The sequence below is a fragment of the Pagrus pagrus genome (assembly GCF_965226575.1).
Source record: "Pagrus pagrus genome assembly, chromosome: 19".
NCBI classification, from domain to species: domain Eukaryota; kingdom Metazoa; phylum Chordata; class Actinopteri; order Spariformes; family Sparidae; genus Pagrus; species Pagrus pagrus.
Genome location: NC_140203.1, coordinates 8,484,352 through 8,555,451, shown reverse-complemented (window position 1 = coordinate 8,555,451; position 71,100 = coordinate 8,484,352). Strand labels below are relative to the sequence as shown.

Here is a 71,100-nt window from a genome sequence, read left to right as displayed (position 1 = left end):
TTATGGGGCTAGGGTTAGGGTTATGGGGCTAGGGTTAGGGTTACGGTCGTCTTTTGACCGATTGACTCGAAATTGCACATGCATGTCCTCCTCACTGGTGGAATGAGGCTCGCCGGTTTTGGTTGGATTCCGGTGGAATTTGTATTTTTGGTGAATATTTTAAAGAAAAAAATGGCCTTTTTCATGAAAACGTCGGCCGATTTTTTCAATAGCTTCCAGGTCTTTGGACCGATTGACTCGAAATTTCTCCCAGACGTGGTCCTATACTGGCTGAACGAGACACAGCAGTCCGCATTGGATTCGGGTGAAATTTGTATTTTTGGCGAATATTTTAAAGAAAAAATGGCCTTTTTCATGAAAACGTCGGCCGGTTTTTTCAATAGCTTCCAGGTCTTGTATTTTTGGCGAATATTTTAGTGAGAGGGACAATGTTTCATGAGGCTGGCTTAAGGCTGAGGCTAGGGTTAGGGTTAGGGTTATGGGGCTAGGGTTAGGGTTATCTTTTGACCGATTGACTCGAAATTGCACACGCATGTCCTCCTCACTGGTGGAATGAGGCTCGCCGGTTTTGGTTGGATTCCGGTGGAATTTGTATTTTTGGTGAATATTTTAAAGAAAAAAATGGCCTTTTTCATGAAAACGTCGGCCGATTTTTTCAATAGCTTCCAGGTCTTTGGACCGATTGACTCGAAATTTCTCCCAGACGTGGTCCTATACTGGCTGAACGAGACACAGCAGTCCGCATTGGATTCGGGTGAAATTTGTATTTTTGGCGAATATTTTAAAGAAAAAATGGCCTTTTTCATGAAAACGTCGGCCGATTTTTTCAATAGCTTCCAGGTCTTTGGACCGATTGACTCGAAATTTCTCCCAGACGTGGTCCTATACTGGCTGAACGAGACACAGCAGTCCGCATTGGATTCGGGTGAAATTTGTATTTTTGGCGAATATTTTAGTGAGAGGGACAATGTTTCATGAGGCTGGCTTAAGGCTGAGGCTAGGGTTAGGGTTAGGGTTAGGGTTATGGGGCTAGGGTTAGGGTTACGGTCGTCTTTTGACCGATTGACTCGAAATTGCACACGCATGTCCTCCTCACTGGTGGAATGAGGCTCGCCGGTTTTGGTTGGATTCCGGTGGAATTTGTATTTTTGGTGAATATTTTAAAGAAAAAAATGGCCTTTTTCATGAAAACGTCGGCCGATTTTTTCAATAGCTTCCAGGTCTTTGGACCGATTGACTCGAAATTTCTCCCAGACGTGGTCCTATACTGGCTGAACGAGACACAGCAGTCCGCATTGGATTCGGGTGAAATTTGTATTTTTGGCGAATATTTTAGTGAGAGGGACAATGTTTCATGAGGCTGGCTTAAGGCTGAGGCTAGGGTTAGGGTTAGGGTTAGGGTTATGGGGCTAGGGTTAGGGTTACGGTCGTCTTTTGACCGATTGACTCGAAATTGCACACGCATGTCCTCCTCACTGGTGGAATGAGGCTCGCCGGTTTTGGTTGGATTCCGGTGGAATTTGTATTTTTGGTGAATATTTTAAAGAAAAAAATGGCCTTTTTCATGAAAACGTTGGCCGATTTTTTCAATAGCTTCCAGGTCTTTGGACCGATTGACTCGAAATTTCTCCCAGACGTGGTCCTATACTGGCTGAACGAGACACAGCAGTCCGCATTGGATTCGGGTGAAATTTGTATTTTTGGCGAATATTTTAAAGAAAAAATGGCCTTTTTCATGAAAACGTCGGCCGATTTTTTCAATAGCTTCCAGGTCTTTGGACCGATTGACTCGAAATTTCTCCCAGACGTGGTCCTATACTGGCTGAACGAGACACAGCAGTCCCCATTGGATTCGGGTGAAATTTTTATTTTTGGCGAATATTTTAGTGAGAGGGACAATGTTTCATGAGGCTGGCTTAAGGCTGAGGCTAGGGTTAGGGTTAGGGTTAGGGTTATGGGGCTAGGGTTAGGGTTACGGTCGTCTTTTGACCGATTGACTCGAAATTGCACACGCATGTCCTCCTCACTGGTGGAATGAGGCTCGCCGGTTTTGGTTGGATTCCGGTGGAATTTGTATTTTTGGTGAATATTTTAAAGAAAAAAATGGGCTTTTTCATGAAAACGTCGGCCGATTTTTTCAATAGCTTCCAGGTCTTTGGACCGATTGACTCGAAATTGCTCCCAGACGTGGTCCTATACTGGCTGAACGAGACACAGCAGTCCGCATTGGATTCGGGTGAAATTTGTATTTTTGGCGAATATTTTAAAGAAAAAATGACCTTTTTCATGAAAACGTCGGCCGATTTTTTCAATAGCTTCCAGGTCTTTGGACCGATTGACTCGAAATTTCTCCCAGACGTGGTCCTATACTGGCTGAACGAGACACAGCAGTCCCCATTGGATTCGGGTGAAATTTGTATCTTTGGCGAATATTTTAGTGAGAGGGACAATGTTTCATGAGGCTGGCTTAAGGCTGAGGCTAGGGTTAGGGTTAGGGTTAGGGTTATGGGGCTAGGGTTAGGGTTACGGTCGTCTTTTGACCGATTGACTCGAAATTGCACACGCATGTCCTCCTCACTGGTGGAATGAGGCTCGCCGGTTTTGGTTGGATTCCGGTGGAATTTGTATTTTTGGTGAATATTTTAAAGAAAAAAATGGCCTTTTTCATGAAAACGTCGGCCGATTTTTTCAATAGCTTCCAGGTCTTTGGACCGATTGACTCGAAATTTCTCCCAGACGTGGTCCTATACTGGCTGAACGAGACACAGCAGTCCGCATTGGATTCGGGTGAAATTTGTATTTTTGGCGAATATTTTAAAGAAAAAATGGCCTTTTTCATGAAAACGTCGGCCGATTTTTTCAATAGCTTCCAGGTCTTTGGACCGATTGACTCGAAATTTCTCCCAGACGTGGTCCTATACTGGCTGAACGAGACACAGCAGTCCGCATTGGATTCGGGTGAAATTTGTATTTTTGGCGAATATTTTAAAGAAAAAATGGCCTTTTTCATGAAAACGTCGGCCGATTTTTTCAATAGCTTCCAGGTCTTTGGACCGATTGACTCGAAATTTCTCCCAGACGTGGTCCTATACTGGCTGAATGAGACACAGCAGTCCCCATTGGATTCGGGTGAAATTTGTATTTTTGGCGAATATTTTAGTGAGAGGGACAATGTTTCATGAGGCTGGCTTAAGGCTGAGGCTAGGGTTAGGGTTAGGGTTAGGGTTATGGGGCTAGGGTTAGGGTTACGGTCGTCTTTTGACCGATTGACTCGAAATTGCACACGCATGTCCTCCTCACTGGTGGAATGAGGCTCGCCGGTTTTGGTTGGATTCCGGTGGAATTTGTATTTTTGGTGAATATTTTAAAGAAAAAAATGGCCTTTTTCATGAAAACGTTGGCCGATTTTTTCAATAGCTTCCAGGTCTTTGGACCGATTGACTCGAAATTTCTCCCAGACGTGGTCCTATACTGGCTGAACGAGACACAGCAGTCCGCATTGGATTCGGGTGAAATTTGTATTTTTGGCGAATATTTTAAAGAAAAAATGGCCTTTTTCATGAAAACGTCGGCCGATTTTTTCAATAGCTTCCAGGTCTTTGGACCGATTGACTCGAAATTTCTCCCAGACGTGGTCCTATACTGGCTGAACGAGACACAGCAGTCCCCATTGGATTCGGGTGAAATTTTTATTTTTGGCGAATATTTTAGTGAGAGGGACAATGTTTCATGAGGCTGGCTTAAGGCTGAGGCTAGGGTTAGGGTTAGGGTTAGGGTTATGGGGCTAGGGTTAGGGTTACGGTCGTCTTTTGACCGATTGACTCGAAATTGCACACGCATGTCCTCCTCACTGGTGGAATGAGGCTCGCCGGTTTTGGTTGGATTCCGGTGGAATTTGTATTTTTGGTGAATATTTTAAAGAAAAAAATGGGCTTTTTCATGAAAACGTCGGCCGATTTTTTCAATAGCTTCCAGGTCTTTGGACCGATTGACTCGAAATTGCTCCCAGACGTGGTCCTATACTGGCTGAACGAGACACAGCAGTCCGCATTGGATTCGGGTGAAATTTGTATTTTTGGCGAATATTTTAAAGAAAAAATGACCTTTTTCATGAAAACGTCGGCCGATTTTTTCAATAGCTTCCAGGTCTTTGGACCGATTGACTCGAAATTTCTCCCAGACGTGGTCCTATACTGGCTGAACGAGACACAGCAGTCCCCATTGGATTCGGGTGAAATTTGTATCTTTGGCGAATATTTTAGTGAGAGGGACAATGTTTCATGAGGCTGGCTTAAGGCTGAGGCTAGGGTTAGGGTTAGGGTTAGGGTTATGGGGCTAGGGTTAGGGTTACGGTCGTCTTTTGACCGATTGACTCGAAATTGCACACGCATGTCCTCCTCACTGGTGGAATGAGGCTCGCCGGTTTTGGTTGGATTCCGGTGGAATTTGTATTTTTGGTGAATATTTTAAAGAAAAAAATGGCCTTTTTCATGAAAACGTCGGCCGATTTTTTCAATAGCTTCCAGGTCTTTGGACCGATTGACTCGAAATTTCTCCCAGACGTGGTCCTATACTGGCTGAACGAGACACAGCAGTCCGCATTGGATTCGGGTGAAATTTGTATTTTTGGCGAATATTTTAAAGAAAAAATTGCCTTTTTCATGAAAACGTCGGCCGATTTTTTCAATAGCTTCCAGGTCTTTGGACCGATTGACTCGAAATTTCTCCCAGACGTGGTCCTATACTGGCTGAACGAGACACAGCAGTCCGCATTGGATTCGGGTGAAATTTGTATTTTTGGCGAATATTTTAAAGAAAAAATGGCCTTTTTCATGAAAACGTCGGCCGATTTTTTCAATAGCTTCCAGGTCTTTGGACCGATTGACTCGAAATTTCTCCCAGACGTGGTCCTATACTGGCTGAACGAGACACAGCAGTCCCCATTGGATTCGGGTGAAATTTGTATTTTTGGCGAATATTTTAGTGAGAGGGACAATGTTTCATGAGGCTGGCTTAAGGCTGAGGCTAGGGTTAGGGTTAGGGTTAGGGTTATGGGGCTAGGGTTAGGGTTACGGTCGTCTTTTGACCGATTGACTCGAAATTGCACACGCATGTCCTCCTCACTGGTGGAATGAGGCTCGCCGGTTTTGGTTGGATTCCGGTGGAATTTGTATTTTTGGTGAATATTTTAAAGAAAAAAATGGCCTTTTTCATGAAAACGTCGGCCGATTTTTTCAATAGCTTCCAGGTCTTTGGACCGATTGACTCGAAATTTCTCCCAGACGTGGTCCTATACTGGCTGAACGAGACACAGCAGTCCGCATTGGATTCGGGTGAAATTTGTATTTTTGGCGAATATTTTAAAGAAAAAATGGCCTTTTTCATGAAAACGTCGGCCGATTTTTTCAATAGCTTCCAGGTCTTTGGACCGATTGACTCGAAATTTCTCCCAGACGTGGTCCTATACTGGCTGAACGAGACACAGCAGTCCGCATTGGATTCGGGTGAAATTTGTATTTTTGGCGAATATTTTAAAGAAAAAATGGCCTTTTTCATGAAAACGTCGGCCGATTTTTTCAATAGCTTCCAGGTCTTTGGACCGATTGACTCGAAATTTCTCCCAGACGTGGTCCTATACTGGCTGAATGAGACACAGCAGTCCCCATTGGATTCGGGTGAAATTTGTATTTTTGGCGAATATTTTAGTGAGAGGGACAATGTTTCATGAGGCTGGCTTAAGGCTGAGGCTAGGGTTAGGGTTAGGGTTAGGGTTATGGGGCTAGGGTTAGGGTTACGGTCGTCTTTTGACCGATTGACTCGAAATTGCACACGCATGTCCTCCTCACTGGTGGAATGAGGCTCGTCGGTTTTGGTTGGATTCCGGTGGAATTTGTATTTTTGGTGAATATTTTAAAGAAAAAAATGGCCTTTTTCATGAAAACGTCGGCCGATTTTTTCAATAGCTTCCAGGTCTTTGGACCGATTGACTCGAAATTTCTCCCAGACGTGGTCCTATACTGGCTGAACGAGACACAGCAGTCCGCATTGGATTCGGGTGAAATTTGTATTTTTGGCGAATATTTTAGTGAGAGGGACAATGTTTCAAGAGGCTGGCTTAAGGCTGAGGCTAGGGTTAGGGTTAGGGTTAGGGTTATGGGGCTAGGGTTAGGGTTACGGTCGTCTTTTGACCGATTGACTCGAAATTGCACACGCATGTCCTCCTCACTGGTGGAATGAGGCTCGCCGGTTTTGGTTGGATTCCGGTGGAATTTGTATTTTTGGTGAATATTTTAAAGAAAAAAATGGCCTTTTTCATGAAAACGTTGGCCGATTTTTTCAATAGCTTCCAGGTCTTTGGACCGATTGACTCGAAATTTCTCCCAGACGTGGTCCTATACTGGCTGAACGAGACACAGCAGTCCGCATTGGATTCGGGTGAAATTTGTATTTTTGGCGAATATTTTAAAGAAAAAATGGCCTTTTTCATGAAAACGTCGGCCGATTTTTTCAATAGCTTCCAGGTCTTTGGACCGATTGACTCGAAATTTCTCCCAGACGTGGTCCTATACTGGCTGAACGAGACACAGCAGTCCCCATTGGATTCGGGTGAAATTTTTATTTTTGGCGAATATTTTAGTGAGAGGGACAATGTTTCATGAGGCTGGCTTAAGGCTGAGGCTAGGGTTAGGGTTAGGGTTAGGGTTATGGGGCTAGGGTTAGGGTTATGGGGCTAGGGTTAGGGTTACGGTCGTCTTTTGACCGATTGACTCGAAATTGCACACGCATGTCCTCCTCACTGGTGGAATGAGGCTCGCCGGTTTTGGTTGGATTCCGGTGGAATTTGTATTTTTGGTGAATATTTTAAAGAAAAAAATGGGCTTTTTCATGAAAACGTCGGCCGATTTTTTCAATAGCTTCCAGGTCTTTGGACCGATTGACTCGAAATTGCTCCCAGACGTGGTCCTATACTGGCTGAACGAGACACAGCAGTCCGCATTGGATTCGGGTGAAATTTGTATTTTTGGCGAATATTTTAAAGAAAAAATGGCCTTTTTCATGAAAACGTCGGCCGATTTTTTCAATAGCTTCCAGGTCTTTGGACCGATTGACTCAAAATTTCTCCCAGACGTGGTCCTATACTGGCTGAACGAGACACAGCAGTCCCCATTGGATTCGGGTGAAATTTGTATTTTTGGCGAATATTTTAGTGAGAGGGACAATGTTTCATGAGGCTGGCTTAAGGCTGAGGCTAGGGTTAGGGTTAGGGTTAGGGTTATGGGGCTAGGGTTAGGGTTATGGGGCTAGGGTTAGGGTTACGGTCGTCTTTTGACCGATTGACTCGAAATTGCACACGCATGTCCTCCTCACTGGTGGAATGAGGCTCGCCGGTTTTGGTTGGATTCCGGTGGAATTTGTATTTTTGGTGAATATTTTAAAGAAAAAAATGGCCTTTTTCATGAAAACGTCGGCCGATTTTTTCAATAGCTTCCAGGTCTTTGGACCGATTGACTCGAAATTTCTCCCAGACGTGGTCCTATACTGGCTGAACGAGACACAGCAGTCCGCATTGGATTCGGGTGAAATTTGTATTTTTGGCGAATATTTTAGTGAGAGGGACAATGTTTCATGAGGCTGGCTTAAGGCTGAGGCTAGGGTTAGGGTTAGGGTTAGGGTTATGGGGCTAGGGTTAGGGTTACGGTCGTCTTTTGACCGATTGACTCGAAATTGCACACGCATGTCCTCCTCACTGGTGGAATGAGGCTCGCCGGTTTTGGTTGGATTCCGGTGGAATTTGTATTTTTGGTGAATATTTTAAAGAAAAAAATGGCCTTTTTCATGAAAACGTTGGCCGATTTTTTCAATAGCTTCCAGGTCTTTGGACCGATTGACTCGAAATTTCTCCCAGACGTGGTCCTATACTGGCTGAACGAGACACAGCAGTCCGCATTGGATTCGGGTGAAATTTGTATTTTTGGCGAATATTTTAAAGAAAAAATGGCCTTTTTCATGAAAACGTCGGCCGATTTTTTCAATAGCTTCCAGGTCTTTGGACCGATTGACTCGAAATTTCTCCCAGACGTGGTCCTATACTGGCTGAACGAGACACAGCAGTCCCCATTGGATTCGGGTGAAATTTGTATTTTTGGCGAATATTTTAGTGAGAGGGACAATGTTTCATGAGGCTGGCTTAAGGCTGAGGCTAGGGTTAGGGTTAGGGTTAGGGTTATGGGGCTAGGGTTAGGGTTATGGGGCTAGGGTTAGGGTTACGGTCGTCTTTTGACCGATTGACTCGAAATTGCACACGCATGTCCTCCTCACTGGTGGAATGAGGCTCGCCGGTTTTGGTTGGATTCCGGTGGAATTTGTATTTTTGGTGAATATTTTAAAGAAAAAAATGGCCTTTTTCATGAAAACGTCGGCCGATTTTTTCAATAGCTTCCAGGTCTTTGGACCGATTGACTCAAAATTTCTCCCAGACGTGGTCCTATACTGGCTGAACGAGACACAGCAGTCCCCATTGGATTCGGGTGAAATTTGTATTTTTGGCGAATATTTTAAAGAAAAAATGGCCTTTTTCATGAAAACGTCGGCCGATTTTTTCAATAGCTTCCAGGTCTTTGGACCGATTGACTCGAAATTTCTCCCAGACGTGGTCCTATACTGGCTGAACGAGACACAGCAGTCCGCATTGGATTCGGGTGAAATTTGTATTTTTGGCGAATATTTTAAAGAAAAAATGGCCTTTTTCATGAAAACGTCGGCCGATTTTTTCAATAGCTTCCAGGTCTTTGGACCGATTGACTCGAAATTTCTCCCAGACGTGGTCCTATACTGGCTGAATGAGACACAGCAGTCCCCATTGGATTCGGGTGAAATTTGTATTTTTGGCGAATATTTTAGTGAGAGGGACAATGTTTCATGAGGCTGGCTTAAGGCTGAGGCTAGGGTTAGGGTTAGGGTTAGGGTTATGGGGCTAGGGTTAGGGTTACGGTCGTCTTTTGACCGATTGACTCGAAATTGCACACGCATGTCCTCCTCACTGGTGGAATGAGGCTCGCCGGTTTTGGTTGGATTCCGGTGGAATTTGTATTTTTGGTGAATATTTTAAAGAAAAAAATGGCCTTTTTCATGAAAACGTCGGCCGATTTTTTCAATAGCTTCCAGGTCTTTGGACCGATTGACTCGAAATTTCTCCCAGACGTGGTCCTATACTGGCTGAACGAGACACAGCAGTCCGCATTGGATTCGGGTGAAATTTGTATTTTTGGCGAATATTTTAAAGAAAAAATGGCCTTTTTCATGAAAACGTCGGCCGATTTTTTCAATAGCTTCCAGGTCTTTGGACCGATTGACTCGAAATTTCTCCCAGACGTGGTCCTATACTGGCTGAACGAGACACAGCAGTCCGCATTGGATTCGGGTGAAATTTGTATTTTTGGCGAATATTTTAGTGAGAGGGACAATGTTTCATGAGGCTGGCTTAAGGCTGAGGCTAGGGTTAGGGTTAGGGTTAGGGTTATGGGGCTAGGGTTAGGGTTACGGTCGTCTTTTGACCGATTGACTCGAAATTGCACACGCATGTCCTCCTCACTGGTGGAATGAGGCTCGCCGGTTTTGGTTGGATTCCGGTGGAATTTGTATTTTTGGTGAATATTTTAAAGAAAAAAATGGCCTTTTTCATGAAAACGTCGGCCGATTTTTTCAATAGCTTCCAGGTCTTTGGACCGATTGACTCGAAATTTCTCCCAGACGTGGTCCTATACTGGCTGAACGAGACACAGCAGTCCGCATTGGATTCGGGTGAAATTTGTATTTTTGGCGAATATTTTAAAGAAAAAATGGCCTTTTTCATGAAAACGTCGGCCGATTTTTTCAATAGCTTCCAGGTCTTTGGACCGATTGACTCGAAATTTCTCCCAGACGTGGTCCTATACTGGCTGAACGAGACACAGCAGTCCGCATTGGATTCGGGTGAAATTTGTATTTTTGGCGAATATTTTAAAGAAAAAATGGCCTTTTTCATGAAAACGTCGGCCGATTTTTTCAATAGCTTCCAGGTCTTTGGACCGATTGACTCGAAATTTCTCCCAGACGTGGTCCTATACTGGCTGAATGAGACACAGCAGTCCCCATTGGATTCGGGTGAAATTTGTATTTTTGGCGAATATTTTAGTGAGAGGGACAATGTTTCATGAGGCTGGCTTAAGGCTGAGGCTAGGGTTAGGGTTAGGGTTAGGGTTATGGGGCTAGGGTTAGGGTTACGGTCGTCTTTTGACCGATTGACTCGAAATTGCACACGCATGTCCTCCTCACTGGTGGAATGAGGCTCGCCGGTTTTGGTTGGATTCCGGTGGAATTTGTATTTTTGGTGAATATTTTAAAGAAAAAAATGGCCTTTTTCATGAAAACGTCGGCCGATTTTTTCAATAGCTTCCAGGTCTTTGGACCGATTGACTCGAAATTTCTCCCAGACGTGGTCCTATACTGGCTGAACGAGACACAGCAGTCCGCATTGGATTCGGGTGAAATTTGTATTTTTGGCGAATATTTTAGTGAGAGGGACAATGTTTCAAGAGGCTGGCTTAAGGCTGAGGCTAGGGTTAGGGTTAGGGTTAGGGTTATGGGGCTAGGGTTAGGGTTACGGTCGTCTTTTGACCGATTGACTCGAAATTGCACACGCATGTCCTCCTCACTGGTGGAATGAGGCTCGCCGGTTTTGGTTGGATTCCGGTGGAATTTGTATTTTTGGTGAATATTTTAAAGAAAAAAATGGCCTTTTTCATGAAAACGTTGGCCGATTTTTTCAATAGCTTCCAGGTCTTTGGACCGATTGACTCGAAATTTCTCCCAGACGTGGTCCTATACTGGCTGAACGAGACACAGCAGTCCGCATTGGATTCGGGTGAAATTTGTATTTTTGGCGAATATTTTAAAGAAAAAATGGCCTTTTTCATGAAAACGTCGGCCGATTTTTTCAATAGCTTCCAGGTCTTTGGACCGATTGACTCGAAATTTCTCCCAGACGTGGTCCTATACTGGCTGAACGAGACACAGCAGTCCCCATTGGATTCGGGTGAAATTTTTATTTTTGGCGAATATTTTAGTGAGAGGGACAATGTTTCATGAGGCTGGCTTAAGGCTGAGGCTAGGGTTAGGGTTAGGGTTAGGGTTATGGGGCTAGGGTTAGGGTTATGGGGCTAGGGTTAGGGTTACGGTCGTCTTTTGACCGATTGACTCGAAATTGCACACGCATGTCCTCCTCACTGGTGGAATGAGGCTCGCCGGTTTTGGTTGGATTCCGGTGGAATTTGTATTTTTGGTGAATATTTTAAAGAAAAAAATGGGCTTTTTCATGAAAACGTCGGCCGATTTTTTCAATAGCTTCCAGGTCTTTGGACCGATTGACTCGAAATTGCTCCCAGACGTGGTCCTATACTGGCTGAACGAGACACAGCAGTCCGCATTGGATTCGGGTGAAATTTGTATTTTTGGCGAATATTTTAAAGAAAAAATGGCCTTTTTCATGAAAACGTCGGCCGATTTTTTCAATAGCTTCCAGGTCTTTGGACCGATTGACTCAAAATTTCTCCCAGACGTGGTCCTATACTGGCTGAACGAGACACAGCAGTCCCCATTGGATTCGGGTGAAATTTGTATTTTTGGCGAATATTTTAGTGAGAGGGACAATGTTTCATGAGGCTGGCTTAAGGCTGAGGCTAGGGTTAGGGTTAGGGTTAGGGTTATGGGGCTAGGGTTAGGGTTATGGGGCTAGGGTTAGGGTTACGGTCGTCTTTTGACCGATTGACTCGAAATTGCACACGCATGTCCTCCTCACTGGTGGAATGAGGCTCGCCGGTTTTGGTTGGATTCCGGTGGAATTTGTATTTTTGGTGAATATTTTAAAGAAAAAAATGGCCTTTTTCATGAAAACGTCGGCCGATTTTTTCAATAGCTTCCAGGTCTTTGGACCGATTGACTCGAAATTTCTCCCAGACGTGGTCCTATACTGGCTGAACGAGACACAGCAGTCCGCATTGGATTCGGGTGAAATTTGTATTTTTGGCGAATATTTTAGTGAGAGGGACAATGTTTCATGAGGCTGGCTTAAGGCTGAGGCTAGGGTTAGGGTTAGGGTTAGGGTTATGGGGCTAGGGTTAGGGTTACGGTCGTCTTTTGACCGATTGACTCGAAATTGCACACGCATGTCCTCCTCACTGGTGGAATGAGGCTCGCCGGTTTTGGTTGGATTCCGGTGGAATTTGTATTTTTGGTGAATATTTTAAAGAAAAAAATGGCCTTTTTCATGAAAACGTTGGCCGATTTTTTCAATAGCTTCCAGGTCTTTGGACCGATTGACTCGAAATTTCTCCCAGACGTGGTCCTATACTGGCTGAACGAGACACAGCAGTCCGCATTGGATTCGGGTGAAATTTGTATTTTTGGCGAATATTTTAAAGAAAAAATGGCCTTTTTCATGAAAACGTCGGCCGATTTTTTCAATAGCTTCCAGGTCTTTGGACCGATTGACTCGAAATTTCTCCCAGACGTGGTCCTATACTGGCTGAACGAGACACAGCAGTCCCCATTGGATTCGGGTGAAATTTGTATTTTTGGCGAATATTTTAGTGAGAGGGACAATGTTTCATGAGGCTGGCTTAAGGCTGAGGCTAGGGTTAGGGTTAGGGTTAGGGTTATGGGGCTAGGGTTAGGGTTATGGGGCTAGGGTTAGGGTTACGGTCGTCTTTTGACCGATTGACTCGAAATTGCACACGCATGTCCTCCTCACTGGTGGAATGAGGCTCGCCGGTTTTGGTTGGATTCCGGTGGAATTTGTATTTTTGGTGAATATTTTAAAGAAAAAAATGGCCTTTTTCATGAAAACGTCGGCCGATTTTTTCAATAGCTTCCAGGTCTTTGGACCGATTGACTCAAAATTTCTCCCAGACGTGGTCCTATACTGGCTGAACGAGACACAGCAGTCCCCATTGGATTCGGGTGAAATTTGTATTTTTGGCGAATATTTTAGTGAGAGGGACAATGTTTCATGAGGCTGGCTTAAGGCTGAGGCTAGGGTTAGGGTTAGGGTTAGGGTTATGGGGCTAGGGTTAGGGTTATGGGGCTAGGGTTAGGGTTACGGTCGTCTTTTGACCGATTGACTCGAAATTGCACACGCATGTCCTCCTCACTGGTGGAATGAGGCTCGCCGGTTTTGGTTGGATTCCGGTGGAATTTGTATTTTTGGTGAATATTTTAAAGAAAAAAATGGCCTTTTTCATGAAAACGTCGGCCGATTTTTTCAATAGCTTCCAGGTCTTTGGACCGATTGACTCGAAATTTCTCCCAGACGTGGTCCTATACTGGCTGAACGAGACACAGCAGTCCGCATTGGATTCGGGTGAAATTTGTATTTTTGGCGAATATTTTAGTGAGAGGGACAATGTTTCATGAGGCTGGCTTAAGGCTGAGGCTAGGGTTAGGGTTAGGGTTAGGGTTATGGGGCTAGGGTTAGGGTTATGGGGCTAGGGTTAGGGTTACGGTCGTCTTTTGACCGATTGACTCGAAATTGCACACGCATGTCCTCCTCACTGGTGGAATGAGGCTCGCCAGTTTTGGTTGGATTCCGGTGGAATTTGTATTTTTGGTGAATATTTTAAAGAAAAAAATGGCCTTTTTCATGAAAACGTCGGCCGATTTTTTCAATAGCTTCCAGGTCTTTGGACCGATTGACTCGAAATTTCTCCCAGACGTGGTCCTATACTGGCTGAACGAGACACAGCAGTCCGCATTGGATTCGGGTGAAATTTGTATTTTTGGCGAATATTTTAAAGAAAAAATGGCCTTTTTCATGAAAACGTCGGCCGATTTTTTCAATAGCTTCCAGGTCTTTGGACCGATTGACTCGAAATTTCTCCCAGACGTGGTCCTATACTGGCTGAACGAGACACAGCAGTCCGCATTGGATTCGGGTGAAATTTGTATTTTTGGCGAATATTTTAAAGAAAAAATGGCCTTTTTCATGAAAACGTCGGCCGATTTTTTCAATAGCTTCCAGGTCTTTGGACCGATTGACTCGAAATTTCTCCCAGACGTGGTCCTATACTGGCTGAATGAGACACAGCAGTCCCCATTGGATTCGGGTGAAATTTGTATTTTTGGCGAATATTTTAGTGAGAGGGACAATGTTTCATGAGGCTGGCTTAAGGCTGAGGCTAGGGTTAGGGTTAGGGTTAGGGTTATGGGGCTAGGGTTAGGGTTACGGTCGTCTTTTGACCGATTGACTCGAAATTGCACACGCATGTCCTCCTCACTGGTGGAATGAGGCTCGCCGGTTTTGGTTGGATTCCGGTGGAATTTGTATTTTTGGTGAATATTTTAAAGAAAAAAATGGCCTTTTTCATGAAAACGTCGGCCGATTTTTTCAATAGCTTCCAGGTCTTTGGACCGATTGACTCGAAATTTCTCCCAGACGTGGTCCTATACTGGCTGAACGAGACACAGCAGTCCGCATTGGATTCGGGTGAAATTTGTATTTTTGGCGAATATTTTAGTGAGAGGGACAATGTTTCATGAGGCTGGCTTAAGGCTGAGGCTAGGGTTAGGGTTAGGGTTAGGGTTATGGGGCTAGGGTTAGGGTTACGGTCGTCTTTTGACCGATTGACTCGAAATTGCACACGCATGTCCTCCTCACTGGTGGAATGAGGCTCGCCGGTTTTGGTTGGATTCCGGTGGAATTTGTATTTTTGGTGAATATTTTAAAGAAAAAAATGGCCTTTTTCATGAAAACGTTGGCCGATTTTTTCAATAGCTTCCAGGTCTTTGGACCGATTGACTCGAAATTTCTCCCAGACGTGGTCCTATACTGGCTGAACGAGACACAGCAGTCCGCATTGGATTCGGGTGAAATTTGTATTTTTGGCGAATATTTTAAAGAAAAAATGGCCTTTTTCATGAAAACGTCGGCCGATTTTTTCAATAGCTTCCAGGTCTTTGGACCGATTGACTCGAAATTTCTCCCAGACGTGGTCCTATACTGGCTGAACGAGACACAGCAGTCCCCATTGGATTCGGGTGAAATTTTTATTTTTGGCGAATATTTTAGTGAGAGGGACAATGTTTCATGAGGCTGGCTTAAGGCTGAGGCTAGGGTTAGGGTTAGGGTTAGGGTTAGGGTTATGGGGCTAGGGTTAGGGTTATGGGGCTAGGGTTAGGGTTACGGTCGTCTTTTGACCGATTGACTCGAAATTGCACACGCATGTCCTCCTCACTGGTGGAATGAGGCTCGCCGGTTTTGGTTGGATTCCGGTGGAATTTGTATTTTTGGTGAATATTTTAAAGAAAAAAATGGGCTTTTTCATGAAAACGTCGGCCGATTTTTTCAATAGCTTCCAGGTCTTTGGACCGATTGACTCGAAATTGCTCCCAGACGTGGTCCTATACTGGCTGAACGAGACACAGCAGTCCGCATTGGATTCGGGTGAAATTTGTATTTTTGGCGAATATTTTAAAGAAAAAATGGCCTTTTTCATGAAAACGTCGGCCGATTTTTTCAATAGCTTCCAGGTCTTTGGACCGATTGACTCAAAATTTCTCCCAGACGTGGTCCTATACTGGCTGAACGAGACACAGCAGTCCCCATTGGATTCGGGTGAAATTTGTATTTTTGGCGAATATTTTAGTGAGAGGGACAATGTTTCATGAGGCTGGCTTAAGGCTGAGGCTAGGGTTAGGGTTAGGGTTAGGGTTATGGGGCTAGGGTTAGGGTTATGGGGCTAGGGTTAGGGTTACGGTCGTCTTTTGACCGATTGACTCGAAATTGCACACGCATGTCCTCCTCACTGGTGGAATGAGGCTCGCCGGTTTTGGTTGGATTCCGGTGGAATTTGTATTTTTGGTGAATATTTTAAAGAAAAAAATGGCCTTTTTCATGAAAACGTCGGCCGATTTTTTCAATAGCTTCCAGGTCTTTGGACCGATTGACTCGAAATTTCTCCCAGACGTGGTCCTATACTGGCTGAACGAGACACAGCAGTCCGCATTGGATTCGGGTGAAATTTGTATTTTTGGCGAATATTTTAGTGAGAGGGACAATGTTTCATGAGGCTGGCTTAAGGCTGAGGCTAGGGTTAGGGTTAGGGTTAGGGTTATGGGGCTAGGGTTAGGGTTACGGTCGTCTTTTGACCGATTGACTCGAAATTGCACACGCATGTCCTCCTCACTGGTGGAATGAGGCTCGCCGGTTTTGGTTGGATTCCGGTGGAATTTGTATTTTTGGTGAATATTTTAAAGAAAAAAATGGCCTTTTTCATGAAAACGTTGGCCGATTTTTTCAATAGCTTCCAGGTCTTTGGACCGATTGACTCGAAATTTCTCCCAGACGTGGTCCTATACTGGCTGAACGAGACACAGCAGTCCGCATTGGATTCGGGTGAAATTTGTATTTTTGGCGAATATTTTAAAGAAAAAATGGCCTTTTTCATGAAAACGTCGGCCGATTTTTTCAATAGCTTCCAGGTCTTTGGACCGATTGACTCGAAATTTCTCCCAGACGTGGTCCTATACTGGCTGAACGAGACACAGCAGTCCCCATTGGATTCGGGTGAAATTTTTATTTTTGGCGAATATTTTAGTGAGAGGGACAATGTTTCATGAGGCTGGCTTAAGGCTGAGGCTAGGGTTAGGGTTAGGGTTAGGGTTATGGGGCTAGGGTTAGGGTTATGGGGCTAGGGTTAGGGTTACGGTCGTCTTTTGACCGATTGACTCGAAATTGCACACGCATGTCCTCCTCACTGGTGGAATGAGGCTCGCCGGTTTTGGTTGGATTCCGGTGGAATTTGTATTTTTGGTGAATATTTTAAAGAAAAAAATGGCCTTTTTCATGAAAACGTCGGCCGATTTTTTCAATAGCTTCCAGGTCTTTGGACCGATTGACTCGAAATTTCTCCCAGACGTGGTCCTATACTGGCTGAACGAGACACAGCAGTCCGCATTGGATTCGGGTGAAATTTGTATTTTTGGCGAATATTTTAGTGAGAGGGACAATGTTTCATGAGGCTGGCTTAAGGCTGAGGCTAGGGTTAGGGTTAGGGTTAGGGTTATGGGGCTAGGGTTAGGGTTACGGTCGTCTTTTGACCGATTGACTCGAAATTGCACACGCATGTCCTCCTCACTGGTGGAATGAGGCTCGCCGGTTTTGGTTGGATTCCGGTGGAATTTGTATTTTTGGTGAATATTTTAAAGAAAAAAATGGCCTTTTTCATGAAAACGTTGGCCGATTTTTTCAATAGCTTCCAGGTCTTTGGACCGATTGACTCGAAATTTCTCCCAGACGTGGTCCTATACTGGCTGAACGAGACACAGCAGTCCGCATTGGATTCGGGTGAAATTTGTATTTTTGGCGAATATTTTAAAGAAAAAATGGCCTTTTTCATGAAAACGTCGGCCGATTTTTTCAATAGCTTCCAGGTCTTTGGACCGATTGACTCGAAATTTCTCCCAGACGTGGTCCTATACTGGCTGAACGAGACACAGCAGTCCCCATTGGATTCGGGTGAAATTTTTATTTTTGGCGAATATTTTAGTGAGAGGGACAATGTTTCATGAGGCTGGCTTAAGGCTGAGGCTAGGGTTAGGGTTAGGGTTAGGGTTAGGGTTATGGGGCTAGGGTTAGGGTTACGGTCGTCTTTTGACCGATTGACTCGAAATTGCACACGCATGTCCTCCTCACTGGTGGAATGAGGCTCGCCGGTTTTGGTTGGATTCCGGTGGAATTTGTATTTTTGGTGAATATTTTAAAGAAAAAAATGGGCTTTTTCATGAAAACGTCGGCCGATTTTTTCAATAGCTTCCAGGTCTTTGGACCGATTGACTCGAAATTGCTCCCAGACGTGGTCCTATACTGGCTGAACGAGACACAGCAGTCCGCATTGGATTCGGGTGAAATTTGTATTTTTGGCGAATATTTTAAAGAAAAAATGGCCTTTTTCATGAAAACGTCGGCCGATTTTTTCAATAGCTTCCAGGTCTTTGGACCGATTGACTCAAAATTTCTCCCAGACGTGGTCCTATACTGGCTGAACGAGACACAGCAGTCCCCATTGGATTCGGGTGAAATTTGTATTTTTGGCGAATATTTTAGTGAGAGGGACAATGTTTCATGAGGCTGGCTTAAGGCTGAGGCTAGGGTTAGGGTTAGGGTTAGGGTTATGGGGCTAGGGTTAGGGTTATGGGGCTAGGGTTAGGGTTACGGTCGTCTTTTGACCGATTGACTCGAAATTGCACACGCATGTCCTCCTCACTGGTGGAATGAGGCTCGCCGGTTTTGGTTGGATTCCGGTGGAATTTGTATTTTTGGTGAATATTTTAAAGAAAAAAATGGCCTTTTTCATGAAAACGTCGGCCGATTTTTTCAATAGCTTCCAGGTCTTTGGACCGATTGACTCGAAATTTCTCCCAGACGTGGTCCTATACTGGCTGAATGAGACACAGCAGTCCGCATTGGATTCGGGTGAAATTTGTATTTTTGGCGAATATTTTAGTGAGAGGGACAATGTTTCATGAGGCTGGCTTAAGGCTGAGGCTAGGGTTAGGGTTAGGGTTAGGGTTATGGGGCTAGGGTTAGGGTTACGGTCGTCTTTTGACCGATTGACTCGAAATTGCACACGCATGTCCTCCTCACTGGTGGAATGAGGCTCGCCGGTTTTGGTTGGATTCCGGTGGAATTTGTATTTTTGGTGAATATTTTAAAGAAAAAAATGGCCTTTTTCATGAAAACGTTGGCCGATTTTTTCAATAGCTTCCAGGTCTTTGGACCGATTGACTCGAAATTTCTCCCAGACGTGGTCCTATACTGGCTGAACGAGACACAGCAGTCCGCATTGGATTCGGGTGAAATTTGTATTTTTGGCGAATATTTTAAAGAAAAAATGGCCTTTTTCATGAAAACGTCGGCCGATTTTTTCAATAGCTTCCAGGTCTTTGGACCGATTGACTCGAAATTTCTCCCAGACGTGGTCCTATACTGGCTGAACGAGACACAGCAGTCCCCATTGGATTCGGGTGAAATTTTTATTTTTGGCGAATATTTTAGTGAGAGGGACAATGTTTCATGAGGCTGGCTTAAGGCTGAGGCTAGGGTTAGGGTTAGGGTTAGGGTTATGGGGCTAGGGTTAGGGTTATGGGGCTAGGGTTAGGGTTACGGTCGTCTTTTGACCGATTGACTCGAAATTGCACACGCATGTCCTCCTCACTGGTGGAATGAGGCTCGCCGGTTTTGGTTGGATTCCGGTGGAATTTGTATTTTTGGTGAATATTTTAAAGAAAAAAATGGGCTTTTTCATGAAAACGTCGGCCGATTTTTTCAATAGCTTCCAGGTCTTTGGACCGATTGACTCGAAATTGCTCCCAGACGTGGTCCTATACTGGCTGAACGAGACACAGCAGTCCGCATTGGATTCGGGTGAAATTTGTATTTTTGGCGAATATTTTAAAGAAAAAATGGCCTTTTTCATGAAAACGTCGGCCGATTTTTTCAATAGCTTCCAGGTCTTTGGACCGATTGACTCAAAATTTCTCCCAGACGTGGTCCTATACTGGCTGAACGAGACACAGCAGTCCCCATTGGATTCGGGTGAAATTTGTATTTTTGGCGAATATTTTAGTGAGAGGGACAATGTTTCATGAGGCTGGCTTAAGGCTGAGGCTAGGGTTAGGGTTAGGGTTAGGGTTATGGGGCTAGGGTTAGGGTTACGGTCGTCTTTTGACCGATTGACTCGAAATTGCACACGCATGTCCTCCTCACTGGTGGAATGAGGCTCGCCGGTTTTGGTTGGATTCCGGTGGAATTTGTATTTTTGGTGAATATTTTAAAGAAAAAAATGGCCTTTTTCATGAAAACGTTGGCCGATTTTTTCAATAGCTTCCAGGTCTTTGGACCGATTGACTCGAAATTTCTCCCAGACGTGGTCCTATACTGGCTGAACGAGACACAGCAGTCCGCATTGGATTCGGGTGAAATTTGTATTTTTGGCGAATATTTTAAAGAAAAAATGGCCTTTTTCATGAAAACGTCGGCCGATTTTTTCAATAGCTTCCAGGTCTTTGGACCGATTGACTCGAAATTTCTCCCAGACGTGGTCCTATACTGGCTGAACGAGACACAGCAGTCCCCATTGGATTCGGGTGAAATTTTTATTTTTGGCGAATATTTTAGTGAGAGGGACAATGTTTCATGAGGCTGGCTTAAGGCTGAGGCTAGGGTTAGGGTTAGGGTTAGGGTTAGGGTTATGGGGCTAGGGTTAGGGTTATGGGGCTAGGGTTAGGGTTACGGTCGTCTTTTGACCGATTGACTCGAAATTGCACACGCATGTCCTCCTCACTGGTGGAATGAGGCTCGCCGGTTTTGGTTGGATTCCGGTGGAATTTGTATTTTTGGTGAATATTTTAAAGAAAAAAATGGGCTTTTTCATGAAAACGTCGGCCGATTTTTTCAATAGCTTCCAGGTCTTTGGACCGATTGACTCGAAATTGCTCCCAGACGTGGTCCTATACTGGCTGAACGAGACACAGCAGTCCGCATTGGATTCGGGTGAAATTTGTATTTTTGGCGAATATTTTAAAGAAAAAATGGCCTTTTTCATGAAAACGTCGGCCGATTTTTTCAATAGCTTCCAGGTCTTTGGACCGATTGACTCAAAATTTCTCCCAGACGTGGTCCTATACTGGCTGAACGAGACACAGCAGTCCCCATTGGATTCGGGTGAAATTTGTATTTTTGGCGAATATTTTAGTGAGAGGGACAATGTTTCATGAGGCTGGCTTAAGGCTGAGGCTAGGGTTAGGGTTAAGGACTAGGGCTTCTGTCGCACTTCTGGAACTCGTAGAATGGGCCGGAATTCCCAACTTGTCAGAAGGACTTTCCTTCCAAATTGGTACATTAGAGGGAATACCCAACTTGGAAATCACATTCTTGGGTGAGTTTAGGGATTTCGATGCACCGTTTGGAGTGGGAGGGTTAAAGGGAAAACCGACCAATCACAGGCCGGATGCGAAACGAGGAATCGATTTAGGAATTGTATGCACCTTTTGGAATCCATTTATGGATTTGGATGCAAGCTTTGGAATCCATTTAGCGTAGCTGTATTGATGTGACAAGTGTCTGCAATTTTAGCCCAAGCTATGCTAACATTACTTTCTCTATTCCCACATGTATCTTCAACCATTCAAGAACTTTTGCGAGGAAGTGACAATGGTAAGTTTTAACACAGTTATCAACAGATTTTTTTAACCTCTTGAAGATGATATCATCAAACCGTAATGTGTTTTTTTTCAACATTTATCACACATTTGACTGTAGCAGTGTGACAACAACAACAACTACGCCCGCGCCGCCAGCCAGCCACCCGTGGACTCCGGTGCCCCTGGGGAAAAAACAAGCAAGGAGCAGGAGGCTGATCGCCCTGGGACACCTCAGGTAAGTGTCAGTGTGTGTGTGTGTGTGTGTGTGTGTTTGAATGGGTTAGCTTTCCGTTGATGAGCAGGTTGTCGCTGTGTGAATACACTCCAGTTACACTAAATGGTAACGCTTGACTTTTTGATTTTTTAGGACAAAAAGATGCTCCAGATAGGCGTAAACCTCACCTTCGTTCCGGGGGCAGCCAGCGACGAGGAGGGAAACACCCCCCCTTCAAGCCAGAACCCCAAGCCGCTCAACATGGTTCCGGACGCAGTCCCCAAGGGGTTAGACTCCAAGCCCCCGGGGAGTTTTTCTGTGGACAACAAGAAGTGGGAGCATTGAGGGCATTCGACTGTTGTCGACATTGTTTTTGCTTTAATGCAGTTCATTAAAAAGTTTGTTATTTGTTGTTCCGTTTTAAAAATAATGAAGTTCCTGTTCCTGTGAATTCAGAGGAACGTACAGAAATAGTTGCTGTACAAGTCACGAAACGTGGCTTCAGGGTGAGCTGTGGCACATGGAGATGGGCGCTTACTTTTTTTTTGTTTCTTTTCAGCTCATGTGTGTCTGAGTAATAAAAAATAAATAATAATGAATATTAAAAAAGTTTCTCTATACAAAGTACACATTTTAATTAATAAAGTTATGATAATGATGATTGTGTTGGTGCATATTTGTGCCTTTATCCTGTTATAATGTGTATAAAGTCCACAGATTCCACACATGATATCCTAATCTCTAACACATCCAAATAAAACTGATATCCTACCCTCTAATGCTTCCAAGTTACCCGCGCCCTTGGTACTCCAGTTTAAATTACAAAAATAAAATCCTAATCACTAACACGTCCAAATTTTTCTGCGCCCCTGGTACTCCAGTTTAAATGACAAACATAAAATCCTGATCACTAACACGTCCAAATTTTTCTGCACCCCTGTTACTATCTTAAATTACAAACGTAAAATCCTAATCACTAACACGTCCAAATTTTTCTGCGCCCCTGGTACTCCAGTTTAAATGACAAACATAAAATCCTAATCACTAACACGTCCAAATTTTTCTGCGCCCCTGGTACTCCAGTTTAAATGACAAACATAAAATCCTAATCACTAACACGTCCAAATTTTTCTGCGCCCCTGTTACTCCATCTTAAATGACAAACATAAAATCCTAATCACTAACACGTCCAAATTTTTCTGCGCCCGTTACTCCATCTTAAATTACAAACATAAAATCCTAATCACTAACACGTCCAAATTTTTCTGCGCCCCTGTTACTCCATCTTAAATTACAAACATAAAATCCTAATCACTAACACGTCCAAATTTTTCTGCGCCCCTGGTACTCCATCTTAAATTACAAACATAAAATCCTAATCACTAACACGTCCAAATTTTCCCTGCGCCCCTGGTACTCCATCTTAAATTACAAACATAAAATCCTAATCACTGATACTTCCAGATATCCTTGTCCGATTGACAAAAAACACGATTCCAGGGCGGGGTTCTCCGCATCTTGGCTTACCTGACACACCTGTCTGTCGGCTGGACCCCCGCGGACTCCGCCACGGTGCGGTGCGGTGTGGTGCCACCTTCGACCGCGATCGGCCGGCCGTTCCGTCGTGATTATGACCCAAATATTCGGGTCGGCTCTGGTCTTAGTCTTGCTTTGCTTTGCTGGTTTCCAGTGTCATGGTGTGTTTCTTTTTAGCTCATGAGTGTCTGAGTAATAAGAAATAGAAAATGATGAATATTAAAAAAGGCTTCTCTATACAAAATACACATTTCAATTAATACATTTATGATATAGATGAGTGTGTTGATTCGCATTTGTGCTGTTTTGGTGTTATAATGTGTCCAACCTGTACTGATTCCAAAAATGAAATCATAATCACTAACACGTCCAAATTTTTCTGCGCCCCTGGTACTCCATCTTAAATTACAAACGTAAAATCCTAATCACTAACACGTCCAAATTTTTCTGCGCCCCTGGTACTCCATTTTAAATTACAAAAATAAAATCCTAATCACTAACACTTCCAAATTTTCCCTGCACCCCTGGTACTCCAGTTTAAATGACAAACATAAAATCCCGATCACTAATACTTCCAAAAACCCTCGTCGGATTGACATAGAAGACGATCCAGCGCGGGGGTCTCCGCATCTTGGATCGGCCGGCCGAAGCACCGCCGTATTTCCCGTGGTCACAGTCTAAATATTCGGGTAGGCTCTGGTCTTATTCTTGCTTTGCTTTGCTGGTTTCCAGTGTCATGGTGTGTTTCTTTTTAGCTCATGTGCGTCTGAGTAATAAGAAATAGAAAATGATAAATATTAAAAAAGGCTTCTCTATACAAAATACACATTTCAATTAATACATTTATGATATAGATGAGTGCGTTGATTGGCATTTGTGCTGTTTTGGTGTTATAATGTGTCCAACCTGTACCGATTCCAAAAATGAAATCATAATAACTAACAGCTCCAAATTTTTCTGCGCCCCTGGTACTCCATTTTAAATTACAAAAATAAAATCCTAATCACTAACACTTCCAAATTTTCCCTGCACCCCTGGTACTCCAGTTTAAATGACAAACATAAAATCCCAATCACTGTTACTTCCAAAAACCCTCGTCGGATTGACAAAGAACACGATCCAGCGCGGGGGTCTCCGCATCTTGGATCGGCCGGCCGAAGCACCGCCGTTTTTCCCGTGGTCACTGTCTAAATATTCGGGTAGGCCCTGGTCTTATTCTTGCTTTGCTTTGCTGGTTTCCAGTGTCATGGTGTGTTTCTTTTTAGCTCATGTGTGTCTGAGTAATTGGAAATAGAAAATGATAAATATTAAAAAAGGCTTCTCTATACAAAATACACATTTCAATTAATACATTTATGATATAGATGAGTGCGTTGATTGGCATTTGTGCTGTTTTGGTGTTATAATGTGTCCAACCTGTACCGATTCCAAAGATGAAATCATAATAACTAACACCTCCAAATTTTTCTGCGCCCCTGGTACTCCATCTTAAATTACAAAAATAAAATCCTAATCACTAACACTTCCAAATTTTCCCTGCGCCCCTGGTACTCCAGTGTGGACTTAGTCATATTTCGGCTAAGTCCAAAATGGAATACCAGGGGCACGAAAGCTGAAACGGAGTACCAGGGGCGCGAGCTTCCAGCGGGTGCGGCTATTGGCTTCATCCCAGGAGGTGTGCTTAAGTGTGGGTACGCAGGTCCGGCTGGGGCGCAAGGTTCCTGGAGAGTCCATCTCTGGCTCTCCACAGGGAGACTTCTGGAGCCGTCGTGCCCGCCTCTGGAGGTCCACGGCCGGGCTTGTTGGTGCCGCCCCCCCCCCCGGTCCCTGGAGCTGAGCTTCCAGGAGGCCATCTCAGAGGGTCCTGGGGGTCATTTGGAGCGGATTGAGCGCTCACTTCCAAGGTCTCTGGAGCTCAGGGGCCAGGCTGGAGCAGCCGACGTGCCCAGCCTCTGGAGGTCCACGGCCGGGCTTGTTGGTGCCGACCTCCCCGGTCTCTGGAGCTGAGCTTCCAGGAGGCCATCTCAGAGGGTCCTGGGGGTCATTTGGAGCGGATTGAGCGCTCACTTCCAAGGTCTCTGGAGCTCAGGGGCCAGGCTAGAGCAGCCGACGTGCCCAGCCTCTGGAGGTCCACGGGCGGGCTTGTTGGTGCCGAGCTCCCCGGTCCCTGGAGCTTAGCTTCCAGGAGGCCATCTCAGAGGGTCCTGGGGGTCATTTGGAGCGGATTGAGCGCTCACTTCCAAGGTCTCTGGAGCTCAGGGGCCAGGCTGGAGCAGCGGACGTGCCCAGCCTCTGGAGGTCCACGGCCGGGCTTGTTGGTGCCGACCTCCCCGGTCTCTGGAGCTGAGCTTCCAGGAGGCCATCTCAGAGGGTCCTGGGGGTCATTTGGAGCGGATTGAGCGCTCACTTCCAAGGTCTCTGGAGCTCAGGGGCCAGGCTAGAGCAGCCGACGTGCCCAGCCTCTGGAGGTCCACGGGCGGGCTTGTTGGTGCCGAGCTCCCCGGTCCCTGGAGCTTAGCTTCCAGGAGGCCATCTCAGAGGGTCCTGGGGGTCATTTGGAGCGGATTGAGCGCTCACTTCCAAGGCCTCTGGAGCTCAGGGGCCCGGCTGGAGCAGCCGACGTGCCCAGCCTCTGGAGCTGACGTGCCCAGCCTATGGAGGTCCACGGGCGGGCTTGTTGGTGCCGAGCTCCCCGGTCCCTGGAGCTTAGCTTCCAGGAGGCCATCTCAGAGGGTCCTGGGGGTCATTTGGAGCGGATTGAGCGGTCACTTCCAAGGCCTCTGGAGCTCAGGGGCCCGGCTAGAGCAGCCGACATGCCCAGCCTCTGGAGGTCCACGGCCGGGCTTGTTGGTGCCGAGCTCCCCGGTCCCTGGAGCTTAGCTTCCAGGAGGCCGTCTCAGAGGGTCCTGGGGGTCATTTGGAGCGGATTGAGCGCTCACTTCCAAGGCCTCTGGAGCTCAGGGGCCCGGCTGGAGCAGCCGACGTGCCCAGCCTCTGGAGCTGACGTGCCCAGCCTCTGGAGGTCCACGGCCGGGCTTGTTGGTGCCGAGCTCCCCGGTCCCTGGAGCTTAGCTTCCAGGAGGCCATCTCAGAGGGTCCTGGGGGTCATTTGGAGCGGATTGAGCGCTCACTTCCAAGGCCTCTGGAGCTCAGGGGCCCGGCTGGAGCAGCCGACGTGCCCAGCCTCTGGAGCTGACGTGCCCAGCCTATGGAGGTCCACGGCCGGGCTTGTTGGTGCCGAGCTCCCCGGTCCCTGGAGCTTAGCTTCCAGGAGGCCGTCTCAGAGGGTCCTGGGGGTCATTTGGAGCGGATTGAGCGCTCACTTCCAAGGTCTCTGGAGCTCAGGGGCCAGGCTAGAGCAGCCGACGTGCCCAGCCTCTGGAGGTCCACGGGCGGGCTTGTTGGTGCCGAGCTCCCCGGTCCCTGGAGCTTAGCTTCCAGGAGGCCGTCTCAGAGGGTCCTGGGGGTCATTTGGAGCGGATTGAGCGCTCACTTCCAAGGCCTCTGGAGCTCAGGGGCCAGGCTAGAGCAGCCGACGTGCCCAGCCTCTGGAGGTCCACGGCCGGGCTTGTTGGTGCCGAGCTCCCCGGTCCCTGGAGCTTAGCTTCCAGGAGGCCGTCTCAGAGGGTCCTGGGGGTCATTTGGAGCGGATTGAGCGCTCACTTCCAAGGCCTCTGGAGCTCAGGGGCCCGGCTGGAGCAGCCGACGTGCCCAGCCTCTGGAGCTGACGTGCCCAGCCTATGGAGGTCCACGGGCGGGCTTGTTGGTGCCGAGCTCCCCGGTCCCTGGAGCTTAGCTTCCAGGAGGCCGTCTCAGAGGGTCCTGGGGGTCATTTGGAGCGGATTGAGCGCTCCTCACTTCCAAGGCCTCTGGAGCTCAGGGGCCCGGCTGGAGCAGCCGACGTGCCCAGCCTCTGGAGGTCCACGGCCGGGCTTGCGGGTGCCGACCTCCCCACCCTTGGTACTCCAGTTTTAATTACAAACGTAAAATCCTAATCACTAACACGTCCAAATTTTTCTGCGCCCCTGGTACTCCATTTTAAATTACAAAAATAAAATCCTAATCACTAACACTTCCAAATTTTCCCTGCACCCCTGGTACTCCAGTTTAAATGACAAACATAAAATCCCGATCACTAATACTTCCAAAAACCCTCGTCGGATTGACAAAGAAGACGATCCAGCGCGGGGGTCTCCGCATCTTGGATCGGCCGGCCGAAGCACCGCCGTATTTCCCGTGGTCACAGTCTAAATATTCGGGTAGGCTCTGGTCTTATTCTTGCTTTGCTTTGCTGGTTTCCAGTGTCATGGTGTGTTTCTTTTTAGCTCATGTGCGTCTGAGTAATAAGAAATAGAAAATGATAAATATTAAAAAAGGCTTCTCTATACAAAATACACATTTCAATTAATACATTTATGATATAGATGAGTGCGTTGATTGGCATTTGTGCTGTTTTGGTGTTATAATGTGTCCAACCTGTACCGATTCCAAAAATGAAATCATAATAACTAACAGCTCCAAATTTTTCTGCGCCCCTGGTACTCCATTTTAAATTACAAAAATAAAATCCTAATCACTAACACTTCCAAATTTTCCCTGCACCCCTGGTACTCCAGTTTAAATGACAAACATAAAATCCCAATCACTGTTACTTCCAAAAACCCTCGTCGGATTGACAAAGAACACGATCCAGCGCGGGGGTCTCCGCATCTTGGATCGGCCGGCCGAAGCACCGCCGTTTTTCCCGTGGTCACTGTCTAAATATTCGGGTCGGCCCTGGTCTTATTCTTGCTTTGCTTTGCTGGTTTCCAGTGTCATGGTGTGTTTCTTTTTAGCTCATGTGTGTCTGAGTAATTGGAAATAGAAAATGATAAATATTAAAAAAGGCTTCTCTATACAAAATACACATTTCAATTAATACATTTATGATATAGATGAGTGCGTTGATTGGCATTTGTGCTGTTTTGGTGTCATAATGTGTCCAACCTGTACCGATTCCAAAGATGAAATCATAATAACTAACAGCTCCAAATTTTTCTGCGCCCCTGGTACTCCATCTTAAATTACAAAAATAAAATCCTAATCACTAACACTTCCAAATTTTCCCTGCGCCCCTGGTACTCCAGTGTGGACTTAGTCATATTTCGGCTAAGTCCAAAATGGAATACCAGGGGCACGAAAGCTGAAACGGAGTACCAGGGGCGCGAGCTTCCAGCGGGTGCGGCTATTGGCTTCATCCCAGGAGGTGTGCTTAAGTGTGGGTACGCAGGTCCGGCTGGGGCGCAAGGTTCCTGGAGAGTCCATCTCTGGCTCTCCACAGGGAGACTTCTGGAGCCGTCGTGCCCGCCTCTGGAGGTCCACGGCCGGGCTTGTTGGTGCCGCCCCCCCCCCCGGTCCCTGGAGCTGAGCTTCCAGGAGGCCATCTCAGAGGGTCCTGGGGGTCATTTGGAGCGGATTGAGCGCTCACTTCCAAGGTCTCTGGAGCTCAGGGGCCAGGCTGGAGCAGCCGACGTGCCCAGCCTCTGGAGGTCCACGGCCGGGCTTGTTGGTGCCGACCTCCCCGGTCTCTGGAGCTGAGCTTCCAGGAGGCCATCTCAGAGGGTCCTGGGGGTCATTTGGAGCGGATTGAGCGCTCACTTCCAAGGTCTCTGGAGCTCAGGGGCCAGGCTAGAGCAGCCGACGTGCCCAGCCTCTGGAGGTCCACGGGCGGGCTTGTTGGTGCCGAGCTCCCCGGTCCCTGGAGCTTAGCTTCCAGGAGGCCATCTCAGAGGGTCCTGGGGGTCATTTGGAGCGGATTGAGCGCTCACTTCCAAGGTCTCTGGAGCTCAGGGGCCAGGCTGGAGCAGCGGACGTGCCCAGCCTCTGGAGGTCCACGGCCGGGCTTGTTGGTGCCGACCTCCCCGGTCTCTGGAGCTGAGCTTCCAGGAGGCCATCTCAGAGGGTCCTGGGGGTCATTTGGAGCGGATTGAGCGCTCACTTCCAAGGTCTCTGGAGCTCAGGGGCCAGGCTAGAGCAGCCGACGTGCCCAGCCTCTGGAGGTCCACGGGCGGGCTTGTTGGTGCCGAGCTCCCCGGTCCCTGGAGCTTAGCTTCCAGGAGGCCATCTCAGAGGGTCCTGGGGGTCATTTGGAGCGGATTGAGCGCTCACTTCCAAGGCCTCTGGAGCTCAGGGGCCCGGCTGGAGCAGCCGACGTGCCCAGCCTCTGGAGCTGACGTGCCCAGCCTATGGAGGTCCACGGGCGGGCTTGTTGGTGCCGAGCTCCCCGGTCCCTGGAGCTTAGCTTCCAGGAGGCCATCTCAGAGGGTCCTGGGGGTCATTTGGAGCGGATTGAGCGGTCACTTCCAAGGCCTCTGGAGCTCAGGGGCCCGGCTAGAGCAGCCGACATGCCCAGCCTCTGGAGGTCCACGGCCGGGCTTGTTGGTGCCGAGCTCCCCGGTCCCTGGAGCTTAGCTTCCAGGAGGCCGTCTCAGAGGGTCCTGGGGGTCATTTGGAGCGGATTGAGCGCTCACTTCCAAGGCCTCTGGAGCTCAGGGGCCCGGCTGGAGCAGCCGACGTGCCCAGCCTCTGGAGCTGACGTGCCCAGCCTCTGGAGGTCCACGGCCGGGCTTGTTGGTGCCGAGCTCCCCGGTCCCTGGAGCTTAGCTTCCAGGAGGCCATCTCAGAGGGTCCTGGGGGTCATTTGGAGCGGATTGAGCGCTCACTTCCAAGGCCTCTGGAGCTCAGGGGCCCGGCTGGAGCAGCCGACGTGCCCAGCCTCTGGAGCTGACGTGCCCAGCCTATGGAGGTCCACGGCCGGGCTTGTTGGTGCCGAGCTCCCCGGTCCCTGGAGCTTAGCTTCCAGGAGGCCGTCTCAGAGGGTCCTGGGGGTCATTTGGAGCGGATTGAGCGCTCACTTCCAAGGTCTCTGGAGCTCAGGGGCCAGGCTAGAGCAGCCGACGTGCCCAGCCTCTGGAGGTCCACGGGCGGGCTTGTTGGTGCCGAGCTCCCCGGTCCCTGGAGCTTAGCTTCCAGGAGGCCGTCTCAGAGGGTCCTGGGGGTCATTTGGAGCGGATTGAGCGCTCACTTCCAAGGCCTCTGGAGCTCAGGGGCCAGGCTAGAGCAGCCGACGTGCCCAGCCTCTGGAGGTCCACGGCCGGGCTTGTTGGTGCCGAGCTCCCCGGTCCCTGGAGCTTAGCTTCCAGGAGGCCGTCTCAGAGGGTCCTGGGGGTCATTTGGAGCGGATTGAGCGCTCACTTCCAAGGCCTCTGGAGCTCAGGGGCCCGGCTGGAGCAGCCGACGTGCCCAGCCTCTGGAGCTGACGTGCCCAGCCTATGGAGGTCCACGGGCGGGCTTGTTGGTGCCGAGCTCCCCGGTCCCTGGAGCTTAGCTTCCAGGAGGCCGTCTCAGAGGGTCCTGGGGGTCATTTGGAGCGGATTGAGCGCTCCTCACTTCCAAGGCCTCTGGAGCTCAGGGGCCCGGCTGGAGCAGCCGACGTGCCCAGCCTCTGGAGGTCCACGGCCGGGCTTGCGGGTGCCGACCTCCCCACCCTTGGTACTCCAGTTTTAATTACAAACGTAAAATCCTAATCACTAACACGTCCAAATTTTTCTGCGCCCCTGGTACTCCATTTTAAATTACAAAAATAAAATCCTAATCACTAACACTTCCAAATTTTCCCTGCACCCCTGGTACTCCAGTTTAAATGACAAACATAAAATCCCGATCACTAATACTTCCAAAAACCCTCGTCGGATTGACAAAGAAGACGATCCAGCGCGGGGGTCTCCGCATCTTGGATCGGCCGGCCGAAGCACCGCCGTATTTCCCGTGGTCACAGTCTAAATATTCGGGTAGGCTCTGGTCTTATTCTTGCTTTGCTTTGCTGGTTTCCAGTGTCATGGTGTGTTTCTTTTTAGCTCATGTGCGTCTGAGTAATAAGAAATAGAAAATGATAAATATTAAAAAAGGCTTCTCTATACAAAATACACATTTCAATTAATACATTTATGATATAGATGAGTGCGTTGATTGGCATTTGTGCTGTTTTGGTGTTATAATGTGTCCAACCTGTACCGATTCCAAAAATGAAATCATAATAACTAACAGCTCCAAATTTTTCTGCGCCCCTGGTACTCCATTTTAAATTACAAAAATAAAATCCTAATCACTAACACTTCCAAATTTTCCCTGCACCCCTGGTACTCCAGTTTAAATGACAAACATAAAATCCCAATCACTGTTACTTCCAAAAACCCTCGTCGGATTGACAAAGAACACGATCCAGCGCGGGGGTCTCCGCATCTTGGATCGGCCGGCCGAAGCACCGCCGTTTTTCCCGTGGTCACTGTCTAAATATTCGGGTCGGCCCTGGTCTTATTCTTGCTTTGCTTTGCTGGTTTCCAGTGTCATGGTGTGTTTCTTTTTAGCTCATGTGTGTCTGAGTAATTGGAAATAGAAAATGATAAATATTAAAAAAGGCTTCTCTATACAAAATACACATTTCAATTAATACATTTATGATATAGATGAGTGCGTTGATTGGCATTTGTGCTGTTTTGGTGTCATAATGTGTCCAACCTGTACCGATTCCAAAGATGAAATCATAATAACTAACAGCTCCAAATTTTTCTGCGCCCCTGGTACTCCATCTTAAATTACAAAAATAAAATCCTAATCACTAACACTTCCAAATTTTCCCTGCGCCCCTGGTACTCCAGTGTGGACTTAGTCATATTTCGGCTAAGTCCAAAATGGAATACCAGGGGCACGAAAGCTGAAACGGAGTACCAGGGGCGCGAGCTTCCAGCGGGTGCGGCTATTGGCTTCATCCCAGGAGGTGTGCTTAAGTGTGGGTACGCAGGTCCGGCTGGGGCGCAAGGTTCCTGGAGAGTCCATCTCTGGCTCTCCACAGGGAGACTTCTGGAGCCGTCGTGCCCGCCTCTGGAGGTCCACGGCCGGGCTTGTTGGTGCCGCCCCCCCCCCCGGTCCCTGGAGCTGAGCTTCCAGGAGGCCATCTCACAGGGTCCTGGGGGTCATTTGGAGCAGATTGAGCGCTCACTTCCAAGGTCTCTGGAGCTCAGGGGCCAGGCTGGAGCAGCGGACGTGCCCAGCCTCTGGAGGTCCACGGCCGGGCTTGTTGGTGCCGACCTCCCCGGTCTCTGGAGCTGAGCTTCCAGGAGGCCATCTCAGAGGGTCCTGGGGGTCATTTGGAGCGGATTGAGCGCTCACTTCCAAGGTCTCTGGAGCTCAGGGGCCAGGCTAGAGCAGCCGACGTGCCCAGCCTCTGGAGGTCCACGGGCGGGCTTGTTGGTGCCGAGCTCCCCGGTCCCTGGAGCTTAGCTTCCAGGAGGCCATCTCAGAGGGTCCTGGGGGTCATTTGGAGCGGATTGAGCGCTCACTTCCAAGGTCTCTGGAGCTCAGGGGCCAGGCTGGAGCAGCGGACGTGCCCAGCCTCTGGAGGTCCACGGCCGGGCTTGTTGGTGCCGACCTCCCCGGTCTCTGGAGCTGAGCTTCCAGGAGGCCATCTCAGAGGGTCCTGGGGGTCATTTGGAGCGGATTGAGCGCTCACTTCCAAGGTCTCTGGAGCTCAGGGGCCAGGCTAGAGCAGCCGACGTGCCCAGCCTCTGGAGGTCCACGGCCGGGCTTGTTGGTGCCGAGCTCCCCGGTCCCTGGAGCTTAGCTTCCAGGAGGCCGTCTCAGAGGGTCCTGGGGGTCATTTGGAGCGGATTGAGCGCTCACTTCCAAGGCCTCTGGAGCTCAGGGGCCCGGCTGGAGCAGCCGACGTGCCCAGCCTCTGGAGCTGACGTGCCCAGCCTCTGGAGGTCCACGGCCGGGCTTGTTGGTGCCGAGCTCCCCGGTCCCTGGAGCTTAGCTTCCAGGAGGCCATCTCAGAGGGTCCTGGGGGTCATTTGGAGCGGATTGAGCGCTCACTTCCAAGGCCTCTGGAGCTCAGGGGCCCGGCTGGAGCAGCCGACGTGCCCAGCCTCTGGAGCTGACGTGCCCAGCCTATGGAGGTCCACGGCCGGGCTTGTTGGTGCCGAGCTCCCCGGTCCCTGGAGCTTAGCTTCCAGGAGTTCGTCTCAGAGGGTCCTGGGGGTCATTTGGAGCGGATTGAGCGCTCACTTCCAAGGTCTCTGGAGCTCAGGGGCCAGGCTAGAGCAGCCGACGTGCCCAGCCTCTGGAGGTCCACGGGCGGGCTTGTTGGTGCCGAGCTCCCCGGTCCCTGGAGCTTAGCTTCCAGGAGGCCGTCTCAGAGGGTCCTGGGGGTCATTTGGAGCGGATTGAGCGCTCACTTCCAAGGCCTCTGGAGCTCAGGGGCCAGGCTAGAGCAGCCGACGTGCCCAGCCTCTGGAGGTCCACGGGCGGGCTTGTTGGTGCCGAGCTCCCCGGTCCCTGGAGCTTAGCTTCCAGGAGGCCATCTCAGAGGGTCCTGGGGGTCATTTGGAGCGGATTGAGCGCTCACTTCCAAGGCCTCTGGAGCTCAGGGGCCCGGCTAGAGCAGCCGACATGCCCAGCCTCTGGAGGTCCACGGCCGGGCTTGTTGGTGCCGAGCTCCCCGGTCCCTGGAGCTTAGCTTCCAGGAGGCCATCTCAGAGGGTCCTGGGGGTCATTTGGAGCGGATTGAGCGCTCACTTCCAAGGCCTCTGGAGCTCAGGGGCCCGGCTGGAGCAGCCGACGTGCCCAGCCTCTGGAGCTGACGTGCCCAGCCTATGGAGGTCCACGGCCGGGCTTGTTGGTGCCGAGCTCCCCGGTCCCTGGAGCTTAGCTTCCAGGAGTTCGTCTCAGAGGGTCCTGGGGGTCATTTGGAGCGGATTGAGCGCTCACTTCCAAGGTCTCTGGAGCTCAGGGGCCAGGCTAGAGCAGCCGACGTGCCCAGCCTCTGGAGGTCCACGGGCGGGCTTGTTGGTGCCGAGCTCCCCGGTCCCTGGAGCTTAGCTTCCAGGAGGCCGTCTCAGAGGGTCCTGGGGGTCATTTGGAGCGGATTGAGCGCTCACTTCCAAGGCCTCTGGAGCTCAGGGGCCAGGCTAGAGCAGCCGACGTGCCCAGCCTCTGGAGGTCCACGGGCGGGCTTGTTGGTGCCGAGCTCCCCGGTCCCTGGAGCTTAGCTTCCAGGAGGCCATCTCAGAGGGTCCTGGGGGTCATTTGGAGCGGATTGAGCGCTCACTTCCAAGGCCTCTGGAGCTCAGGGGCCCGGCTAGAGCAGCCGACATGCCCAGCCTCTGGAGGTCCACGGCCGGGCTTGTTGGTGCCGAGCTCCCCGGTCCCTGGAGCTTAGCTTCCAGGAGGCCATCTCAGAGGGTCCTGGGGGTCATTTGGAGCGGATTGAGCGCTCACTTCCAAGGCCTCTGGAGCTCAGGGGCCCGGCTGGAGCAGCCGACGTGCCCAGCCTCTGGAGCTGACGTGCCCAGCCTATGGAGGTCCACGGGCGGGCTTGTTGGTGCCGAGCTCCCCGGTCCCTGGAGCTTAGCTTCCAGGAGGCCATCTCAGAGGGTCCTGGGGGTCATTTGGAGCGGATTGAGCGGTCACTTCCAAGGCCTCTGGAGCTCAGGGGCCCGGCTAGAGCAGCCGACGTGCCCAGCCTCTGGAGGTCCACGGCCGGGCTTGTTGGTGCCGAGCTCCCCGGTCCCTGGAGCTTAGCTTCCAGGAGGCCGTCTCAGAGGGTCCTGGGGGTCATTTGGAGCGGATTGAGCGCTCACTTCCAAGGCCTCTGGAGCTCAGGGGCCCGGCTGGAGCAGCCGACGTGCCCAGCCTCTGGAGCTGACGTGCCCAGCCTATGGAGGTCCACGGGCGGGCTTGTTGGTGCCGAGCTCCCCGGTCCCTGGAGCTTAGCTTCCAGGAGGCCATCTCAGAGGGTCCTGGGGGTCATTTGGAGCGGATTGAGCGCTCACTTCCAAGGCCTCTGGAGCTCAGGGGCCCGGCTAGAGCAGCCGACATGCCCAGCCTCTGGAGGTCCACGGCCGGGCTTGTTGGTGCCGAGCTCCCCGGTCCCTGGAGCTTAGCTTCCAGGAGGCCGTCTCAGAGGGTCCTGGGGGTCATTTGGAGCGGATTGAGCGCTCACTTCCAAGGCCTCTGGAGCTCAGGGGCCCGGCTGGAGCAGCCGACGTGCCCAGCCTCTGGAGGTCCACGGGCGGGCTTGTTGGTGCCGAGCTCCCCGGTCCCTGGAGCTTAGCTTCCAGGAGGCCATCTCAGAGGGTCCTGGGGGTCATTTGGAGCGGATTGAGCGCTCACTTCCAAGGCCTCTGGAGCTCAGGGGCCCGGCTGGAGCAGCCGACGTGCCCAGCCTCTGGAGCTGACGTGCCCAGCCTATGGAGGTCCACGGGCGGGCTTGTTGGTGCCGAGCTCCCCGGTCCCTGGAGCTTAGCTTCCAGGAGGCCATCTCAGAGGGTCCTGGGGGTCATTTGGAGCGGATTGAGCGGTCACTTCCAAGGCCTCTGGAGCTCAGGGGCCCGGCTAGAGCAGCCGACATGCCCAGCCTCTGGAGGTCCACGGCCGGGCTTGTTGGTGCCGAGCTCCCCGGTCCCTGGAGCTTAGCTTCCAGGAGGCCGTCTCAGAGGGTCCTGGGGGTCATTTGGAGCGGATTGAGCGCTCACTTCCAAGGCCTCTGGAGCTCAGGGGCCCGGCTGGAGCAGCCGACGTGCCCAGCCTCTGGAGCTGACGTGCCCAGCCTATGGAGGTCCACGGCCGGGCTTGTTGGTGCCGAGCTCCCCGGTCCCTGGAGCTTAGCTTCCAGGAGGCCATCTCAGAGGGTCCTGGGGGTCATTTGGAGCGGATTGAGCGCTCACTTCCAAGGCCTCTGGAGCTCAGGGGCCCGGCTAGAGCAGCCGACGTGCCCAGCCTCTGGAGGTCCACGGCCGGGCTTGTTGGTGCCGAGCTCCCCGGTCCCTGGAGCTTAGCTTCCAGGAGGCCGTCTCAGAGGGTCCTGGGGGTCATTTGGAGCGGATTGAGCGCTCACTTCCAAGGCCTCTGGAGCTCAGGGGCCCGGCTGGAGCAGCCGACGTGCCCAGCCTCTGGAGGTCCACGGCCGGGCTTGCGGGTGCCGACCTCCCCACCCTTGGTACTCCAGTTTTAATTACAAACGTAAAATCCTAATCACTAACACGTCCAAATTTTTCTGCGCCCCTGGTACTCCATTTTAAATTACAAAAATAAAATCCTAATCACTAACACTTCCAAATTTTCCCTGCACCCCTGGTACTCCAGTTTAAATGACAAACATAAAATCCCGATCACTAATACTTCCAAAAACCCTCGTCGGATTGACAAAGAAGACGATCCAGCGCGGGGGTCTCCGCATCTTGGATCGGCCGGCCGAAGCACCGCCGTATTTCCCGTGGTCACAGTCTAAATATTCGGGTAGGCTCTGGTCTTATTCTTGCTTTGCTTTGCTGGTTTCCAGTGTCATGGTGTGTTTCTTTTTAGCTCATGTGCGTCTGAGTAATAAGAAATAGAAAATGATAAATATTAAAAAAGGCTTCTCTATACAAAATACACATTTCAATTAATACATTTATGATATAGATGAGTGCGTTGATTGGCATTTGTGCTGTTTTGGTGTTATAATGTGTCCAACCTGTACCGATTCCAAAAATGAAATCATAATAACTAACAGCTCCAAATTTTTCTGCGCCCCTGGTACTCCATCTTAAATTACAAACGTAAAATCCTAATCACTAACACGTCCAAATTTTTCTGCGCCCCTGGTACTCCATTTTAAATTACAAAAATAAAATCCTAATCACTAACACTTCCAAATTTTCCCTGCACCCCTGGTACTCCAGTTTAAATGACAAACATAAAATCCCGATCACTAATACTTCCAAAAACCCTCGTCGGATTGACAAAGAAGACGATCCAGCGCGGGGGTCTCCGCATCTTGGATCGGCCGGCCGAAGCACCGCCGTATTTCCCGTGGTCACAGTCTAAATATTCGGGTAGGCTCTGGTCTTATTCTTGCTTTGCTTTGCTGGTTTCCAGTGTCATGGTGTGTTTCTTTTTAGCTCATGTGCGTCTGAGTAATAAGAAATAGAAAATGATAAATATTAAAAAAGGCTTCTCTATACAAAATACACATTTCAATTAATACATTTATGATATAGATGAGTGCGTTGATTGGCATTTGTGCTGTTTTGGTGTTATAATGTGTCCAACCTGTACCGATTCCAAAAATGAAATCATAATAACTAACACCTCCAAATTTTTCTGCGCCCCTGGTACTCCATCTTAAATTACAAAAATAAAATCCTAATCACTAACACTTCCAAATTTTCCCTGCGCCCCTGGTACTCCAGTGTGGACTTAGTCATATTTCGGCTAAGTCCAAAATGGAATACCAGGGGCACGAAAGCTGAAACGGAGTACCAGGGGCGCGAGCTTCCAGCGGGTGCGGCTATTGGCTTCATCCCAGGAGGTGTGCTTAAGTGTGGGTACGCAGGTCCGGCTGGGGCGCAAGGTTCCTGGAGAGTCCATCTCTGGCTCTCCACAGGGAGACTTCTGGAGCCGTCGTGCCCGCCTCTGGAGGTCCACGGCCGGGCTTGTTGGTGCCGCCCCCCCCCCGGTCCCTGGAGCTGAGCTTCCAGGAGGCCATCTCAGAGGGTCCTGGGGGTCATTTGGAGCGGATTGAGCGCTCACTTCCAAGGTCTCTGGAGCTCAGGGGCCCGGCTGGAGCAGCCGACGTGCCCAGCCTCTGGAGCTGACGTGCCCAGCCTATGGAGGTCCACGGGCGGGCTTGTTGGTGCCGAGCTCCCCGGTCCCTGGAGCTTAGCTTCCAGGAGGCCATCTCAGAGGGTCCTGGGGGTCATTTGGAGCGGATTGAGCGCTCACTTCCAAGGCCTCTGGAGCTCAGGGGCCCGGCTAGAGCAGCCGACGTGCCCAGCCTCTGGAGGTCCACGGCCGGGCTTGTTGGTGCCGAGCTCCCCGGTCCCTGGAGCTTAGCTTCCAGGAGGCCGTCTCAGAGGGTCCTGGGGGTCATTTGGAGCGGATTGAGCGCTCACTTCCAAGGCCTCTGGAGCTCAGGGGCCAGGCTAGAGCAGCCGACGTGCCCAGCCTCTGGAGGTCCACGGGCGGGCTTGTTGGTGCCGAGCTCCCCGGTCCCTGGAGCTTAGCTTCCAGGAGGCCATCTCAGAGGGTCCTGGGGGTCATTTGGAGCGGATTGAGCGCTCACTTCCAAGGCCTCTGGAGCTCAGGGGCCCGGCTGGAGCAGCCGACGTGCCCAGCCTCTGGAGCTGACGTGCCCAGCCTATGGAGGTCCACGGGCGGGCTTGTTGGTGCCGAGCTCCCCGGTCCCTGGAGCTTAGCTTCCAGGAGGCCATCTCAGAGGGTCCTGGGGGTCATTTGGAGCGGATTGAGCGCTCACTTCCAAGGTCTCTGGAGCTCAGGGGCCAGGCTGGAGCAGCGGACGTGCCCAGCCTCTGGAGGTCCACGGCCGGGCTTGTTGGTGCCGACCTCCCCGGTCTCTGGAGCTGAGCTTCCAGGAGGCCATCTCAGAGGGTCCTGGGGGTCATTTGGAGCGGATTGAGCGCTCACTTCCAAGGTCTCTGGAGCTCAGGGGCCAGGCTAGAGCAGCCGACGTGCCCAGCCTCTGGAGGTCCACGGGCGGGCTTGTTGGTGCCGAGCTCCCCGGTCCCTGGAGCTTAGCTTCCAGGAGGCCATCTCAGAGGGTCCTGGGGGTCATTTGGAGCGGATTGAGCGCTCACTTCCAAGGCCTCTGGAGCTCAGGGGCCCGGCTAGAGCAGCCGACGTGCCCAGCCTATGGAGGTCCACGGCCGGGCTTGTTGGTGCCGAGCTCCCCGGTCCCTGGAGCTTAGCTTCCAGGAGGCCATCTCAGAGGGTCCTGGGGGTCATTTGGAGCGGATTGAGCGCTGACTTCCAAGGTCTCTGGAGCTCAGGGGCCAGGCTAGAGCAGCCGACGTGCCCAGCCTCTGGAGGTCCACGAGCGGGCTTGTTGGTGCCGAGCTCCCCGGTCCCTGGAGCTTAGCTTCCAGGAGGCCATCTCAGAGGGTCCTGGGGGTCATTTGGAGCGGATTGAGCGCTCACTTCCAAGGCCTCTGGAGCTCAGGGGCCCGGCTGGAGCAGCCGACGTGCCCAGCCTCTGGAGCTGACGTGCCCAGCCTATGGAGGTCCACGGGCGGGCTTGTTGGTGCCGAGCTCCCCGGTCCCTGGAGCTTAGCTTCCAGGAGGCCATCTCAGAGGGTCCTGGGGGTCATTTGGAGCGGATTGAGCGCTCACTTCCAAGGCCTCTGGAGCTCAGGGGCCCGGCTAGAGCAGCCGACATGCCCAGCCTCTGGAGGTCCACGGCCGGGCTTGTTGGTGCCGAGCTCCCCGGTCCCTGGAGCTTAGCTTCCAGGAGGCCGTCTCAGAGGGTCCTGGGGGTCATTTGGAGCGGATTGAGCGCTCACTTCCAAGGCCTCTGGAGCTCAGGGGCCCGGCTGGAGCAGCCGACGTGCCCAGCCTCTGGAGCTGACGTGCCCAGCCTATGGAGGTCCACGGGCGGGCTTGTTGGTGCCGAGCTCCCCGGTCCCTGGAGCTTAGCTTCCAGGAGGCCATCTCAGAGGGTCCTGGGGGTCATTTGGAGCGGATTGAGCGCTCACTTCCAAGGCCTCTGGAGCTCAGGGGCCCGGCTGGAGCAGCCGACGTGCCCAGCCTCTGGAGCTGACGTGCCCAGCCTATGGAGGTCCACGGGCGGGCTTGTTGGTGCCGAGCTCCCCGGTCCCTGGAGCTTAGCTTCCAGGAGGCCATCTCAGAGGGTCCTGGGGGTCATTTGGAGCGGATTGAGCGCTCACTTCCAAGGCCTCTGGAGCTCAGGGGCCCGGCTAGAGCAGCCGACGTGCCCAGCCTATGGAGGTCCACGGCCGGGCTTGTTGGTGCCGAGCTCCCCGGTCCCTGGAGCTTAGCTTCCAGGAGGCCATCTCAGAGGGTCCTGGGGGTCATTTGGAGCGGATTGAGCGCTCACTTCCAAGGCCTCTGGAGCTCAGGGGCCCGGCTGGAGCAGCCGACGTGCCCAGCCTCTGGAGCTGACGTGCCCAGCCTATGGAGGTCCACGGGCGGGCTTGTTGGTGCCGAGCTCCCCGGTCCCTGGAGCTTAGCTTCCAGGAGGCCATCTCAGAGGGTCCTGGGGGTCATTTGGAGCGGATTGAGCGCTCACTTCCAAGGCCTCTGGAGCTCAGGGGCCCGGCTAGAGCAGCCGACATGCCCAGCCTCTGGAGGTCCACGGCCGGGCTTGTTGGTGCCGAGCTCCCCGGTCCCTGGAGCTTAGCTTCCAGGAGGCCGTCTCAGAGGGTCCTGGGGGTCATTTGGAGCGGATTGAGCGCTCACTTCCAAGGCCTCTGGAGCTCAGGGGCCCGGCTGGAGCAGCCGACGTGCCCAGCCTCTGGAGCTGACGTGCCCAGCCTCTGGAGGTCCACGGCCGGGCTTGTTGGTGCCGAGCTCCCCGGTCCCTGGAGCTTAGCTTCCAGGAGGCCATCTCAGAGGGTCCTGGGGGTCATTTGGAGCGGATTGAGCGCTCACTTCCAAGGCCTCTGGAGCTCAGGGGCCCGGCTGGAGCAGCCGACGTGCCCAGCCTCTGGAGGTCCACAGCCGGGCTTGTTGGTGCCGAGCTCCCCGGTCCCTGGAGCTCAGCTTCCAGGAGGCCATCTCATAGGGTCCTGGGGGTCATTTGGAGCGGATTGAGCGCTCACTTCCAAGGCCTCTGGAGCTCAGGGGTCCGGCTAGAGCAGCTGACGCGTTTATATACATATATACACCAATACATATTTATGTATATATATATATATATATATATATATATATATATATATATATACACATATATATATATACACATATATACATATATGTATATATATATATATATATATATATATACATACTTAAATCATAACTAATAAATACTCTGTAATTGAATGATGTCATATATGTCAAGACAGACATATATCAAGACAAGCATGGCACGTATTCCATATAAGTGAACCTCTATCCTAAATTATGTCCATGCTCTGATTGGCCGAGAGCGAGCCAATGAAAGGCTTTAAATAGCCCTTCCATCAAGTGCATCCATTTAGATGCACTTGTTGGATGCAACACTGAGGTAAGACCAATTTCAAGTCATCATCTAACGCTACTAATGCTTCCATATTTGCAATGAGATTCACTAAATAACATCCAGAAAGTGAATATTTCTCACTAAGACTTCCAAATTCAGCCTAATTTCTACTAATTGATTCCAGAAAGTGAATATTTCTTACCAAGGCTTCCAAATTCAGCCTAATTTCTACTAATTGATTCCAGAAAGTGAATATTTCTCACTAAGACTTCCAAATTCAGCCTAATTTCTACTAATTGATTCCAGAAAGTGAATATTTCTTACCAAGGCTTCCAAATTCAGCCTAATTTTTACTAATTGATTTCAGAAAGTGAATATTTATTACAAGGCTTCCAAATTCTAATGTAGGTAATTCTAGGTAATGAGTAACGATAACGGACTAATAAACTAATAGACTAATAACGTCTGTCTGCTTGTCTTCACCAGAGAAAAAGATGCCACGGAGTCCAGTCCCGTGTCCAGTCTGTGCGGTGCCCTATGTTGCTGTTCGCCAGCATCTGGTCAAGTACCACCAGATTGGAAACTCCATAGAATTGAAGCTGCTCCTCGGCTACGCTTCGGCGACGTAAGTACCGTTCGGTGGCTCTGATGAATCGCGTCTCACACCTCCGCTTTTGTTTCCTTAATGGTGTCGCGTTTATTATTGTTAATTTTGAATTGTCATTTTTTTCTTTTCTTTTTTTTTCTTTTCTTCTCTTATTTCCAGCCATAACGGCAGGCTAACATGTCCCATATGCAAACGCAAAAAGCTATCCCGGCTGGACAAGCATGTGGAGAATATGCACGGCGGGCTGAAGGTTAGTTCCTCTGTCCGCCTTGATTTAAAATACACAATATCAACATGTGCTATTGGCGTACACGTGTCGTGCTGAGATTTAACCTTCAATGTGCTTTCTTGCCATTACAGAAAGAGACTCAGAAAAATATTCTGAGGATCGCCAAACGGAGTGCCAAATTGAAAGCCCTGAGGAGGCTGAGGAAGTCCAATCCCCTGCCAGCGATGATGACCACCCTGGACCAGGAGAAGCTGACGTCGAGCAGTGATGGAGATGGAGATGGAGATGAGGATGGAGATGGAGATGAGGATGGAGATGAGGATGGAGTTGGAGATGCCACCGCCAGCCCCAGCAGCAGCAGCGCCAGCGCCAGTGCCAGCGCCAGCACCAGCACCAGCCACAGCGCCAGCACCAGCACTCTCTCTTCCTGTGGTCATGCCTTACCTCTACGGAAAAACTGTAACGGCTGCGTCGGTCTCAGGGTAAGAATTCACCGGCTGAGGAGCGACACGAATACTTGGATGACATCATCGACTCCTTCTCGGGAGCAGCAGGAGTCCACCCAGCAGCAGCAGCAGCAGCAGGAGGAGGAGGAGGAGTTGTCCACCCCTTCTCTTCATCATCATGATCAGCAGCAGCAGTCCTCCACCCCGCAGCACCCGCAGCAGTCGTCCACCCCGCAGCAGCAGCAGTCGTCCACCCCGCAGCAGTCGTCCACCCCGCAGCAGCAGCAGTCGTCCACCCCGCAGCACCCGCAGCAGTCGTCCACCCCGCAGCACCTGCAGTCGCCGTCCACCCCTCACCAGCAGCAGTCGTCGTCCTCTTCGTCCACCACGCCAAAGAAGATGCTGGAGTACAACCCTCAGACTCCAGGGAGTTCTGCGCGTAAAAAATTCGAGAGGAGAAAAATTGTGAGCGACCCGACCAAGCTACCTCGCTATGGTATTTACATTTTTGTATTACTCGCATATAAGATATTCTTGTTGTTTATGTTGTTGTTGTTGTTCTCCTAATAATCGATACAATTTGCTAATAATTCCAAAAAACAAATTTTAATCTCTTTATCTTTCACATATTGTATCCACATCGCACGTGCGTTTGGTGCAGGTTTTCCAAATAATCGATACAATTTGCTAATAATTCCAAAAAACAAATTTTAATCTCTTTATCTTTCACATATTGTATCCACATCGCACGTGCGTTTGGTGCAGGTTTTCCAAATAATCGATACAATTTGCTAATAATTCCAAAAAACAAATTTTAATCTCTTTATCTTTCCCATATTGTATCCACATCGCACGTGCGTTTGGTGCAGGTTTTCCAAATAATCGATACAATTTGCTAATAATTCCAAAAAGCGAATTTTAATCTCTTTATCTTTCACATATTGTATCCACATCGCACGTGCGTTTGGTGCAGGTTTTCCAAATAATCGATACAATTTGCTAATAATTCCAAAAAGCGAATTTTAATCTCTTTATCTTTCACATATTGTATCCACATCGCACGTGCGTTTGGTGCAGGTTTTCCAAATAATCGATACAATTTGCTAATAATTCCAAAAAGCGAATTTTAATCTCTTTATCTTTCACATATTGTATCCACATCGCACGTGCGTTTTGTGCAGGTTTTCCAAATAATCGATACAATTTGCTAATAATTCCAAACAACCCTTATAACAATAAAATTCTCTTTCCCTTTCACACAGAAAAAATTCTCGACTTGTGGTTCAAGAACATCGCCGCTGGAAACAGGAGACAGGAGGAGAACGCGAGGATGCGGGTTGCACACGCCCGACGGTGGATGCTCTTCATGGCAGACCGCAGTATACCGGAGATGACGTTCAGTTTTTTGAGAAACACTGAGAGGCTGCTTGAGTAAATACTTTAATACTCTTTTTAACTTTCTTGTGTCTATCAAACACTACGTGTAACCGAGAGGAAGGGAGAGAGTAGCACGTTGCAAATCTACTAGGTGTGCTAATCTGTGTGTGTGTGTGTGTGTGTGTGTCTCTCTCTCTCTCTCTCTCTCTCTCTCTCTCTCTCACTCACTCTCTCTCACTCACTCACTCAGATGGCGGGACACGCTCAAAAAATATGCTGTCACAACGCAGCTAATTATTCTTGGCAACGTGAGGGCATTTCTACAATTCCTCTTGGAGGCACAACTCCAGGAGGTCAAGGCTCCTCAAAAATTACTGAGAGGAGTTATTTTCATCTTGAAGTCTGCTGCAAGAATGTGCAAAAAGGACATTGTGACGCATCGGCAATCTGTCAGGATGAAAAAAACTAGTAGGTTTAACCGCATCTGTTTTTATTTTTTATTTATTCTTATTCTTACTATTTTATTATTATTATTATTATTATTGTTATTATTTATTCATTTATTTATTTATTTATTTTTATCTCGCCAGTCACGACATCATCATTTACTTGAAATCCGGTTTGTGTCTGACTTTCAGGTTTGCTTGTGAAGGCCGCCCACATCAGCTCCTACCTCCGGCAGGTGCGAAGAGAGATACCGGCTGCACTGCGTAAGTATTTCGGTTACCGGCGTTTGAAAACTCAGATAAGACGAAGATGGTTGTGGCACGCTAGTTGAAAATGTCCTTCTGCTTTACAGTGCGCCTGGAAAAACGGCCAAACAGAAAAAAGTTGGATCATTTCTACGGACTCATCGCCGGATTCATTGTCTGTACGACGGGCCACAGGAGGGGGGTCCTGGCAAACCTAAAGGTGGAGGAGGTGACGGCGGCAGACTGTGACAGGAATGGCAGACGTATAATTGGGGTAAGAGCGTGCTGTGTTGGCAGACTTGGAGATGTATTTCGTGCAGTGTTTTCCAAATAGTCGCTACAATTTGCTAATAATTACAAACAACGCATTTTAGTCTCTTTATCTTTCACATATTGCATCCGCAAAGCACGTGCGTTTGGAGGTGCGTTTCGTGCAGTGTTTTCCAAATAGTCGATACAATTTGCTAATAATTACAAACAACGCATTTTAGTCTCTTTATCTTTCACATATTGCATCCGCAAAGCACGTGCGTTTGGAGGTGCGTTTCGTGCAGTGTTTTCCAAATAGTGGATACAATTTGTTAATAATTACAAACAACGCATTTTAGTCTCTTTATCTTTCACATATTGCATCCGCAAAGCACGTGCGTTTGGAGGTGCGTTTCGTGCAGTGTTTTCCAAATAGTCGATACAATTTGCTAATAATTACAAACAACGCATTTTAGTCTCTTTATCTTTCACATATTGCATCCGCAAAGCACGTGCGTTTGGAGGTGCGTTTCGTGCAGTGTTTTCCAAATAGTGGATACAATTTGCTAATAATTACAAACAACGCATTTTAGTCTCTTTATCTTTCACATATTGCATCCGCAAAGCACGTGCGTTTGGAGGTGCGTTTCCTGCAGTGTTTTCCAAATAGTGGATACAATTTGCTAATAATTACAAACAACGCATTTTAGTCTCTTTATCTTTCACATATTGCATCCGCAAAGCACGTGCGTTTGGAGGTGCGTTTCCTGCAGTGTTTTCCAAATAGTCGCTACAATTTGCTAATAATTACAAACAACGCATTTTAGTCTCTTTATCTTTCACATATTGCATCCGCAAAGCACGTGCGTTTGGAGGTGCGTTTCCTGCAGTGTTTTCCAAATAGTCGATACAATTTGCTAATAATTACAAACAACGCATTTTAGTCTCTTTATCTTTCACATATTGCATCCGCAAAGCACGTGCGTTTGGAGGTGTGTTTCGTGCAGTGTTTTCCAAATAGTGGATACAATTTGCTAATAATTTTAAATAGTCGATCCATACTTGCTAATAGTTCCAAAGAAAGTATTTTAATCTCTTTATCTTTCAGATAATGTATCCATATCACAGTGCGTAATTATTTGCTTTATTGATTTCTTTTCTCGCTCTCTCACTCTCTCTCTCTCTCTCTCTCTCTCTCTGTCTCTCTCTCTCTCTCTCTCTCACTCTCTCAGGTCACACAGCACAAGACGAAGGAAACGTTTGGTCGCGCTCTCATTCCTTTGAATAAGGAGGAGTACCTTTGGCTCAGCAGATTCATCTACCACCGACACAAATTCAAGTGCGGCGACTCTGAGATTTTTTTCTCTAATTCCAATGGTGGCCCCTACAACGTACTCCTGGAGTCCTTCCAGGCCACCTGGAAAGGTTTCGGCCTACCGGGGAGTCCGACCTTCAATCTGATCCGCAGCAGTATCAGCACCTGCGTAAGAATTCTTATTATTTTTTTATTTATTTATTTAATTTTTTTAATATTCAATCGGTTCGAGTTTTGACCAGCTAATAAGTGTTTTTCCTCAACTTGTTTTATGTCTTCTCTTTTTGTAGATCGGGAGGTCTTTGGACACTAGCAAGAAGTCCAGCGTCCGCAGGTTGATGTGCCACTCGAATGCAACAGCTGAGAAGTTTTACGAGGCAGATCTGGACTTCAAGGAGGCTTTCGAGTCGAGGGCTCACACCGCCGACGCTCTGTGTCAGAACACTGAAAGGATTGAAGAAAAAGAGTCGGACTCGGAAGATGGTGATGGTGATGGTGCTGCTGCTGCTGCTGCTGCTGCGGAGGAGGAGGAGGAGGAGGAGGAGGAGGAGGAGGACAACAACGACGACAACGACGAGGACAAGGAGGAGGAGGAAGTGTCAAAAAAAGACAATTCACAGACACAGGAAGACGGAGAAAGGGGACAGAAAGAGACTGATAAAGAAATGAAAAAGCAACCCAGGAACAAGGGGAGATCAAAAAAGCCAATGATGACCAGACTACAGAGGAAGAAAAGGGACAAGAAAAGAGCTGAAGCCCCTGACCAGGCAGAGAAGGGAATGGATGAGGGGTCTGCCAAACTCCCAGACGCAGACAAAGACGCTACACAGGGGATGAGCTCAAAGAAGAGGAAGAGGAAGAGAAAAGAAAAAGTTAGAAAGAGTAAGAAGATAAAGGAGGAAAAGCAAGAAAAAACGTTGGTTTACGAGAACCTTTCCTCGGATGACTCGAATTTGCCATCCACGAGACGATCTGACCACATAACGGACGTGGTCTGCCTCTCATCCACAGGGGATGACTCAGGCGTGGAAGACATGGTGATGGCAGCACAGGCCCCTCAGCCACCAGCGCAGGCCCCCGATCCACCAGCTTCACAGGCCCCCAATCCACCAGCTTCACAGGCCCCCGATCCACCAGCTTCACAGGCCCCGGATCCACCAGCGCCACAGGCCCCCGATCCACCAGCTTCACAGGCCGCCGATCCACCAGCTTCACAGGCCCCCGATCCACCAGCTTCACAGGCCCCCGATCCACCAGCTTCACATGCCCCCGATCCACCAGCTTCACAGGCCCCCGATCCACCAGCTTCACAGGCCCCCGATCCACCAGCTTCACAGGCCCCGGATCCACCAGCTTCACAGGCCCCCGATCCACCAGCTTCACAGGCCCCCGATCCACCAGCCTCACAGGCCCCCGATCCACCAGCGCCACAGGCCCCCGATCCACCAGCTTCACAGGCGCCCGATCCACCAGCTTCACAGGCCCCCGATCCACCAGCTTCACAGGCCCCCGATCCACCAGCGCCACAGGCCCCCGATCCACCAGCGCCTCAGGCCCCCGAACCACCACCTCCACAGGCCCCCGATCCACCACCTCCACAGGCCCCCGATCCACCACCTCCACAGGCCCCCGATCCACCAGCGCAGGCCCCCGATCCACAAGCGCAGGCCCCCGATCCACCACCTCCACAGGCCCCCGATCCACCACCTCCACAGGCCCCCGATCCACCAGCGCAGGCCCCCGATCCACAAGCGCAGGCCCCCGATCCACCAGCTTCACAGGCCCCCGATCCACCAGCTTCACAGGCCCCGGATCCACCAGCTTCACAGGCCCCCGATCCACCAGCTTCACAGGCCCCCGATCCACCAGCGCCACAGGCCCCCGATCCACCAGCTTCACAGGCGCCCGATCCACCAGCTTCACAGGCCCCCGATCCACCAGCTTCACAGGCCCCCGATCCACCAGCGCCACAGGCCCCCGATCCACCAGCGCCTCAGGCCCCCGAACCACCACCTCCACAGGCCCCCGATCCACCACCTCCACAGGCCCCCGATCCACCACCTCCACAGGCCCCCGATCCACCAGCGCAGGCCCCCGATCCACAAGCGCAGGCCCCCGATCCACCACCTCCACAGGCCCCCGATCCACCAGCGCAGGCCCCCGATCCACAAGCGCAGGCCCCCGATCCACCACCTCCACAGGCCCCCGATCCACCACCTCCACAGGCCCCCGATCCACCAGCGCAGGCCCCCGATCCACAAGCGCAGGCCCCCGATCCACCACCTCCACAGGCCCCCGATCCACCACCTCCACAGGCCCCCGATCCACCAGCTTCACAGGCCCCCGATCCACCAGCTTCACAGGCCCCCGATCCACCAGCGCCACAGGCCCCCGATCCACCAGCTTCACAGGCCCCCGATCCACCAGCGCCACAGGCCCCTGATCAAGCTGCAGGCAAGGCCCCTCATCCACCAGCAGACTTGGGATGAAAAGCTGGCCGAAATCTGCCAAATAAACAGTCATGGACTTGGACTTGAGTGTCCATTTTGCTGATGTCACTGTGTTTGTTTGTTGTTTGCTTTTGTTGTTTGATGTTTTTGTTTTTTTACAGCATTTTGCAGTGAATAAAAGTTCACAGTTAACTTGATCATTGCTTCCTCTTTCTTTGTTATTAGAGGGTCTGTCATCAACGACAAAGAGGAGATAAAAATCACTAATCCTTCCAGCATTTCGATTGAAATGCCTAAATTGCTATTGATACAGATAACTGAACCTTCCAATCTAAAAATATTAATCACTAATGGTTCCGGGTTTTGAATTCTGATGAATTAACTGATTTTAAATCAGCCATTGCTGGCTCTAAGTTTGACAGTCTAACTTTTTCAAATACAAATGTAGATGGTTACTGCTTCAAAATAAAAATAAAAAAGGTTTACTATTGAAGAACTGGTTGAATATTGGCATCCATAGTAAAGTGTTTCAAACATTCAAGTTTAAGAATCGGAATTGCTTTATTGTCCCACATGGGGGAAATATGTTTGCCACAGCATCCAAAGGACAGAATATTACAATGACAGACAGAACAAAACAACAGCAGCAGCAGACGGCGGCAGCGGCGGCTCTTCTTCTTCTCTTTCGGTATTTACAAACATCCGTAAGTAGAATAGAACAAAACAAAGGAACAAGGACGCAGAAAACAAACAAAGACACTTGCTTGTAAACAGGCCAATCCCAGTTGAGAATATGACTTCCTGGGATGAGCTAACAAGCTTCATCACACATTTTTTCAAATCCAAAATGAAAAATTCAAATAAGTGATTCTTGATCCTAAATTGAATCCAAAAACGGCATCTCATAATTCGAGCCTGTAGCCCAATTGGCCGCTGAGTACGAGCCAATGAGACGCACTGTTGGGAGAGCATAAGAGGCAGCGCTTGCATTCGCATGCATTTGTTGGACGCGTAAATGAGGTAAGGTAAATTCCAGAAATGTGATATAAAGTTGTTTTTTACCATCAATCTTTATCACTAAGGCTTCTTCCAAATTTAAAATGACATTCGCAAAATAATTCCGGAAGGTGAATCTTTATCACTAAGGCTTCTTCCAAATCTACTATAAAATTAGCTAAATTATTTCAGAAAGTGATTATATATTACTAAATCTCCCAAATTTAGCATAATTTCGCTAAATGATCCCGAAAGTGAATATGAATTACCAAGGCTTCCAAATTCTGCATAATAATCCATAATTGATTCCATAAAGTGAATATTTATTACTTACTTCTTCCAAATATAACAAGACTCGCTAAATAACACCAGAAGGTGAATCTTTATCGCTAAGGCTTCCAAGTTTGACTTAAAAGTACTTTGTGTTCCAAATAGCTCATCTGAAGCCCTAAATCTTCAATTCTTCTTCTTCTTCTTCTTCTTCTTCTTCTTCTTCGAGAGAGAGAGAGATAGCGAGTGCCATTATCTTGTCGTCGGTCTTTAGAGGAAGGGTCGTCGTTCTTGAAATCGGCCAAGCGCCCATCTCTCACGTTTGCTTTTCTTCACCAGGGGAGACGATGCCCACCAGTCTTGCTCCCCCCTCCAATCTGCATGTCTTCGTTCCCGTTGTGCAATGCCATCCTGCTGAGGGTATGCCATTTTCTCAGAATGCAATCTTCCTCTTTCAGTCTAAAACAGAAGGAAATATGACAATAAATAATGTTCTGCATTACAACATTTGGAATGATGGAATGATTGTCCATTTAAAAAAAGAGAAGGCAAGGTTTTCTCACCATCTGTTGTGTCACAAAAACAGCTGGATGAAGGTTGGTGTTTGTAACTCGCTGCGGTATCTACGAAGCAATCTGGAAATATAGCGGAGAAACACATTTGCGATGGGTAAAGGAAGGATAAAAAGGCATTATGCGTTGGTCTTTCTGCACAGATTTCAATATCACATATTTACGATCTGAATATTTCTGCCGTCATTTAGGTACTGCAATTGAAAATGGCGATGGATCGCACTGTATCGTAATATGGTGAGCGCAGTGTCTCAAATTCTTTGTTATCTGTCTTGTGGATGTGGATATTACTCAAAGCTTAATGTGCGTATTTACTCTCGAATGGCCATCCCTGTTTAGGCAACCACCTGATGATGTCGGAAAATACCGTGTAAGTGTTAAAAGCATCTACCACCGTGGCCAAAGACTGTAAATATGAAATCGGATGACCGTTTGTTTGTTTCTTTCTTTCTTTCTTTCTTTCTTTCTTTCTTTCTTTCTTTCTTTCTTTCTTTCTTTCCTTCTCTGTCTCTCTGTCTGTCTGACTGAATGTCTGTCTGTCTGACTGACTGTGTGTTGTTTTTTTCCCCCCCTTTCTTAGTGCGCGGATCCCTTCGACTGTGGCATCGCTCTGCTGGCTCTTGTTCTCGTCCTCCTGTTGACCTACATCTTCTACCTGTTAGTGCGCTGTAAGTTTGGACACGGTTGAGAGACAAAAAAAAACCCCCACACCCTTTGGTTGAGCCCAGAAGACTTGCAAGTTGATTTAAAGAGAAGGCTTTAAGACTCTAAAAATATGATCTTGCATAATTAAGGCATTCCAAAGACAGATATGTCAATCACTCGTCTTAAAAATCTGAACTGAAGGATCATTTCGAACCAATTCCAAATAGTGGATAAAAATGACTAAAGGTTCCAACTTGCTATTTCTTTCTGCTAATTCTTCCATGTTCAACTTCCACCTTACTGAAAGTGCATACGAATCCCTAATTCTTCAAAAAAGATAACCCACACCCTTTGGTTGAGCACAGAAGACTTGCAAGTTGATTTAAAGAGAAGGCTTTAAGACTCTAAAAATATGATCTTGCATAATTAAGGCATTCCAAAGACAGATATGTCAATCACTCGTCTTAAAAATCTGAACTGAAGGATCATTTCTAACAAATTCCAAATAGTGGATAAAAATGACTAAAGGTTCCAACTTGCTATTTCTTTCTGCTAATTCTTCCATGTTCAACTTCCACCTTACTGAAAGTGCATACGAATCCCTAATTCTTCAAAAAAGAAAACCCACACCCTTTGGTTGAGCCCAGAAGATTTGCAAGTTGATTTAAAGAGAAGGCTTTAAGACTCTAAAAATATGATCTTGCATAATTAAGGCATTCCAAAGACAGATATGTCAATCACTCGTCTTAAAAATCTGAACTGAAGGATCATTTCTAACCAATTCCAAATAGTGGATAAAAATGACTAAAGGTTCCAACTTGCTATTTCTTTCTGCTAATTCTTCCATGTTCAACTTCCACCTTTCTGAAAGTGCATACGAATCCCTAATTCTTCAATTCACATCACGATAACATAACTCCCCCCTCTTTGTAGATGTCTTCCAGTGACTCCGTCGGCGGTCCACCGGGTCGAAAAATCAAGGAAGAGCCAGGCTCCCCGGTAAGTGCAAGTTGTTGTTAAATAGCGTAATAACACGCTGTTGCATTACAATGCACGAAGGCGCGCGCTCGCAAGAGTCGGATTCACATTGGGATTCTCTTTGCTGTACCCCCCCTCAGGTGAGGCCGGCTTGCGGTCGAAGACGGGGCGTGTTGGTGAAGCAGGAGCCAGAATGTTCAGTAAGTAGAAAGCAAGTCGTTCTATGCATTTGCAATAAGTATCCAACAGCTTTGGTTAACCTAAAACTGTAACCGTCTCCATCTCTGTTCTACTCGATAAGAGGTTCAGGCTATTGACCTCTTTTACACTTGTCCTTAGGCAGCCTTTCCTACCCTGGCAGGACGTTTGAAGTGTGAGGTGGGCAAAAAACAAACAAACAAACAACACACAATCTTACTTCATCAATATTCAGGACAAGACATGTCATTGAAAACATTTAAATGCATCGCAATGTCATTGCGACAGTGTATCAAATACCCATCAACTGTGTCATTGTCTCATCTGTCGTCCTCGGCTCAGCCCGACAGCTCGTCCGACGATTCTTCTTCTTCTTCTTCTTCTTCTTCTTCTTCTTCTTCTTCTTCCGGCGATTCCTACGATTCCTCTACCAGCGACACAGATGATTCTTCCTCCAGCAGCTCCGATGACTTGCCAGTGTTCTCGCCACGACCAGTGAGTCTCACCATTTCATGCACCCACTGCATGCAAGACACATTTGTGTCATTGCAGTCGTTGTTTTTTTTATTTTTTTATTTTCTTTCTGCTTCCTTCCTCACCATCGCGCAATCAGGGAAAACGAAGGAGGCTTCACTACACTCAGGAATTTGACCAGCTGCTGAGACGGCTTTTTCGAAAGGAGCTCAAAGAAGGGGACATCAGGCGGCAGAGAGTAGGAATTTGCGTCCTTCTGTGTCTTCTCCAAATCCGCATCATTTTGGACTGTTTGTTTTCACCCTCTCCTTAGATCAAAGAAGTCCTCTCGGATTCCGCCGACCTGTTGGCGGAGGCGAGAAAGCTCCATCTGACCTTTGAAAATGTCCGGACGAGGCTCCGCAAACTCGCCTTTACACCAGAGGACTTCTACCGGAGAGACTCCTGGACCTGAGGTAGGCTACTGAATGACAGCGAGGCACTTCAGACATCGCGTGTGTGCGTGCGTGCCTGCTTGCGATGATATATTGATTATTGAGCAGTCGCCCTCTTTTTTTCACCTTCCCGATGTGAAAACACACACACACACACACACACACACACACGTCGACATTATAAAAAAAGTACTGTTGTTATTCCAAATTTGATATACAAATCACTAATGATGACAAGATATAAATAATAATAACGTAGAATCCGCTTAGCGCTTTGGATATTACTTTTGGATTAACAAAATATGGAATCTATTTAGGACGCCTTATGAGCTAACAAGCTTCATCATTCAACAATTTTTTCAATCACAAAATATGAGTATTTCGAATAAGTGATCCTCGATCCTAAATTGAATCCAAGAACAGCATCTGATATTTCCAGCCCTGCCAGATTGGCGGCAGAGTAGGAGCCAATGAAACGCTCCGCTCGGAGTATTACCAAAAAAAAGCCCTTCCTTCCGAGCAGCGCATGCATTCGCACGCATCTGTCGGACGCGTAACTGAGGTGAGATCAATTCCAAATATATATGATATAAAGTTGCTAAGCCCTCCAAATGTACCATAAGATGCGCTAAATCATTCCGGAAAGTTAATCTTTCTTCCTATATATTTCTGCAGGTAGTGCATATAAATCCCTAATTCTTCCAAGTTTAACTTCCAACTTTCTGTATATGTCCGGGAGTGCATATAAATCCTTCCAAATTTAACATAAGAGTCGCTAAACGATTCCAGAAAGCGAATATTTATCACTAAGGCTTCCAAAGTTAACATAAGATTTTCTAAGCGATTTCAGAAAGCGAATATTTATCACTAATGTTTCCAAGTTTGCGCTAAAATGACTTTATCTTCCAAAACCGTGTTTTAAAATGTCACAAAAACAGCTGGATGAAATTGCACATTTGTAACTCATTGTATCTGTATCTGTGAAGCATTCCGCAAATATAGTGGAGGAACAGATTTATGAATGGTAAAAAAAAAAAAGGAAAAAAGACAGAATTCTGTATTTGCTGTTATACACCGATTTGAGTATAACTTTTCTCATACAAGTGTTTCTGTCATCATTCAGGTTCTTCGGAAGACCAGTCGCACCGGATCGCTTGCACCACATCCCCACATGGTAGGCATGGTGTCTGGAGTTCTTTGGTGTCTGTCTTGTGGACGTGCATTGCATTTTACTCAATACATAATGTGTGTAGTCATTCTAGAATTGCCCTCTCTTTAGGCAGATGTCAGCCCCCCTCCCCGAGAAGTGAACTCACCTGTTGTCGTCCGAAAATTGTGTGTAAGTGTTAAATGTAGTATCTGTGACTTTGGCCAAAGGGCGTGAATACGAAGCACACTGACTGTTTCTTTTCTCTCTCTCAGTGCAAGGATCCTTTAAACGTCATCTTCGGTCTGCTGTTAATCTTTCTGATTCTCATACTCCTCTACATTTTCTTCATCACGTGGCGTAAGTATGGAAATTTTATTTTTGGATTTGCTACTAACTAACTAAGTGTCAGCGTAACCGTTTGCGTCATTATTCTCAGCCAATTTCTGGGGTTAATCACCAGAAATTGAATCACTTTGTGAATAGAAGAATTTAAAGATGATGATGAACAATTGCTGGCGTCTCGCTTTGCAGATGTGTTTCGGGGATCCAAAAGCCAGCCCTGATGGGTCGACATGAGGAGCGGGGCTCTGGCACCCGTTCTTGGGTTATGGTGCCTTCAGTTCAGACTCCGCCCTCCCTCGCCTCAGAGATGAACTCGTCCTCGGCGTCACCTGTTTGTTGTCCACGACCGGCGGACGGCGCGACCCTCAGCCACTGAATGCCTTTTCTGTTGTCATGTTGAGCGTTTTGAATAAAAAAATTTCGTGAAAGGGTCGCGTTTTCTTTTTTCAATGTTCCCGATATTAGCACACACACACACACACACACACACACACATGTCAAGTACATTTAAAAGTACTAATTTTTATTCCAAATTTGTCATACAAATCAGTAATGATAACAACATATAAATTAAATTGACCACACCGTCCAAATTTGTCATTCCAAAACTACAGTATAAATTGCTAAATATAACCCAAGTTGTAATATAAATTACTAAACAGATTCCAAAGTTAAACGTTTATTAGATAGCAATACTGTCATAAGACAAAAAAGACAACTATACAATAATTTGCAAATAGGCAGTGTGTCAGTCAGTAATATCAGTCATGTAAGTGTGGGTGTGTGAATAATGAAGCGTAGGGTGTTGTGGAGTGAAAACAGAACCAGAGACAAACAAACAAAAGGCCTGCGGCTGCTGGCCGGTGGAAGCGTCAAAGCCAGAGAGGGCGAACAGCACTCTGTGGCAGCAAGGCACAGGTGCTCCAAATTCGGCTGGCTGCCACACCCACACTCTCCCAGGTACCCCGTAGATCTGCAGGGAAAATACAGACACAACTCCCAGAGTTGAGTTAGATTGGCATTCCAAAAATGTTACCACATTTGGCACTAACGTCATTCCAGGAAATCCGAGAAGGTGTGGTCACTGATTGTCCAATCAGAAATGAGCTCTCGAAGGCATATAAAAGCAACCTTGGCCAGCTGAAGTGCCACCACTATCGAATGCACAGGCCTGAAGTACAGTGCAAGGTGAGCGTCTTAAAGCCTACTATGTTCATTCCAGATTTTGTATAGAAATCACTAATGATGCCAAGATATGAATTAAATGACTACTAAATAGATTCCAAAGTTAAAATGTTATTCCCTAAAACTTCCAGAAATACAATATAAGTGACTAAAGACATCACAATCACAAACTTGGAATTTGTTTGGTAATTATATTCTATTTTTGGAATCACAAACTTGGAATTTGTTTGGTAATTATATTTTATTTTTGGAATCACAAACTTGGAATTTGTTTATTAATAATATATACAATTTGGAATCACAAACTTGGAATATAGTTAGTAATTATATTCTATTTTTGGAATCACAAACTTGGAATTTGTTTATTAATAATATATACAATTTGGAATCACAAACTTGGAACTTGTTTAGTAATTATATTCCATTTTTGGAATCACAAACTTGGAATTTGTTTATTAATAATATATACAATTTGGAATCACAAACTTGGAATTCAGTTAGTAGTTATATTCCATTTTTGGAATCACAAACTTGGAATTTGTTTATTAATAATATATACAATTTGGAATCACAAACTTGGAATTCAGTTAGTAGTTATATTCTATTTTTGGAATCACAAACTTGGAATATAGTTAGTAATTATATTCTATTTTTGGAATCACAAACTTGGAATTTGTTTGGTAATTATATTCTATTTTTGGAATCACAAACTTGGAATTTGTTTATTAATAATATATACAATTTGGAATCACAAACTTGGAATATAGTTAGTAATTATATTCTATTTTTGGAATCACAAACTTGGAATTTGTTTAGTAATTATATTCTATTTTTGGAATCACAAACTTGGAATTTGTTTATTAATAATATATACAATTTGGAATCACAAACTTGGAATATAGTTAGTAATTATATTCTATTTTTGGAATCACAAACTTGGAATTTGTTTGGTAATTATATTCTATTTTTGGAATCACAAACTTGGAATTTGTTTATTAATAATATATACAATTTGGAATCACAAACTTGGAATATAGTTAGTAATTATATTCTATTTTTGGAATCACAAACTTGGAATTTGTTTATTAATAATATATACAATTTGGAATCACAAACTTGGAATTTGTTTAGTAATTATATTCCATTTTTGGAATCACAAACTTGGAATTTGTTTATTAATAATATATACAATTTGGAATCACAAACTTGGAATTCAGTTAGTAGTTATATTCTATTTTTGGAATCACAAACTTGGAATATGTTTATTAATAATATATACAATTTGGAATCACAAACTTGGAATTTGTTTAGTAATTATATTCTATTTTTGGAATCACAAACTTGGAATTTGTTTATTAATAATATATACAATTTGGAATCACAAACTTGGAATTTGTTTAGTAATTATATTCTATTTTTGGAATCACAAACTTGGAATTTGTTTATTAATAATATATGCAATTTGGAATCACAAACTTGGAATATAGTTAGTAATTATATTCTATTTTTGGAATCACAAACTTGGAATTTAGTTAGTAATTACATTCCAAGTTTGTGATTCCAAATAGTGAATATAATTACTAAACAGGTTCCAAGTTTGTGATTCCAAATAATGAATATGATTACTAAACAGATTACAAGTTTGTGATTCCAAATGGTGAATATAATTACTAAACAGGTTCCAAGTTTGTGATTCCAAATAATGAATATGATTACTAAACAGATTACAAGTTTGTGATTCCAAATGGTGAATATAATTACTAAACAGGTTCCAAGTTTGTGATTCCAAATAGTGAATATGATTACTAAACAGATTACAAGTTTGTGATTCCAAATGGTGAATATAATTACTAAACAGATTACAAGTTTGTGATTCCAAATAGTGAATATAATTACTAAACAGTAGAGGTGGAACAGACAAAAGATACCAGTTTTGGGAATTTTTTATTCACAAACCGTGACGAATAAAACGAGGGTACCAAATGCGATGGAAGTAGGTAAATGCGTACTGCAGAACCCCCGAAGGGCTAAGAATTTGCATACTCCACGTCGAAATTAAACAATTCTGAAAAAAGAGAATTTGGATTCAAGATTTTCCAGAAATGCCATACGTTCAACTAAAAATGTAGTGTTAAGGATTAGGGTTATGGGGCTAGGGTTAGGGTTATGGGGCTAGGGTTAGGGTTACGGTCGTCTTTTGACCGATTGACTCGAAATTGCACACGCATGTCCTCCTCACTGGTGGAATGAGGCTCGCCGGTTTTGGTTGGATTCCGGTGGAATTTGTATTTTTGGTGAATATTTTAAAGAAAAAAATGGCCTTTTTCATGAAAACGTCGGCCGATTTTTTCAATAGCTTCCAGGTCTTTGGACCGATTGACTCGAAATTTCTCCCAGACGTGGTCCTATACTGGCTGAACGAGACACAGCAGTCCCCATTGGATTCGGGTGAAATTTGTATTTTTGGCGAATATTTTAGTGAGAGGGACAATGTTTCATGAGGCTGGCTTAAGGCTGAGGCTAGGGTTAGGGTTAGGGTTAGGGTTATGGGGCTAGGGTTAGGGTTATGGGGCTAGGGTTAGGGTTACGGTCGTCTTTTGACCGATTGACTCGAAATTGCACACGCATGTCCTCCTCACTGGTGGAATGAGGCTCGCCGGTTTTGGTTGGATTCCGGTGGAATTTGTATTTTTGGTGAATATTTTAAAGAAAAAAATGGCCTTTTTCATGAAAACGTCGGCCGATTTTTTCAATAGCTTCCAGGTCTTTGGACCGATTGACTCGAAATTGCTCCCAGACGTGGTCCTATACTGGCTGAACGAGACACAGCAGTCCGCATTGGATTCGGGTGAAATTTGTATTTTTGGCGAATATTTTAAAGAAAAAATGGCCTTTTTCATGAAAACGTCGGCCGATTTTTTCAATAGCTTCCAGGTCTTTGGACCGATTGACTCAAAATTTCTCCCAGACGTGGTCCTATACTGGCTGAACGAGACACAGCAGTCCCCATTGGATTCGGGTGAAATTTGTATTTTTGGCGAATATTTTAGTGAGAGGGACAATGTTTCATGAGGCTGGCTTAAGGCTGAGGCTAGGGTTAGGGTTAGGGTTAGGGTTATGGGGCTAGGGTTAGGGTTATGGGGCTAGGGTTAGGGTTACGGTCGTCTTTTGACCGATTGACTCGAAATTGCACACGCATGTCCTCCTCACTGGTGGAATGAGGCTCGCCGGTTTTGGTTGGATTCCGGTGGAATTTGTATTTTTGGTGAATATTTTAAAGAAAAAAATGGCCTTTTTCATGAAAACGTCGGCCGATTTTTTCAATAGCTTCCAGGTCTTTGGACCGATTGACTCGAAATTTCTCCCAGACGTGGTCCTATACTGGCTGAACGAGACACAGCAGTCCGCATTGGATTCGGGTGAAATTTGTATTTTTGGCGAATATTTTAGTGAGAGGGACAATGTTTCATGAGGCTGGCTTAAGGCTGAGGCTAGGGTTAGGGTTAGGGTTAGGGTTATGGGGCTAGGGTTAGGGTTACGGTCGTCTTTTGACCGATTGACTCGAAATTGCACACGCATGTCCTCCTCACTGGTGGAATGAGGCTCGCCGGTTTTGGTTGGATTCCGGTGGAATTTGTATTTTTGGTGAATATTTTAACGAAAAAATGGCCTTTTTCATGAAAACGTCGGCCGATTTTTTCAATAGCTTCCAGGTCTTTGGACCGATTGACTCGAAATTTCTCCCAGACGTGGTCCTATACTGGCTGAACGAGACACAGCAGTCCGCATTGGATTCGGGTGAAATTTGTATTTTTGGCGAATATTTTAACGAAAAAATGGCCTTTTTCATGAAAACGTCGGCCGATTTTTTCAATAGCTTCCAGGTCTTTGGACCGATTGACTCGAAATTTCTCCCAGACGTGGTCCTATACTGGCTGAACGAGACACAGCAGTCCCCATTGGATTCGGGTGAAATTTGTATCTTTGGCGAATATTTTAGTGAGAGGGACAATGTTTCATGAGGCTGGCTTAAGGCTGAGGCTAGGGTTAGGGTTAGGGTTATGGGGCTAGGGTTAGGGTTACGGTCGTCTTTTGACCGATTGACTCGAAATTGCACACGCATGTCCTCCTCACTGGTGGAATGAGGCTCGCCGGTTTTGGTTGGATTCCGGTGGAATTTGTATTTTTGGTGAATATTTTAAAGAAAAAAATGGGCTTTTTCATGAAAACGTCGGCCGATTTTTTCAATAGCTTCCAGGTCTTTGGACCGATTGACTCGAAATTGCTCCCAGACGTGGTCCTATACTGGCTGAACGAGACACAGCAGTCCGCATTGGATTCGGGTGAAATTTGTATTTTTGGCGAATATTTTAAAGAAAAAATGGCCTTTTTCATGAAAACGTCGGCCGATTTTTTCAATAGCTTCCAGGTCTTTGGACCGATTGACTCAAAATTTCTCCCAGACGTGGTCCTATACTGGCTGAACGAGACACAGCAGTCCCCATTGGATTCGGGTGAAATTTGTATTTTTGGCGAATATTTTAGTGAGAGGGACAATGTTTCATGAGGCTGGCTTAAGGCTGAGGCTAGGGTTAGGGTTAGGGTTAGGGTTATGGGGCTAGGGTTAGGGTTATGGGGCTAGGGTTAGGGTTACGGTCGTCTTTTGACCGATTGACTCGAAATTGCACACGCATGTCCTCCTCACTGGTGGAATGAGGCTCGCCGGTTTTGGTTGGATTCCGGTGGAATTTGTATTTTTGGTGAATATTTTAAAGAAAAAAATGGGCTTTTTCATGAAAACGTCGGCCGATTTTTTCAATAGCTTCCAGGTCTTTGGACCGATTGACTCGAAATTGCTCCCAGACGTGGTCCTATACTGGCTGAACGAGACACAGCAGTCCGCATTGGATTCGGGTGAAATTTGTATTTTTGGCGAATATTTTAAAGAAAAAATGGCCTTTTTCATGAAAACGTCGGCCGATTTTTTCAATAGCTTCCAGGTCTTTGGACCGATTGACTCAAAATTTCTCCCAGACGTGGTCCTATACTGGCTGAACGAGACACAGCAGTCCCCATTGGATTCGGGTGAAATTTGTATTTTTGGCGAATATTTTAGTGAGAGGGACAATGTTTCATGAGGCTGGCTTAAGGCTGAGGCTAGGGTTAGGTTTAGGGTTAGGGTTATGGGGCTAGGGTTAGGGTTATGGGGCTAGGGTTAGGGTTACGGTCGTCTTTTGACCGATTGACTCGAAATTGCACACGCATGTCCTCCTCACTGGTGGAATGAGGCTCGCCGGTTTTGGTTGGATTCCGGTGGAATTTGTATTTTTGGTGAATATTTTAAAGAAAAAAATGGCCTTTTTCATGAAAACGTCGGCCGATTTTTTCAATAGCTTCCAGGTCTTTGGACCGATTGACTCGAAATTTCTCCCAGACGTGGTCCTATACTGGCTGAACGAGACACAGCAGTCCGCATTGGATTCGGGTGAAATTTGTATTTTTGGCGAATATTTTAGTGAGAGGGACAATGTTTCATGAGGCTGGCTTAAGGCTGAGGCTAGGGTTAGGGTTAGGGTTAGGGTTATGGGGCTAGGGTTAGGGTTATGGGGCTAGGGTTAGGGTTACGGTCGTCTTTTGACCGATTGACTCGAAATTGCACACGCATGTCCTCCTCACTGGTGGAATGAGGCTCGCCAGTTTTGGTTGGATTCCGGTGGAATTTGTATTTTTGGTGAATATTTTAAAGAAAAAAATGGCCTTTTTCATGAAAACGTCGGCCGATTTTTTCAATAGCTTCCAGGTCTTTGGACCGATTGACTCGAAATTTCTCCCAGACGTGGTCCTATACTGGCTGAACGAGACACAGCAGTCTGCATTGGATTCGGGTGAAATTTGTATTTTTGGCGAATATTTTAAAGAAAAAATGGCCTTTTTCATGAAAACGTCGGCCGATTTTTTCAATAGCTTCCAGGTCTTTGGACCGATTGACTCGAAATTTCTCCCAGACGTGGTCCTATACTGGCTGAACGAGACACAGCAGTCCCCATTGGATTCGGGTGAAATTTGTATTTTTGGCGAATATTTTAGTGAGAGGGACAATGTTTCATGAGGCTGGCTTAAGGCTGAGGCTAGGGTTAGGGTTAGGGTTAGGGTTATGGGGCTAGGGTTAGGGTTATGGGGCTAGGGTTAGGGTTACGGTCGTCTTTTGACCGATTGACTCGAAATTGCACACGCATGTCCTCCTCACTGGTGGAATGAGGCTCGCCGGTTTTGGTTGGATTCCGGTGGAATTTGTATTTTTGGTGAATATTTTAAAGAAAAAAATGGCCTTTTTCATGAAAACGTCGGCCGATTTTTTCAATAGCTTCCAGGTCTTTGGACCGATTGACTCGAAATTTCTCCCAGACGTGGTCCTATACTGGCTGAACGAGACACAGCAGTCCGCATTGGATTCGGGTGAAATTTGTATTTTTGGCGAATATTTTAGTGAGAGGGACAATGTTTCATGAGGCTGGCTTAAGGCTGAGGCTAGGGTTAGGGTTAGGGTTAGGGTTATGGGGCTAGGGTTAGGGTTACGGTCGTCTTTTGACCGATTGACTCGAAATTGCACACGCATGTCCTCCTCACTGGTGGAATGAGGCTCGCCGGTTTTGGTTGGATTCCGGTGGAATTTGTATTTTTGGTGAATATTTTAACGAAAAAATGGCCTTTTTCATGAAAACGTCGGCCGATTTTTTCAATAGCTTCCAGGTCTTTGGACCGATTGACTCGAAATTTCTCCCAGACGTGGTCCTATACTGGCTGAACGAGACACAGCAGTCCGCATTGGATTCGGGTGAAATTTGTATTTTTGGCGAATATTTTAACGAAAAAATGGCCTTTTTCATGAAAACGTCGGCCGATTTTTTCAATAGCTTCCAGGTCTTTGGACCGATTGACTCGAAATTTCTCCCAGACGTGGTCCTATACTGGCTGAACGAGACACAGCAGTCCCCATTGGATTCGGGTGAAATTTGTATCTTTGGCGAATATTTTAGTGAGAGGGACAATGTTTCATGAGGCTGGCTTAAGGCTGAGGCTAGGGTTAGGGTTAGGGTTATGGGGCTAGGGTTAGGGTTACGGTCGTCTTTTGACCGATTGACTCGAAATTGCACACGCATGTCCTCCTCACTGGTGGAATGAGGCTCGCCGGTTTTGGTTGGATTCCGGTGGAATTTGTATTTTTGGTGAATATTTTAAAGAAAAAAATGGGCTTTTTCATGAAAACGTCGGCCGATTTTTTCAATAGCTTCCAGGTCTTTGGACCGATTGACTCGAAATTGCTCCCAGACGTGGTCCTATACTGGCTGAACGAGACACAGCAGTCCGCATTGGATTCGGGTGAAATTTGTATTTTTGGCGAATATTTTAAAGAAAAAATGGCCTTTTTCATGAAAACGTCGGCCGATTTTTTCAATAGCTTCCAGGTCTTTGGACCGATTGACTCAAAATTTCTCCCAGACGTGGTCCTATACTGGCTGAACGAGACACAGCAGTCCCCATTGGATTCGGGTGAAATTTGTATTTTTGGCGAATATTTTAGTGAGAGGGACAATGTTTCATGAGGCTGGCTTAAGGCTGAGGCTAGGGTTAGGGTTAGGGTTAGGGTTATGGGGCTAGGGTTAGGGTTATGGGGCTAGGGTTAGGGTTACGGTCGTCTTTTGACCGATTGACTCGAAATTGCACACGCATGTCCTCCTCACTGGTGGAATGAGGCTCGCCGGTTTTGGTTGGATTCCGGTGGAATTTGTATTTTTGGTGAATATTTTAAAGAAAAAAATGGCCTTTTTCATGAAAACGTCGGCCGATTTTTTCAATAGCTTCCAGGTCTTTGGACCGATTGACTCGAAATTTCTCCCAGACGTGGTCCTATACTGGCTGAACGAGACACAGCAGTCCGCATTGGATTCGGGTGAAATTTGTATTTTTGGCGAATATTTTAGTGAGAGGGACAATGTTTCATGAGGCTGGCTTAAGGCTGAGGCTAGGGTTAGGGTTAGGGTTAGGGTTATGGGGCTAGGGTTAGGGTTATGGGGCTAGGGTTAGGGTTACGGTCGTCTTTTGACCGATTGACTCGAAATTGCACACGCATGTCCTCCTCACTGGTGGAATGAGGCTCGCCAGTTTTGGTTGGATTCCGGTGGAATTTGTATTTTTGGTGAATATTTTAAAGAAAAAAATGGCCTTTTTCATGAAAACGTCGGCCGATTTTTTCAATAGCTTCCAGGTCTTTGGACCGATTGACTCGAAATTTCTCCCAGACGTGGTCCTATACTGGCTGAACGAGACACAGCAGTCTGCATTGGATTCGGGTGAAATTTGTATTTTTGGCGAATATTTTAAAGAAAAAATGGCCTTTTTCATGAAAACGTCGGCCGATTTTTTCAATAGCTTCCAGGTCTTTGGACCGATTGACTCGAAATTTCTCCCAGACGTGGTCCTATACTGGCTGAACGAGACACAGCAGTCCCCATTGGATTCGGGTGAAATTTGTATTTTTGGCGAATATTTTAGTGAGAGGGACAATGTTTCATGAGGCTGGCTTAAGGCTGAGGCTAGGGTTAGGGTTAGGGTTAGGGTTATGGGGCTAGGGTTAGGGTTATGGGGCTAGGGTTAGGGTTACGGTCGTCTTTTGACCGATTGACTCGAAATTGCACACGCATGTCCTCCTCACTGGTGGAATGAGGCTCGCCGGTTTTGGTTGGATTCCGGTGGAATTTGTATTTTTGGTGAATATTTTAAAGAAAAAAATGGCCTTTTTCATGAAAACGTCGGCCGATTTTTTCAATAGCTTCCAGGTCTTTGGACCGATTGACTCGAAATTTCTCCCAGACGTGGTCCTATACTGGCTGAACGAGACACAGCAGTCCGCATTGGATTCGGGTGAAATTTGTATTTTTGGCGAATATTTTAGTGAGAGGGACAATGTTTCATGAGGCTGGCTTAAGGCTGAGGCTAGGGTTAGGGTTAGGGTTAGGGTTATGGGGCTAGGGTTAGGGTTACGGTCGTCTTTTGACCGATTGACTCGAAATTGCACACGCATGTCCTCCTCACTGGTGGAATGAGGCTCGCCGGTTTTGGTTGGATTCCGGTGGAATTTGTATTTTTGGTGAATATTTTAACGAAAAAATGGCCTTTTTCATGAAAACGTCGGCCGATTTTTTCAATAGCTTCCAGGTCTTTGGACCGATTGACTCGAAATTTCTCCCAGACGTGGTCCTATACTGGCTGAACGAGACACAGCAGTCCGCATTGGATTCGGGTGAAATTTGTATTTTTGGCGAATATTTTAACGAAAAAATGGCCTTTTTCATGAAAACGTCGGCCGATTTTTTCAATAGCTTCCAGGTCTTTGGACCGATTGACTCGAAATTTCTCCCAGACGTAGTCCTATACTGGCTGAACGAGACACAGCAGTCCCCATTGGATTCGGGTGAAATTTGTATCTTTGGCGAATATTTTAGTGAGAGGGACAATGTTTCATGAGGCTGGCTTAAGGCTGAGGCTAGGGTTAGGGTTAGGGTTATGGGGCTAGGGTTAGGGTTACGGTCGTCTTTTGACCGATTGACTCGAAATTGCACACGCATGTCCTCCTCACTGGTGGAATGAGGCTCGCCGGTTTTGGTTGGATTCCGGTGGAATTTGTATTTTTGGTGAATATTTTAAAGAAAAAAATGGGCTTTTTCATGAAAACGTCGGCCGATTTTTTCAATAGCTTCCAGGTCTTTGGACCGATTGACTCGAAATTGCTCCCAGACGTGGTCCTATACTGGCTGAACGAGACACAGCAGTCCGCATTGGATTCGGGTGAAATTTGTATTTTTGGCGAATATTTTAAAGAAAAAATGGCCTTTTTCATGAAAACGTCGGCCGATTTTTTCAATAGCTTCCAGGTCTTTGGACCGATTGACTCAAAATTTCTCCCAGACGTGGTCCTATACTGGCTGAACGAGACACAGCAGTCCCCATTGGATTCGGGTGAAATTTGTATTTTTGGCGAATATTTTAGTGAGAGGGACAATGTTTCATGAGGCTGGCTTAAGGCTGAGGCTAGGGTTAGGGTTAGGGTTAGGGTTATGGGGCTAGGGTTAGGGTTATGGGGCTAGGGTTAGGGTTACGGTCGTCTTTTGACCGATTGACTCGAAATTGCACACGCATGTCCTCCTCACTGGTGGAATGAGGCTCGCCGGTTTTGGTTGGATTCCGGTGGAATTTGTATTTTTGGTGAATATTTTAAAGAAAAAAATGGCCTTTTTCATGAAAACGTCGGCCGATTTTTTCAATAGCTTCCAGGTCTTTGGACCGATTGACTCGAAATTTCTCCCAGACGTGGTCCTATACTGGCTGAACGAGACACAGCAGTCCGCATTGGATTCGGGTGAAATTTGTATTTTTGGCGAATATTTTAAAGAAAAAATGGCCTTTTTCATGAAAACGTCGGCCGATTTTTTCAATAGCTTCCAGGTCTTTGGACCGATTGACTCGAAATTTCTCCCAGACGTGGTCCTATACTGGCTGAACGAGACACAGCAGTCCGCATTGGATTCGGGTGAAATTTGTATTTTTGGCGAATATTTTAGTGAGAGGGACAATGTTTCATGAGGCTGGCTTAAGGCTGAGGCTAGGGTTAGGGTTAGGGTTATGGGGCTAGGGTTAGGGTTACGGTCGTCTTTTGACCGATTGACTCGAAATTGCACACGCATGTCCTCCTCACTGGTGGAATGAGGCTCGCCGGTTTTGGTTGGATTCCGGTGGAATTTGTATTTTTGGTGAATATTTTAAAGAAAAAAATGGCCTTTTTCATGAAAACGTTGGCCGATTTTTTCAATAGCTTCCAGGTCTTTGGACCGATTGACTCGAAATTTCTCCCAGACGTGGTCCTATACTGGCTGAACGAGACACAGCAGTCCGCATTGGATTCGGGTGAAATTTGTATTTTTGGCGAATATTTTAACGAAAAAATGGCCTTTTTCATGAAAACGTCGGCCGATTTTTTCAATAGCTTCCAGGTCTTTGGACCGATTGACTCGAAATTTCTCCCAGACGTGGTCCTATACTGGCTGAACGAGACACAGCAGTCCGCATTGGATTCGGGTGAAATTTGTATTTTTGGCGAATATTTTAAAGAAAAAATGGCCTTTTTCATGAAAACGTCGGCCGATTTTTTCAATAGCTTCCAGGTCTTTGGACCGATTGACTCGAAATTTCTCCCAGACGTGGTCCTATACTGGCTGAACGAGACACAGCAGTCCGCATTGGATTCGGGTGAAATTTGTATTTTTGGCGAATATTTTAAAGAAAAAATGGCCTTTTTCATGAAAACGTCGGCCGATTTTTTCAATAGCTTCCAGGTCTTTGGACCGATTGACTCGAAATTTCTCCCAGACGTGGTCCTATACTGGCTGAATGAGACACAGCAGTCCCCATTGGATTCGGGTGAAATTTGTATTTTTGGCGAATATTTTAGTGAGAGGGACAATGTTTCATGAGGCTGGCTGAAGGCTGAGGCTAGGGTTAGGGTTAGGGTTAGGGTTATGGGGCTAGGGTTAGGGTTACGGTCGTCTTTTGACCGATTGACTCGAAATTGCACACGCATGTCCTCCTCACTGGTGGAATGAGGCTCGCCGGTTTTGGTTGGATTCCGGTGGAATTTGTATTTTTGGTGAATATTTTAAAGAAAAAAATGGCCTTTTTCATGAAAACGTCGGCCGATTTTTTCAATAGCTTCCAGGTCTTTGGACCGATTGACTCGAAATTTCTCCCAGACGTGGTCCTATACTGGCTGAACGAGACACAGCAGTCCGCATTGGATTCGGGTGAAATTTGTATTTTTGGCGAATATTTTAGTGAGAGGGACAATGTTTCATGAGGCTGGCTTAAGGCTGAGGCTAGGGTTAGGGTTAGGGTTAGGGTTATGGGGCTAGGGTTAGGGTTACGGTCGTCTTTTGACCGATTGACTCGAAATTGCACACGCATGTCCTCCTCACTGGTGGAATGAGGCTCGCCGGTTTTGGTTGGATTCCGGTGGAATTTGTATTTTTGGTGAATATTTTAAAGAAAAAAATGGCCTTTTTCATGAAAACGTTGGCCGATTTTTTCAATAGCTTCCAGGTCTTTGGACCGATTGACTCGAAATTTCTCCCAGACGTGGTCCTATACTGGCTGAACGAGACACAGCAGTCCGCATTGGATTCGGGTGAAATTTGTATTTTTGGCGAATATTTTAACGAAAAAATGGCCTTTTTCATGAAAACGTCGGCCGATTTTTTCAATAGCTTCCAGGTCTTTGGACCGATTGACTCGAAATTGCTCCCAGACGTGGTCCTATACTGGCTGAACGAGACACAGCAGTCCGCATTGGATTCGGGTGAAAATTGTATTTTTGGCGAATATTTTAAAGAAAAAATGGCCTTTTTCATGAAAACGTCGGCCGATTTTTTCAATAGCTTCCAGGCCTTTTTCACCGATTGACTCGAAATTTCTCCCAGACGTGGTCCTATACTGGCTGAACGAGACACAGCAGTCCCCATTGGATTCGGGTGAAATTTGTATTTTTGGCGAATATTTTAGTGAGAGGGACAATGTTTCATGAGGCTGGCTTAAGGCTGAGGCTAGGGTTAGGGTTAGGGTTAGGGTTATGGGGCTAGGGTTAGGGTTACGGTCGTCTTTTGACCGATTGACTCGAAATTGCACACGCATGTCCTCCTCACTGGTGGAATGAGGCTCGCCGGTTTTGGTTGGATTCCGGTGGAATTTGTATTTTTGGTGAATATTTTAAAGAAAAAAATGGCCTTTTTCATGAAAACGTCGGCCGATTTTTTCAATAGCTTCCAGGTCTTTGGACCGATTGACTCGAAATTTCTCCCAGACGTGGTCCTATACTGGCTGAACGAGACACAGCAGTCCGCATTGGATTCGGGTGAAATTTGTATTTTTGGCGAATATTTTAGTGAGAGGGACAATGTTTCATGAGGCTGGCTTAAGGCTGAGGCTAGGGTTAGGGTTAGGGTTAGGGTTATGGGGCTAGGGTTAGGGTTATGGGGCTAGGGTTAGGGTTACGGTCGTCTTTTGACCGATTGACTCGAAATTGCACACGCATGTCCTCCTCACTGGTGGAATGAGGCTCGCGGGTTTTGGTTGGATTCCGGTGGAATTTGTATTTTTGGTGAATATTTTAAAGAAAAAAATGGCCTTTTTCATGAAAACGTCGGCCGATTTTTTCAATAGCTTCCAGGTCTTTGGACCGATTGACTCGAAATTTCTCCCAGACGTGGTCCTATACTGGCTGAACGAGACACAGCAGTCCGCATTGGATTCGGGTGAAATTTGTATTTTTGGCGAATATTTTAGTGAGAGGGACAATGTTTCATGAGGCTGGCTTAAGGCTGAGGCTAGGGTTAGGGTTAGGGTTAGGGTTATGGGGCTAGGGTTAGGGTTATGGGGCTAGGGTTAGGGTTACGGTCGTCTTTTGACCGATTGACTCGAAATTGCACACGCATGTCCTCCTCACTGGTGGAATGAGGCTCGCGGGTTTTGGTTGGATTCCGGTGGAATTTGTATTTTTGGTGAATATTTTAAAGAAAAAAATGGCCTTTTTCATGAAAACGTCGGCCGATTTTTTCAATAGCTTCCAGGTCTTTGGACCGATTGACTCGAAATTTCTCCCAGACGTGGTCCTATACTGGCTGAACGAGACACAGCAGTCCGCATTGGATTCGGGTGAAATTTGTATTTTTGGCGAATATTTTAGTGAGAGGGACAATGTTTCATGAGGCTGGCTTAAGGCTGAGGCTAGGGTTAGGGTTAGGGTTAGGGTTATGGGGCTAGGGTTAGGGTTACGGTCGTCTTTTGACCGATTGACTCGAAATTGCACACGCATGTCCTCCTCACTGGTGGAATGAGGCTCGCCGGTTTTGGTTGGATTCCGGTGGAATTTGTATTTTTGGTGAATATTTTAAAGAAAAAAATGGCCTTTTTCATGAAAACGTTGGCCGATTTTTTCAATAGCTTCCAGGTCTTTGGACCGATTGACTCGAAATTTCTCCCAGACGTGGTCCTATACTGGCTGAACGAGACACAGCAGTCCGCATTGGATTCGGGTGAAATTTGTATTTTTGGCGAATATTTTAAAGAAAAAATGGCCTTTTTCATGAAAACGTCGGCCGATTTTTTCAATAGCTTCCAGGTCTTTGGACCGATTGACTCGAAATTTCTCCCAGACGTGGTCCTATACTGGCTGAACGAGACACAGCAGTCCCCATTGGATTCGGGTGAAATTTGTATTTTTGGCGAATATTTTAGTGAGAGGGACAATGTTTCATGAGGCTGGCTTAAGGCTGAGGCTAGGGTTAGGGTTAGGGTTAGGGTTATGGGGCTAGGGTTAGGGTTACGGTCGTCTTTTGACCGATTGACTCGAAATTGCACACGCATGTCCTCCTCACTGGTGGAATGAGGCTCGCCGGTTTTGGTTGGATTCCGGTGGAATTTGTATTTTTGGTGAATATTTTAAAGAAAAAAATGGCCTTTTTCATGAAAACGTCGGCCGATTTTTTCAATAGCTTCCAGGTCTTTGGACCGATTGACTCGAAATTTCTCCCAGACGTGGTCCTATACTGGCTGAACGAGACACAGCAGTCCGCATTGGATTCGGGTGAAATTTGTATTTTTGGCGAATATTTTAAAGAAAAAATGGCCTTTTTCATGAAAACGTCGGCCGATTTATTCAATAGCTTCCAGGTCTTTGGACCGATTGACTCAAAATTTCTCCCAGACGTGGTCCTATACTGGCTGAACGAGACACAGCAGTCCCCATTGGATTCGGGTGAAATTTGTATTTTTGGCGAATATTTTAGTGAGAGGGACAATGTTTCATGAGGCTGGCTTAAGGCTGAGGGTTAGGGTTAGGGTTATGGGGCTAGGGTTAGGGTTACGGTCGTCTTTTGACCGATTGACTCGAAATTGCACACGCATGTCCTCCTCACTGGTGGAATGAGGCTCGCCGGTTTTGGTTGGATTCCGGTGGAATTTGTATTTTTGGTGAATATTTTAAAGAAAAAAATGGCCTTTTTCATGAAAACGTTGGCCGATTTTTTCAATAGCTTCCAGGTCTTTGGACCGATTGACTCGAAATTTCTCCCAGACGTGGTCCTATACTGGCTGAACGAGACACAGCAGTCCGCATTGGATTCGGGTGAAATTTGTATTTTTGGCGAATATTTTAACGAAAAAATGGCCTTTTTCATGAAAACGTCGGCCGATTTTTTCAATAGCTTCCAGGTCTTTGGACCGATTGACTCGAAATTTCTCCCAGACGTGGTCCTATACTGGCTGAACGAGACACAGCAGTCCGCATTGGATTCGGGTGAAATTTGTATTTTTGGCGAATATTTTAAAGAAAAAATGGCCTTTTTCATGAAAACGTCGGCCGATTTTTTCAATAGCTTCCAGGTCTT

General features: G+C 47.3%; 2 protein-coding genes across 3 annotated transcripts; both read left to right on the top strand.

Moving 5' to 3' along the window:
• The first annotated feature begins 20,846 nt into the window (after positions 1-20,846).
• Positions 20,847-22,109, top strand: LOC311274901 (uncharacterized protein). Of its 2 annotated transcripts, none has more exons than XM_084382904.1 (3): positions 20,847-21,247; positions 21,356-21,469; positions 21,602-22,109. In XM_084382904.1, exons 1-3 carry the CDS (start codon positions 21,203-21,205, stop codon positions 21,791-21,793), a joined length of 351 nt encoding a protein of 116 aa, XP_084239030.1. In that variant the 5' UTR covers positions 20,847-21,202; the 3' UTR covers positions 21,794-22,109. The 2 variants fall into 2 exon arrangements, with proteins under 2 accessions (XP_084239030.1, XP_084239029.1); XM_084382903.1 differs by having other exon boundaries at positions 21,353-21,469.
• A 19,385-nt stretch (positions 22,110-41,494) lies between these two features.
• LOC311274843 (uncharacterized protein) lies at positions 41,495-50,891 on the top strand (the record flags this gene model as incomplete). Its single annotated transcript, XM_084382840.1, has 10 exons — positions 41,495-41,625; positions 41,767-41,857; positions 41,968-42,778; positions 43,545-43,713; positions 43,910-44,127; positions 44,298-44,369; positions 44,459-44,625; positions 45,833-46,084; positions 46,206-46,511; positions 50,784-50,891. 10 exons carry the CDS (start codon positions 41,495-41,497, stop codon positions 50,889-50,891), a joined length of 2,325 nt encoding a protein of 774 aa, XP_084238966.1.
• Positions 50,892-71,100: the final 20,209 nt, after the last annotated feature.

Coding starts and splice junctions, on each gene's coding strand:
- LOC311274901 (XM_084382903.1), top strand. CDS start 21,203: ATGTATCTTCAACCATTCAAGAACTTTTGCGAGGAAGTGACAATG. Junction 21,248..21,352: donor TTTGCGAGGAAGTGACAATG/GTAAGTTTTAAC, acceptor ATTTGACTGTAG/CAGTGTGACAACAACAACAA. Junction 21,470..21,601: donor ATCGCCCTGGGACACCTCAG/GTAAGTGTCAGT, acceptor TTGATTTTTTAG/GACAAAAAGATGCTCCAGAT.